A 55,093-nucleotide genomic window follows, 5' to 3' on the forward strand; every position below is an offset into this window, starting at 1 on the left:
CTGGGCCGAAGTACATAGCGAGGGGACGGCTAAGGATACTAATATATATATATAGAAAAATTTTGTTGTAATAATAATTACGCATTAATATATATATCAATCTAATATGATTAAACAAAAAATAGATTTGATTGAAAATAATATTAATTTAAATTTTGAATATAAAAAAATCAATATTAGTACGCAGATTAGTACGTGATTTTACTTGTACGTAACAAAACTATAGAGAGAGGGGTTGGTAATACTGCCACTAGGCGCTGGTGTATTTTATGTGTTTTTTTTCTTTTTGCTTTTTTTCACATTACTTTTTTTTAACACTTTTATATATTTTTAAAAAAAAAATTCACAACATCATTAAATAAAACTTCTTTAATTACAAAGTATGAAAAACAAAAAAGAAAAAAAATTCCAGCAGAAAGAATAATATTCTCTATATACATATATATATGACTACTGTTGAGAATAATTAAGAATACTTTTATTTATTTATTTTTTTTAAGAAATGATATTTATAGTCGTGATTGTGCAAGTGCCACGCAGTCTCTTTGAAAAAAGTGAATTAATACGGGACCCACATGAAAAAAAAAACTAACTTTTTAATCGTGGACCTTATTTTTTTTAAAGAGATTGCACGGCATTTACACACTCTACAATTATATGTAGAATTACTCTTTTTTTTTTAGTCAAAAAGAAGGGGACTCAAGAGTAATTTTCTTTCCTTATTTTGACAACTACCATGAGATCAAGATCACGATAGTGCATATAAAGTGCCATTTACAGTTGGCAAGGTAAATATAAAGTCAAATCCTTTCACCTGCTAATTTGGCTTTCTTCATAAACTTTCATTATATTATACTGATAATAATAATAATGGTGGTAGTAACGAAAAATGTTATCTATATTTAAAATTTTAGACACATAATTATATATGTTAACATATCAGCTATTGAAATGATGAAAATTTTAAAATTTGAATTAAAAAGGAAAAAAATTGAAAAAAGGAAGCTGACGCTCAATGCGTATAATGTTGTGCATAAAATTGTTCATACATATAACACTACTCAATACTAATAATGGTTTTTCTTTTTCATGCATGCATGACATGTTATGCATAGTGCATTAGTGAGGTAGATATGATCTACTTTGAACCTTTCACGGCCAACTCATTGCCCACGTTCGAAGATTATATTATATATAATGATAATAATACTAATAATAATAACAATGATTTGTTTTACAGGATGATACGCACCTTGCATGGTTAGGTACATTGGTTAGGTAGACAATATAAGATCCTTTCACCTTCACCTACTCCTTTCACCTCATCTGAAAATTACATTACATATAACACTACTCAATATTAATAATAGTTTTTTTCGTGCATGCATGACGTGTTATGCATAGTGCATTAATGAGGTAGACATGATATACTAAGAACCTTTCACGGCCTACTCACTTGCTCACGTGCGAAGATTATATTATATATAACGATAATAATACTAATAATAATAACAATGATTTTTTTACAGGATGATACACACCTTGCATGGTTAGGTACATTGGTTAGGTAGACAATATAAGATCCTTTCACCTATTTCTTTCACTTCATCTAAAAATTACATTACATATAACACTACTCAATATTAATAATGGTTTTTTTCATGTATGCATGACGTGTTATGCATAGTGCATTAGTGAGGTAGACGTGATCTACTAAGAACCTTTCAAGGCTTACTCATTTGCTCACGTTCGAAGATTATATTATATATAATGATAATAATACTAATAATAATAACAAAGATTTTTTTACAGGATGATATACACCTTGCATGGTTAGGTACATTGGTTAGGTAGACAATATAAGATCCTTTCACCTGTTCCTTTCACCTCATCTGAAAATTACATTATATATAACACTACTCAATTCTAATAATGGTTTTTTTCATGCATGCATGACGTGTTATGCATAGTATATTAGTGAGGTAGACATGATCTACTAAGAACCTTTCACGGCTTACTCATTTGCTCACGTTCGAAGATTATATTATATATAATGATAATAATACTAATAATAATAACAATGACTTTTTTACCTTGCATGGTTAGGTACATTGGTTAGGTAGACAATATAAGATCCTTTCACCTGTTCCTTTCACCTCATTTGAAAATTACATTACATATAAAACTACTCAATACTAATAATGGTTTTTTTCATGCATGCATGACGTGTTATGCATAGTGCATTAGTGAGATAGACATGATCTACTAAGAACCTTTTAAGGCTTACTCATTTGCTCACGTTCGAAGATTATATTATATATAATGATAATAATACTAATAATAATAACAATGATTTTTTTACAGGATGATATGCACCTTGCATAGTTAGGTACATTGGTTGACAATATAAGATCCTTTCACTTATTCCTTTCACCTTATATGAAAATTACATTACATATAATACTACTCAATAATAATAATGGTTTTTTTTTTTCATGCATGCATGATGTGTTATGCATAATACATTAGTGAGGTAGACATGATCTACTAAGAACCTTTCACGGCCTACTCATTTACTCACGTTCGAAGATTATATTATATATAATGATAATAATACTAATAATAATAACAATGACTTTTTTACCTTGCATGGTTAGTTACATTGGTTAGATAGACAATATAAGATCCTTTCACCTGTTCCTTTCACCTCATTTAAAAATTACATTACATATAACACTACTCAATACTAATAATGGTTTTTTTCATGCATGCATGACGTGTTATGCATAGTGCATTAGTGAGGTAGACATGATCTACTAAGAACCTTTCAAGGCTTACTCATTTGCTCACGTTTGAAGATTATATTATATATAATGATAATAATACTAATAATAATAACAAAGATTTTTTTATAGGATGATATGCACCTTGCATGGTTAGGTATATTGGTTAGGTAGACAATATAAGATCCTTTCACCTGTTCCTTTCACCTCATCTGAAAATTACATTACATATAAAACTACTCAATACTAATAATGGTTTTTTTCATGCATGCATGACGTGTTATGCATAGTACATTAGTGAGGTAGACATGATCTACTAAGAACCTTTCACGGCCTACTCATTTGCTCACGTTCAAATATTATATTATATATAATGATAATGATACTAATAATAATAACAACGACTTTTTTACCTTGCTTGGTTAGTTACATTGGTTAGGTAGACAATATAAGATCCTTTCACTTGTTCCTTTCACCTCATCTGAAAATTACGTTACATATAACACTACTCAATACTAATAATGGTTTTTTTCATGCATGCATGACATGTTATGCATAGTGCATTAGTGAGTTAGACATGATCTACTAAGAACTTTTCACGGCCTACTCATTTGCTCATGTTCGAAGATTATATTATATGTAATGATAATAATACTAATAATAATAACAATGACTTTTTTTTACCTTGCATGGTTAGTTACATTGGTTAGGTAGACAATTTAAGATCCTTTCACCTCATCTGAAAATTACATTATATATAATGATAACGATTCCAATATTAATAATATATACTTTTTGCTTGGTATTATGCACCATGCATTCGAGAGGTAAACATCCAATTATATGATCTTTTACCTGCTCTTTTGGCCTATATTAAAAATTACATTGTATATGATGATAATTAACGTATTGATTTTTTTCTTTTAATTTAAAAAAAATATCATTTAAAATCCTATGGAAACATATGAAGAACGTACATAGAAAATTTTCAACATATTAATATTATTTTGAAGTTTATTTTAGAATTTGAGTTATGGGAAAAGAGAGAAATTATGAAAAGTAAGTCAATATTTAAAGCAGAAAACATTTAATTGGTTGTTGAGGTGCATTGAAATCAACTCAGTTCAGTCTAATTTTAAGCTGAGTCTAATATCCAAGCACATAACTCTCAAATCAATAAACTCATCTCAATTCAAATCTTTCTTACACGTGAGACCCACAATATTTTCAACTCAACACATCTTTACATATGAGACCTATAACGTTTTTCAATTTCTTATAAACAAATCTAAACTCATCTTAATATCTAAACATATCTAAACTTATCTTAGGTGGGCCCCACACAAATTAGTTTACCATCTCAATTCACTATTATTTATAAAGAATTCAATTCATCTCAACATCTAAACGCAACCTAAAGCATGTCAATGTTTAATGAAAAAAGTTTGAATCCATTTTAGCAAAATAAAAATGGTTAAATATTAAAATAGTTCATGATGTGCTTTTGAAACAAATTAGTCATTAATTCCGAATTTTTTAGTCCTTATATTTTTAACTTTCATCAAATTAACCCTTTAATTTGTTATCATTATAACAGCCAGCTGTTAGTAGTCATGATAGGCCAGCACCATTAAAAACTGGACATGTGCATCACCCGTAGGAGTCTGAGCAATGTCTCAATCTTTGCGGCTGATCATCCTCATTCCTCACCAGCTAGTTATCATCCCCTTGCTTTTTATTTAAAAAACAAATTCAATTTTATACACCCCCCAAAAACAAAAAAAAAAAATCTTATTTTTATTTTTACATCAAGAAATGATTTTTATAAATTTATAAATAGAAAATAATTTTAAAAAAACCATTTATAATAGAAAATGAGTTCTAAAAAATTTTAAAAAATACAGAAATAATAATTAGAAAAAGTCATTTAAAAACTAAACAACTTCTTAAAAAATGAAATTCAATTTAAAATGAATATAACTTTTAGGATTTAATTCCAGTTTTAACTTCTAAAACTATTTAAATAGATTTTTAGGATTTAACTTGAAATTAAAATTCAAAAAGTTTCTAAAATAATTTTCAATCATTACTTTCTTTAAAGAAAAATATAACTCATAAGGAAAACATAGTTATTCATTTTAAATTGAATTTCTTTCAGAAGTTTTTTAATTTTTAAGTTTTTATAATATTTGTGTTTTTTAGTTTTTGTAAATTTATGTTTTTTTTTTTTGAGTTTTTTTAAAACTTTTTATGAGTGTTGACCTGGCATTTAACAGTTGACTAGCGAAATAGTAACGAAATGATTAATTTGGTCAAAATTGAAAGTATAAGGAGTACAAAGTTCATAATTAAAACTTAGGGACTAATCTGTCTTAGAAGTAAATCACATGGACTATTTTAATATTTAATGCAAACAAATAATTATAACTTTTTGCTAATATTCTTTAGTCATCTATAAATATGCCCCTGTGCAGAGGCTCATTTATGCAAATAAGTTTTTGAAACAGAAAACCTTGAGGCCGATTCGGTGTAAGTTTTGTCTTCACACCTACCAGTGAAAAATAAACATGTATCTGATTTATAGAGATTATAATAAACACAAATCCAGGTAACCCATTCTCTCTTTTCCCTCTTTCATTTTCACCCCCTATAACCCTTCTTCTCCCCTTGTAACCCTTCTGTTTCATATGCACTGTTTGAGAGTTCTGAACTTCGAGTAATTATTTTGGAGGTTTTTCCATTCTCTCCAACTTCTTCATGATAGGTGCTTGCAATTAGGGCTATGCATATGACCGAAAGTTTGTTGGGCCTGATTACAATGGCTTGACCTGACCTGGGTTTTATCGGGTTATTCCTTATCGGGTCTCCAACCCGACTAATCAATGGGTTCATATTTTTGTTTCAACCCGTCTGAGACTTCGACTATAAAATCACACTCATCGTCATCCTCCAACCCTAGCCACCAGTCCCAAGTCCAAGATGTTCAGATTTTAGATTTTCTAAAGTCATTCTACAACCATCATTCTAAAGCCAGAAAGGGTCGCCGATTGCTTCCAGAAAGGGTCTCCAATTGCCAGGGATTTTTCTAAAGCGGAAAACCATTCTATATTCATCATTCCAGTGCATCCAATCGCCCACCAAAAGCACTAACCATATATTCATTTACATCATAAGTTTTAAAAATCTGCTTTTCCCCAGGTAACTTACACGCTACTGGCATTAACTCATCCATATGGGGCACTAGCAGTGGTGTGGGCCAAGGAAAGTGTTTCTCTAATTCTATTGACAGTTGTCATAGAGGTTGAGAGGTCAAGATTTTTGAAAGCATTGTCTGATGCAACTTCTGGATTTGATATTAATAGTCTACTGCAACCTGGATTGATTAAAAGAATCGTAAATTGTATGTATTTATTTATTTATATATTGGCAGATAAATCCATTTTTCTAATTCCATGAAATAAGGTCGCCCTCAAAGGCAAACTCTGGAAGAATCCATTTCTCCTACTGCTTTGTGATTGAAGAAATGGTACAAATATATTCTAATAATTTGTTTAAGAAAAGCGAGAACTGAGAAAGAACAAGTTTCTTCTTCACTGCTTTCCCCATCGGGTCATACAGGTCCGACTCGATTTTATTTTGATAGGATCGAATCAGGTTGATTTCTTAGCTGTGCACATTTCGGGTCGGGTCGGGTATAAACCTGAATATTCCAGGCCGACTTACAATGTTCTCTGGCTTCAAGGAGAACTTATTACATGAGCCGAGATCTTTGATGGCAATAGTTTTCTTTTCCTTCCAGTCTTCACCAGTGTTTGAGAGGCTGTTATATGTTGTTGTACTTTAATGGAACAACATTCCAAAGTAGTTTTTGTGAGCTCAGGAAATTTCATTGCAAGTAGTTGTTTGTCCGTGAGAAAATTACTGACTTGGTCTGGATAACCTTGGAATATTTCAATTGACTCTTCATTATTACTTTCTTTACTTGCCTCTCTTGTGCTTTGAGTTGAAGAACCATTATAGGTTTGATTGGGATTTTCTCGAGTACAAATTACTACATTAGAGCTCTAGCTAATTTCAATTTCTGATAGTGGAAAAACTGTCTCAAAAGCTTCTACAAGAAGCGTTACTGTTGGTTTTTGAGCTGGGGCTAGTTTAGAAATGACTTGTTGAAGTGCATTATCAAGCATCCACCTTCTCCAATGCCTTCACAAATTTCTTGAGGATGATCAAAATTTTCAAATAGCTCTAGCTCTTGGGCATTTTTTAGTCAGATTCACTTTTCCCATTTGATGTTGTTCTCTCTTCCATGGGAGTGCAAATTCTATCAGCTTTGAGCCATATTTCTTATGGATCTTGTAACATATTGTCTCTAGTAGGCTCACTCTAAGCTGAGATGCTCTATTCCTAGCCCTCACCATGACTCTTTTCAAAGAGGTTGTGATTCGAACTGATGCTACTAGCAATTGATTGATTCTCCGCTGAGTGGTCTTGAAGTTCTTGCAGAAGGATATCATCAAATGCTTTTTGTACCTACTATGTTAATTTTGTGTTTCGCACACCTGTGGGCAGAACTCTCAGGAGCTCAGGTCTTCTGTGCTTTGGGCCTACAAAAACAAGGTAGGAGAATGGTGGGAGGTGGTTGACCTTAGGGCTGAGGAGTCTCCGATCCTTGAGTTAGTGAGAGCTCTTTTAGAAATAGTAAGGGAGCAAAGAGTAGTTTCAAGAGTTAGAGTGACCAAGGTTCTCTTGTACCTAAGGGTTCTTTATTTATACCCAGGATGTGTAGGGAGGGGCAGAGCATGTCTATCCCCACGGGATCTTTGTTCTAGCACTGTTCCCTTGTCAGAACTTCTTAATGCGTAATGGCCTATGTGATGGCAATATTAATGTGGTGTTGAGCCCGAGCTTGGGGCGCTATTAATGCAGCATGGTTTCCATTATTTTCTTATCAATGCGTCGTGTTTTCTTTGTTGAAGTGTTCTCGATAGCTCCTCCATTCATTCACCAATATCTTTGTGCTAGTAGATCAACGACTTTCCCTTCCCCTTGTCTTCCAATTAGATGGGCACTCGTGTGCCTGACAATTCTTCGGAGTACGGTTCAGGGCAGCTAGTCCCACCTCTACACCGCCTCCCTATTCGGTACTATTGCACTGTACGGTATCTTTTGCAGCTCCGTCACTTAGGGATCTCCCGTAAGCCAAGTTTTCCTTGGATCAAGATGAAAAGGGGCGGTTGGTGCAGGTTTGGGCCTCCTAGCTCCCTGTTCCTGTTTGTTTTGATTAGGCCCTATTTCTTGGGCCCATGGGGGGAAAATCCCCTTACAAGCTGGATGGCATCAATTTGGCTGAGCTCATTCTTTTGGTGGTTTGCATCATGATTTTCCTTGACCATTTTCTTGCCAATTTTATGAAAGCCCTCAAAAGAACTGCAGCCATCACGATGGCGAGATTAGCAGGGACGTTCGTCAATTTAAACTCAGGGGTGCAGGGATGTGTTTTTTTTTTTTTTTTTGGGCATTGTTGGTCAATTTAGTGCAGATAGGGGAGGGAGAGGGAGAGAAAGAAGGAGAGGGTGAGAAAGAATGAGAGATCGATTCAGTGCAAACGGGTGCAACTCAAAATTTGTTGGGATTCCTACGTGGATATTCATGATTGGTAGGTGTGAAAACAAAATTGACACCTGACTGGCTGGGAGCGCCTCTCTTTTTGAAATTCTACCTCTCTTTCGAAAGTCTTTCATTTCTTCAAAACTTAAAACTAGTTATTAGTATCTATTTATTATGCAAAAAATAGATTACTAATCTCATGGAATAATTGTACTATAAGAGGTAGGGCTGAGGATCGATTATATCGGAGTCGGAGTGCCCTACTTCCAACTCGACTACAATTCACATAGCCTCCAATCTAAATCTAACTCTCACTTGTCGGAGCAGAGTTGGATTTGAGTTTTTTTATTGGACTTTTTTCTTAGCCCATTTAAAATTTCAATTTGACAATCTTGGGCCCTCACTAATTGGATTTGAGCTTTTAGATTTCAGTTTTTTTTTTAAAAAGTATTTTTTCAATTTCAATTTTATTAAAATATAACCAAAATTGAAAAAAAAAATCATTGTACAAATTAATGTTATTATACATTAGTATTATATGTTATTATATATGAATTTTTATACATTAGTATTACATGTTATTATATATTTATATATTTATGTTTATACATAATACATTAGTATTAAATGTTATTATACATTAGTTATTATATAATTAGTATTAAATGTTATTATACATTAGTGTTTTATAATGCATTATTGTTACATGGTAGCAATAGTTAATAGTGTAGTGTTTACATTTACTAAACTATTATTAGTGAATTTAGTCTATTTATATTATAGTGTAAGCATATTATTTTATAACATTTGCTCATACTAGTATATTATTGAATTTCATTAACTATATAAGTTATAGTTATATAAAATATATATGATTAATTATAAAAAATACATATATTTTTGTAAAAAATAGTACAACATCAGAGTCGGAGTTGGTACATCACCACCTTTGACTCCGACTCCGACTCTTACTGTTTTGTTTAAAAAAACTCCGACTCCGATTCTGACTTATTCGAGTCGATGCGGAGTCAGAAGCAAAGTCAGATTTTCAGATTTTTGCTGGGCCCTAATTAGAGAGCTTTTCAAGTCTAATTTCATTTGTGTATAATGCAATTAAATAGTAGACTTATTTTGGACTTCATTGTATTTTAGAGGCAGATTTGTCAATAACTCATGTGTATATTGTTATTGGTAGAGGTAAATATTATCTTGATGAAAGCAACATTGTGCGCGCCCTAAAGCAAACTCTTTTTACTCCTTTATGTAATATAATTTATATTTAACTATTGTGCATAGTTTGAGAGAGTCTGTTGTGGACTTCGTAAAATTCACACGCTTTGAGGAAGCCAGTTTTCGATGTTGGCAAAAGAAGATGAATTTCCTCATTAGCCAATCTCAAGGTGGTGTATGCTCTAGCCACTCCCAAGCCTTCTGCAAATGAGGATGAGATAATTACTTAGAGTCGAGTGAGGATTAAACACGAACATGACTAAATTTGCAAGGACATTTTTGCAATTTAATGTTTGACATATTGTTTGGCACTTACAAGAACAAGGCAATTACCAAGGATTCTTTGTATAATACACTTGTGGCTCAATATCTTTTAGAATATGTCACAAGTAAGAGTTGTTGGCTACCAAATTTTTTTAGTTATAAAATGATACACTGTAGGCCTGTCATTATGCATACTCTTAATCATTTCACTCAACATAATATAAAAATATATGGTTCTATATCGGTTTAATCTATTATTGATAAACTTCCTCAATTTTGAAAAGACTACAAGAAAAAGTCCGAAATATAGAAAGGAGGACATGTCTTTGCAAGATTTAGGTTAACATCTTTGTACAGAACAAGAAATCAAACTTAGAGATATGTAGTAAGGAAGAGCCGAGCTCTTTGACCTACAATATACACATGGTAGAGGAACGTAAGACCGACAAACCAAGCAACCAGTCAATCCGAAAAAGTATGAGACATCCATGAAAAGACAAGAGTATGTTCAAGAGGTATGAGTTAACAAAAGTGGACGTGTTATTTACATGGGAAACTTGTCCATTGCTGCAGTTCGAGGAAAATGCATAATAGCTGTTCACTACTGAAAAAATACTTACCCTCAAGGATGTGTATCATGTATCAATACTTAGGAAAAAAAACCTTGTGTCTAGTAGTTGTTTAAATTAGTACAATTTTAAATTAACCTTTTAGCTAGGGGTGTTTGGTGGATGCCCACATCCAGCCCCAACATCAAGTGAACAGGCAACATCAAGTGAACGAGCGGGGCCCAGGTGTGGATCCCCACCAACCTGCCTGCATATATATATAATGAACCGTATTACCTAAACTCACCCCCTGATGATTTCCCTTCCCTCTCCCCATGTCCCGAATCTCTTTCATTCTCTCTTAACCCTCTACCTCGTTTGAGTCGTCTCCGTCACTCTCTCATGTCGTCGTTGCCGTCACCATAGGTTGTTGTCTCAAGCTTCGTCTTCCATTTTCCAAATTGGGGTTTTGGATTTTGACCCTAATTTTTTATCAAGGTTTCAAACTAAAACCCTAACCAAGATTGGGGTCTTGGGATACTACATTTTGTGCGGTTTTAAAAACCTAAAATCTTTTATACTTTGTATTATGTCAAGTGTTTGATAGTTTGATAAGTTCAATGGATACTGATGATTGTGCTAGTGTCAGTGATGATGATACTTTTCCAAGTCCAAAGACTGGCACTAGCATTACATCTCCTACACTATCCTTACAGCTACACCCATGGGTCCACCAAAGAAAAAATCGTCTCCATCCTATGGAAGATTTTACAAAATTAAAGGGTGGTAACCCTAATGACCAACAAGCAAAATGTAATTATTGTGGTGTTGTTTATGGTTATCACTATAAACGACATGACACTTCTCAACTGAAAAGTTTTTTAGAAGAACAATGCAAGAAAAGTTCTATAAGACATGAAGTACTTGAAAAAAAATCAATCTAAATTGGATATTGGACTTTAAAAGATGGTAAATGGGAGTGGTGGGGTTAATATATTAAAAACGTTTGTGAAGTTTTACCAGGAGAGGTATAAAAGGTCTTTAGCTTACATGATCATAATTGACCAGCTACCATTTCAATTTGTGTAGGGTTACATTCCTTCCCTCCACACGGTGGTGAAAGATGTTCTTAAAATATATGAACTTGAGAAGGATTTATTAAAAGATTTATTGAACGGCCAAAGAGTTTGCCTCACCATTGATACATGGACATTGGTCTAAAAGTGGAACAACATGTGTTTAATTGCTCATCTTGTAGATAGTCATTAAAGGTTACACAAAATGGTTCTTACTTTTTGTTTAATCACCCATCAGAAAAGTGACACCGTTGAGAAAATTACGGAGCCCAGAATAAAGGAATAGGGTATTGGTGACAATAACAATGAACAATGACTCCTCTAATGATACCACATTTGAATATTTAAAGAATAGGGTTAGAGAGGAAAATATGTCCACATTTGGTGGTGAATTTTGCGTAGTCTATGTTGTGCACATGTCTTCAATCTTATTATGACTTGGGGCCAATCCTCCCTCCAGAATTTGGATGGACGCACTCCACCATGGGAGGTAGAACCTGGGTTATGGGGCACAAATTGTCCCCCTGCCCATCCTGAGGTAAGGCAAGATAACGTCTCCATTCGAGAGGTATGGGTAACACACCCCTAAAATTTATCACATCAATTCTTTTATTTTCTATTGTCAAGATATGTAGTCAAGCAATGTTAGAAAATACCTTCTTTTTTTTTTTTGGGGGGGGGGGGGGGGGGGGGGGGGGGGGGGGGGGGGGGGGGGTGGGGTAAGATTTTGGGGGGTGGGGTAAGATTTCAACGTTGAATAGGAGACTACCGAAGTGAAGAATTGTTGGAAGTTATTTAATTTCCTTCCAATTAAAAAAAAAAAGAAAAAAAGAATTGGAGGTTTAATTTCACTCCAACGAAAATGAGTGCAATCCAGTTGTTCACCCAATCTGTTCTTAAAAATATTTTGGATTTGGTGCCTAATCAATCGGATTTAGTTGCCTGTTTGACTTCCAACTCCCAACAACTTATTAGTTATTAATTTTATTCATAATTTGATTTTAAAGTCTTTTAAATGTGGCATATACATGATTAAATGCAGAAAAAGAAAACGAATTGTAAAAAAGAATATGAATTATGTCATAATTTACTATTAAAATTTTAATTTCTTTTTATATGAATTTTATATTTATTCATTTTTTTAAAAATGATTACACGAATCTTACACACTTATAACTGTAACTATCATTTCTCTAATTAGAGAAATTTTAAATTGAGAAATGAAAACTTCATTAGTTCTCGAATAAGTTCCTCGAACTTTTTTAACCAAAATGCCCAAATTAAGATCCCACGATCCATCTGTCCTGAGCTTCAAGCAGGAGAAAGACATTGAAGAAAAAATAATAACGCAACCTAAGTTGTTCACAATGTACAACTGTAAGACTACTTCATTCTGTTCAAAAGGCCCGAACTCAATCTGTTTTCAAACCCTTACATTACGCAGCAATGGATTGACCTCATTGTTAAGTCTGACAAGCAGGGGGAGAAAAGAGAAATTCAGAATCCAGGTTAGGAATTAGGATACCTTCTTCCAATCCCTCCCCTAGTTTTTGAATTTACCACCATGCAGAGCGTTTTATAACGAGAAAAGAGAGCTGAGAGATCGCACGTTTTAAGATCATCATTAACATTGGTAAGAAAAAATATAGGAATAACTCACATCAAGCAGATAGCAACAAATCTCAAATATGCAATTGTGGGGCAATTTATACAGATACCTTCAGAACAAAAATAACGCTTTACATTGCAATCACAAAATGTGATTGTAATTCCCAAGTATCTAAATCTGGTAATCAAACATGGTCGAGGTGCTCGGGAATAGAATCCCAAGTAATCCCAGGGAGAAAATCCAGAGATTGTTTGCACACAGAAAGATTTGAATCTTGGACCTTGGGAGGAGTATACTAACAAAACCAAAGCCATTACCACTTGAGGCAAGGAGCTGATAACCAAACATAGTTAATAACATTTCATGTTTATTTCTTCTTTTCTTTTCCAAGCTTATCTACACCTACTAAGCAGAGCATTGAACTCGAGTCCTTAGCATGGAGATTCTCCACCAAGTTTCATTAAATATTCAGATATTACTTCAGAAATCGGTCCCAACAACTCAAGAAGCATAAACCGACCATCATTGCTAACATAGCATAGTCACTTTCTGAAACCAAGCATAATGCATTTGGTAAAGGATTTTATGAAGACAAAGATCTACCAAAAAAATATGCCAAGACTAAACAAAAAAATATACACATAATATGGAGGTAACAAAGAAGGATCGTGCTTGCAAGCCAGAATCAGACCATGGAGTAACAAGGCTAAATGAATCTCAATAATTTGTCTGAAGTTCGAGTTGTATTCAGTTATTGACAAAAAAAGAAACTGCAAAAAATGAAAACATTTCTAACCAAAGAAAATAAGGACCAGAAAGATACTGTTCTAAAGTATTGAATAAGGACCTTATAACTAGGGGAAAACAGCGTTGGGAACTTCACAGAGATAAGTTTCAGAGCAGAGAGTAAATATCTACTTTTTATTTTACTAGATATAGGCAGCAGAAATATCATTTTAGAAGAATGAAAAAATTAAATATAAACAGCATAAGCAAGTCAAGCATATTAATGTAGTACAAAAACAGATGAAATCATAAAATATAATAGCATTACGGAAAATTACAACCAGCAGAATCAAATTCTGAATCTCACAATCTAAATTTAGAAAGGAATAACAAAGAGCTACCAAAATGGAGAAGTAACAAAAATTAAAGGGAAAAAAAAGGCATGATGAAATTTGTGGTCTTGCAAAGTCACACTTCCTATCCGCAATCCAATAGTGTAACATGGGAGAGCCCATTGTGATAACAAGCCACAATCTCACTTGCACTCAACACCTGCTTCAGCAGCTCGACGAGGCTTGTTTTTTCGCCTGCTTCCATTATGTCGAAATCCATTAGACTTAGTTGAATCATCAGTGCTTAGTCTGTTGCCATTACCATTCTCCTCCTTCACAGAATCTGGCTTTTCTCTTACCTGTGGATTTCGCTTCCTCTTCTTTCCATTTTCTGTTGCCGAAGGGCTCTTCATCTCTTTGCTTGGAGTACCAGATTTTGCATTCTCACTGTCTTCCTCTTCTATCTTTTCGACTTCTTCGTCAATTTCATCCTTTAGCGGTTTCTGTGGTCTTCCCCTTCTCTTCTGTGCAGGAATTTTCTCCTCCTCACCACTTCCCGGATCATCATGATTGGTAATAGTTAATCTCTTCCCCTTTCCTCTACCTCTACCCATAATCTTAAAGCACCACGACAGAATAACTCATACAAATAAAAAATATTTCTGCCAGACAGAAAACCAATATAAAGGAGTCAATATACCCAAGATATACATTCTAGTAAGTAAATAGGAGTGGGAAAAAACAATGAAACATGATAGCAGATCCTGCTGAGCGATTCCATAACATAACAAATAGCAACTAGCACACAAACACTCCTTACCAATAAACAGAGACAACTATTACATTCTGACACCACCTATCTAACAAAATGTAAAATAGTTGGACATCTGTCAAAATGAATCCATATTGTCTTTTATGGCAGTTGCAACAAAGCAGTTCTCACATGCATAAAGGAGTACTTTTAACAATCTAAAGGATAATGCGTGGTACTTAGTCTCCAACATGCATAAATTATGTTGATGACTCTTTGAACTAGACCACCTCCTCCCCTCATAAGACTAGGGTAGAGGGTGAGGTTATGGACGTGTGCTTAAAGGGGCAGCTAGATACCATAAAGTAGCAAGGCACAACTATAAAATGGCTAGATAATGTGGCCTTATTAGTGAAGGGGCGGTTAGTTGTAGCACACACCATACTGGTTAAGTGGTTGAGAGGACTATCAATGGATGGCTGTAGAGCATAGAAAATGTTTGGTGCCTTGTCCTTGTCTACTTTGCCAGAGGCTGCAAATGATAGGAATCCTACAGACACAGAAGAGGCATAGGCATTGCCCCACATTTTAATCCAGATTTGTGCTGGGCTGCTTTGATTTTCACTGGAAACTGAAACAACTTATAAACTGCATATGAATAATCTAAAGATAAATATCTGACCCAAAAACATCCTTAATCTCCATTTGGTTAGAGGAGATAAAACATTAACAATCAATTTGTAAATCATTGTTTGCTGTTGCTTTTGTGTTCGCCAAAGACATAAACTTGGCTACTTGGCTAAGCTAAACAGCAAGCTTAGTACTTGCAAGAAGAGGACTTTCTCTCTACGGTCCAAAAACTTGAAAATTCAATATACATATATATATATATATATATATTTTTATTCAAACATCAAAAGCCTTTCATATAACAGTCCTCTTGAAGGTGAAAGCAAACCTTAGGACAAAATTGAAAATTCAATATTTGATAATCAATTTTAACTTGTTTTTCATCTGTATTTTCAAACAAACCGACCACAGCTTACATAAGATTTGCTTTAAAAAAGTCAATTAGAAGATGAACAACTAACCAAACTTCTGCTTCAGCCACTAACTAAAAAATTTGTATCGGTTACTCTCAATACATCAAAGTGCAGCGACATAGAAATTTTGAAACTAAAATCTTTAGAAAGTAACACCCACATAAACCTCAATCAACGTAAAGGGTAAAATGAGCTCATGAGATTATCAAATCTTGAAGATCAAAGCACCAGAAAATAAGCTTTTATAAAAAGCACAATCTCCAAAAATAGAAAATTAAGATCTAAAACAAAGCATGAACTTGATAGAACTCAAACAATTCAAACATAATACAACGAGTTTCAACTTTCATAGCCCAGAAATACCAAGAATAAAAGCAATATATTGAACAATAAAAAAAATCAATAGATAAAGAGAGAAAATGATACTAACCAGATGTGAAAAACAGATTATTCGCATCTTCAACATTAAAAAAATTAGTTTGAATCTGTTAAAGCACCCGTATAAGCTTAAAAGAGAGCAAAGCACAGATGGGTTTTCATCTTCCAACGGATTTCCACGGAGAAAAGCTGAGAAAAGTAAGGATTTTGAACTGGAAAACTATGATCTGAGGTTAAAATATGGGATTCCCAGATCAAGAAACTGTGATTCGAATTAGATTAGGGATAAGCATATGAGGAACGGCACGTTGGCCCCCCTAAAAAAATTGGATAAATGAGATGGAGGAAGGAAGAGAGACAGAGATGAAGAGATATTTGTTGATTGGCTCTGTAGCCTGTGTGTGACTCATAGTGTAAACTGAGATATGTTGCTAAGAAAATTGAAAACCGAAGGGCATTTTAGTAAAACCAAGAAGCTCCAAGGTGAGCTATGCTCTCCAAGTTTGGTTATCAGACCTATCTCAACTCATCTTAACTTATTTCATCCAATTATTATAATTTTTTAAATTTTAACATAAAATATAATAAATAATTTAATTTTTTTAAATCTTAAAATAATAATAATATTAAAAAATAATATTTTAATAATATTTTATTTAACTTTTAACTTTCATCTAAACTCAACTCAACTTAACGTCTAAACACAACTCGTTAAACTGTGTTCAAAGTAAAAAGAAAACTAAAAAGTGGATGCGATTTGTCTCCAGAACTGAAACCCAAGGACAGGAATTTTGCAACTGCTTTAGGGAAGCAAAGGACAGCAATAACTTGAATTATTTGAATTTTTGGTTGAAAGTTAGAACATAAATGTTGCTTTTGAATTTACTGTAATTAGACATTTTTTTAGAAGCATCACAAAAATATTTTATAAAAATAAATTCACAATTAGAAGTGACTTCATCTGGTATATTATATTTATTTTACAATAAAAATAATTTTACAATCTGAATATCAAGTCATGTCAATTTATAAGTTTCCTTTTATGAAATTCTTTCGGTACTAAAGCATTTCTATTCTTTTCAAGTCCTTCTATGTTTTTTTATTTTTTATTTCTTAATAATTTCTTTTGTGTTGAACAAGTGATTTTTTGGTAAAAAAAGGAGATAAATATTGAAATAAGTGACTAAGAATTTGATGAGTATACGGTTCTTACGATTAGTTTATAAATTATATGCCTCTTTGAAGTGTTTTTGGGTTTTAGCATATACCAAACTCTCTCTCTCTCTCTAATCTTTCTGGGATCTAGGGTATTACAACGGAGTGATTGTCTTGTTCTAAGTATAATGTATGATACAAATCTAGAACTTTTGATCTATGCCTTTCATCATTCTTAACAGAACCTATTCCTTACGATTTTCAATATTAATGTGTATCCCAGTCTCATGAGTGACACCGTAGAATTGAGATGTTGTTTAATTTTCAGGAAAAAAACTCTCTTGCCCAGGTACCGGAGACCCACCTCAGTTCCTCAGATGCATGCATATATGAGTTGAGATGAAATGAGGTGAAATAGTTTAGGCTTTGTTAAACAAACGGGAAAAGAAGTCTAGCAAGTAATGTGCGAATATTAAATGTGCCAAAAAATATAATAATTGGGTGTATGGATATGAATGGTCCGAGTATTTGCATTGACAATATACTTGCATTTAATTTTTACATGTGCACTGTTTATGAACAAAGGGTTCTCCATTTTATCCTAAAAGAAGAAAGAAAAAATAAAGAAAGATAGACAAAATGGATGGACGAGACAATGTCATGTATATAGAGACAACACAAGATGCTTGGACCATTTGGTGCCCTTTCATGTCTCCCCACAATCTCTAGTGTTACTCTAGATGTGAAATGGTCTGAACAAAACACAATGCAGAAGAAGGAAGCGACTTCAAACCTACTGCTAGAAACTAGTTTAATATAGGGTGAGCCTAAAACAATGGCCCAAAGGACCAGAAAACCTAAGATTCAACATTCCTTGAGAAATTGACAAAAGACAACAAAAGAAGGCGGCATCAATATATGCTAGAAGTAAAAAAGATGGAGAATCTGCATCATTTGTGTTGAAATGTCACACAAATGAGCAACACAGGATCATGTCAATAGATAGTGAAATCATGTCAAATATTCTACCAAGAAGAATTTGCATCCCTTGAGATATGAGCATTGAAGCATCCAGTGTCCTTCCACACTTGGAATGATTTATAAGATCAAGAACTTTGTGAAAAACCCCCTGGGTTTTAGAAAGAGTTATCCTGCCCCAATGAGAAAACCCAGCTGACTTTCTACAGCTAAACTCTTGAACATATGTCCATGTTAAGAGGAATAAACTATTCAGAGAACATATACATCAAAGCAAAAAGGAGAGGGCACTCATGTATTCAATGAATGCTCGTTCCCATGCAGGGAAGAGTTCAGCAGCAGTCACATGATTTGGTTTAATCCCCAAACCAACATATCCCAAAACAGGAACTAAAACAGGAACCAACCCTTCTCTAGTTATTCTAGAAAAAGGGTAAATACTCCTTTGGTATCTCCACTCTGCTTTGATCATTCTGTGTTTTGTGAGGAACATATTACTACGCTAATATTATTATCTGAGAAAAATTTTATATAGCACTTCTTTTCTCCTATTGCATATAACTATCATACAGAGTATACCGTTTATTATTCAACCTGCCACACTGACAGTATTGACATTATTCAACTTGTCACACTGACAGTATTGACATTATTCAACTTGCCACACTGACAGTATTGACAACTAAATATGCATAGAGAATTGAACAACTGGGAAAGTAATTTATGTTTGAATTAAATCTAGATTGAACGATTAAATGAGGATGGATCTGGAGGAACTGGCACTTCAACAGCTCCTTCCATCATCTGTATGACTTTCTTCATTGTTGGCCGTAGCGATGGATCCTCCTGAATGCACCATATTGCAATCATCACATATCTCTCCACTCTCTTCATGTCAGACATTGCTTCCTCATCATTCCCCAATAAGAGATCCAGTTTCCTCTCTTTATAGCAGTCATACACCCAATCTGCAAGTATCATCTGATCCTCATTCTGTACATCTGCTTCAAAACTCTTCCGGCAGCAGATGATCTCTAGCAGCAAGATTCCAAAGCTGTAAACATCCACCTTGACTGTAACGGGCATGTTTCTGAACCATTCAGGGGCTACATACCCTTTGGTTCCTCTGATTCCGGTCATAGTCCGAGTCTGGTCTGTCTTCAAAAGCTTGGCTAATCCAAAGTCAGAAATTCTTGGTGTCAAAGAGTCATCCAAAAGGATGTTCTGTGGCTTGATATCGCAATGTATGATCTGGGTGCTGCACTCTTCATGCAAGTACAAGAGCCCTCTTGCAGTTCCGAATGCAATTTGTATTCTTTGGTACCAGTTAGGCCGTGATCCTCCAAAAAGGAAGTTTGCTAGAGAACCACGGCTCATGAATTCATATACAATAAGCCTGTGCTGCCCCTCATTACTGAAACCAAGCAGTTGTACCAAATTTTTGTGATTTGTTCTGCCAATAGCACTCACTTCTGCTTTGAACTCCAGATCGCCTTGTGTCACGATATTGTTCAACTTTTTAACTGCAACAGGCTTACCATGATCAGATTCTAGGGCCCCTTTAAAAACTGTTGCAAAAGCACCATGCCCCAGCTCTTCCTTGAATCCATCTGTAGCTTTTTTTAGTTCCTCATAGGTGAAACTTCGCAAGTTCATGCCTGGCATCACTGGGTATCTTTGAACGACCTTTGGCTTAAAATAATCGAAGCGAAAGACAGCCAGAAAGGCCGCCAACAGCAAGAGTATGTTGAAAAACACCGAGCTGCTTAAGAGCACCGATCCAATAAGGATCAGAGTGGAACGATCTTTCTTCTTAGAATCTGCATCTGAAGGCTTGAAAGTTGAATCATCTTTCCGTATTTTGATCAGGGCCTTTCCTCCCTGTTTGGGGTCCTTCCTCCCATTCGAGAGTGGAAATTTCTTCTTCCAGCACACTCCGTCGTCTGCATAAATGGCAGCAGCGCAAAAACAATCACCCAAGCAAGCATTCCTGCACCAATCCTCAGTTTGGCCTTCAGAATGTTCATAATCAGATTCGGGCCAATTTGTTTCTAGCATAGTATGAAGGTAAAAAAGATCCTTTTCCGGCAATGATTCATTACAACTTTGTTGGATAAAGTTTGCTTTACATCCTTTCCATACATCATCTGGATCAATGTAAGCGTATCCTTCTGGGCATAAGCAACGAGGTCTTTGATTATCTCCTAATTGGCAGTAGCTGTTGAAACCACAAGCTCCACTGCCTATACGTTCCGATGTGTCTGTGCAGATATTAGAAGGTATGAAGGGCGACAAAGGGGTCCAAGCCAAAGGCGAACTCGTGGAATTCGAAATATTAAGGCGTCTTGGGTATACATAATGCCTAAAAACTCCATCATATTCAAGAATCGCTCTCTGATAAAAGTCTTGCATAGATACGGCATTCGATGATATCATCTTTATGCTTCCGTTTACTGCTGCAACGTATATAGAACCAGACTCGTTGAAGACAACCTGAAAACCACTGCCCGCAGTTTCGCTTGACCAATACTCAGAATTAGCAGTGTCCAGTATTACATCTCTAGTTTGAAGCACAAGATTTCCATCCGATTTCAGTGAGAACTGGAATCTTCCGTTTGAGTAATTCGTTTCCGAGTAACGTGCAACAAGTTTTCCGAGCCGACCAATAGTGTTTGTTGGTAATATTGTATCAGTTGGAAGATTAAAACTCTCCCACAAATACACAGAATTCTGGGTTGCCAGCACCAAGTTACCGCTGTCAAGCATGGCTGCATAGGCAACACCTGAACGCGTAATATTAGCTCTCCATATCTCTTTGCCTTCTGGGTCATTGAGCACAAATTGGCCGTCTGTAGTAAGCTCAACTTTGGATCCTCTTGGCACTAGATTATTTCGATTGGCTGCCCAAACAATGGTTTTTTCTGGTATTTGGCTGAACCAGATGGCTAGTAGATAACCTCCATTTCCAATCCGTTGGAAGCCAAAAGAAAAGTCTCCAGAAGGCGATGCCCAGGAAGAACCGCCGTCCTGCGCTGTCAAGGATGAGCCCAAGGATTGGTTTCTGTAAGTTTGAGCTGAGGTAGAACATGCCATCATCAACAGAAGAAGAAGCAACGAGCTGGGGAGAGGATTTGGCAACGCTAATGCCATGGTATGATCAAGTGTGTATTTTTCAGGAGATGATTAGTTAGACGGATTAATAACAATTGAAAGATATACTGGACAATTCGCTAGTTCCCTTCCAAGTTCCAACCATAGAAAGAACTCAAACTCAAACAGGATACCATGTCGGGAAATTTCGTTTGAATGTTCCAATATTTTTAAGAGTCTGTTCAAAGATTTGACTAGCGGCATGGCAAGACAAGAAAGGTATATATATGCTCGAAAATGAATTGTTATAAATTGATAGTAATTTGTTATAATATTATATAAAATTATAAAATAAATTTAAGGTATTGCATATATTTACATGAGATGATATAATATAGGCCTCGTATGAATATATAATTTAAATGAGATGATATAATATATTTTCAATAGTAATAAATTTTTTTAATTAAGATGAGATGAAATAATTCGTAAAAAAATATGTGTTTAGATAATAAGCTTAGATGAGATGAGATATTTTTTAATTTTTAAAATTTGAAAATAGTGTGGATCCTACTATTTTAATTTTTAGACAAATTGTATACTATTCACGCACTTTTATGCTATTCGCACACTATTCATTCATTGTTTATTTACTATTTATACATTGTTTACTGTCAGTTTTCTCTGTTCATTATTATTTATTTAGGTAAATATTTTTAAAATTTTGAGATAAAATATAATATGTTGGGATAGAAAAAACTGCTACACGTCACAGATGAGATGAAAAGGAAAATAAACAAAAAAGGGTTCTTCATTTTCTTACCGTGCATGTAGCGCTTAAAATCGTTGCAAATACATTCAAAAAACGCTGTAATTGATCAATTGCAGCGTTATTACCCTCCTTGCATGTTCGACAGTATAAAAGTGATATTTTTTATCAATAGCAACGTTATTGAAAAAACACTGCAAAAGACCTCATTTGCAGCGTTTTTCAACCGCTGCAAACTCACTAATTTCACGCTGCAAGAGGCCACCCCATGTGACTTTCATGGCGCTGCATTTGATCAATTGCAGCTAAATTTATCCTTGCTATATCATTAAATTTCGCTGCATTAGCCTCCCAACAACAACAGCGCTACATTTGGTTCGTTGCTTTTGCCATTTTTTGCAACACTTAAAATCGCTGCAATTGATTTATAAGCGCTACAATTTGTGTACGTCAAAAGCAACATACCATTCTAGCGCTGCTTTTGATACTTTTTGCAAGGATTAAAATCGCTACAAATTTCCATAAAAACGCTGCAAATGTGCCATATCAGAAGCAGCGCTTGATTTTTTGTTGCATTTAACATTTTTTGCAAGGACTAAAATCGCTGTAAAAAATAAAAAGCGCTGCAAATGCCCAAAAGCAACGCTTGCTTCCTTTGTTGCATTTTGCATTTTTTTCAAGGACTAAAATTGCTGAAACTGATGATTTGTAACGAATTTTGGCCTAGTTGCAACGACTAAAAATCGCTGCAAATGCTTAATTACAAAATTAAAAAAAAAAAATTACTATTGAAACATACAATTTCAGTAATTTTTTTCACTGTATTAGAAGCAAAGTTAGTATATCAGCTAGGATTTAATTCCCGTTACTTAATAATACAAAGGGTACATAGAAAATAACAACAAAGTACTCTTAATCCTTACCCAAGTCAAATTATAAATTCATTTACATTATAATTTATATAGACGGAGGGGTAGCTTGATACATTTTAAAGTACTGCTAAAATTTCTCTAATCATCCAACCCTTATTGCACCTATTCTTTGCAAAAATGAATAAGATGTTCCAGCAAAGCCACCTCCAACTATAACATGCTTGCTGTCCAATAAAGGCCATTCAGTTTTCTACATGAAAGATATATAAAGATCATGGGTTAAGAATGTAGAAATGATAGGAATTTACTTAGAAATGGAAGAGAACAAGAAAGTACAAAAAAGCTGAAATTTTCACCCACCACAAGCATCTCAAAAACAATAAACTGCAACTAAGTTTATTAATCAGTCAATCTAAGTTTATTCATCAACAATGACATGAATATTTTTTAATGCTACTGCTTTTACTAACTTGGGCCATTAAAAAGGAAAAACAAATAGGTAAGTTCTAATAGATAAACATGTAATGGGCACATGGAAAGCATTTGAAAGACATAAAGGAAAGTTTGGTCAAGGGGAGCTGTTAGTTTTTTTATGTGCCCAAAATGATATGAATGAGGGTTTGACATGTATAAAGTCAGAAAGAGATCTAATCAACTTATAAATTATATTGAATGATTTGCGATCCTCATTTCCATATGATTGTACATGTGTTCGTTCTCACTGGATCATATCAGTAAATATTTAGTAACATTCACAAAATTAAAAGAATAGACATGGGAGTGAGAGAGCAACCAAACTGAGGTTGTTTATTGGTCGATTTCCAAAGGAATGACCATAGTTTAATGCATCTTTATGAACTTTGGTGCTGCAAATTCCAGCAAATCATTTAGTGGTATTGGACCAAAGAAATTGAAGTCTATACTTCTGCTGATTTGAAGCTAACCGAAGGTTACCACATGTACTAATCATGTTAAACAACAAAGGAAATATCACATCCACACACCTGTTGAAGCCACACATTTCCAATGGTTCAGAAAAACAAAAGGCAACGTAAACAACCAGATTTAATGTAGTATATAAGCCATACATTAAATATTCGATTGGCATACAATCCTAGTCCTGATTTAATCACATGAATTATATATATAGTACTAAAATGAATACAAAAATCACCAATTTGTATTCATTTTAGTACTATATATATACACATACCAAAACACTCAAAAGTTATTGGATGAAAACGGCCAGCAAGCTATTATTCATGATCTACATGATCACATTCAGGCAAGAATACTGATGTCAGTATCTTGACAATTGATAATGGTGTTTTTGAGGTTCTTGCCACTAATGGAGACACTCATCTTGGAGGTTAGACCATATATTCTTAGCCACTGTTTTATTGGTTGTTAAGTTTTCTGTAAGAGAAGACATGGACTGAAAGTTGTTTATTTTTCTTCCAACATGGACAAAAGTATATTTCCTAGTTGTGTGTTAGCTTTCTTGAACTGTTATTCATTGAACACAAAGTGATAGTCTACATATTCAATGCTTGGTACAGGGTTGGCAGTCAAGGCAAGTGCACTAACATTATCACACCAAAGGATGGGAGCTGTGATGAGAGAAAGATGAAATTCATTGAACAACATGCAAAGTACATAAAGCTCAGTTGTAGTGAGTTGTTGTACAAACAACTAAATATAGTTGTTTTCCAGAGTGCTCCCATATACCAGTGAGTTATTTTCTGAACTGAAAAAAGAAATTTCTAAACTCATCTACAGAGTGCTCCCAATCTTCAAAGCTCTAGTCATTTCTATTTTGTTTGCTTTGAAAAAATGGTTGACCACCTCCACATTGTTTATGCATTGACTCTTGTTTTCATTTTAGTGTTCTAGATAAATATTAAGAATTGGTAAAAGTATGAATTACATTTCCATTTTTGTATGAAAAATTAGGGCCTGTGGAATGGTTTTTACTAAATAATATGCCTTCACTCCAGTCTTTCAGAATTTTAAATTTTAAATTAGAGTGAAACTGAATTGACATATACACACGTCCCTTCTGTGTTCCTATATTTTTAGAATTTGCCCTGTCACCATGTCTCATTTCTGTCTTCGCTCCATACAAATATTTCCAAGCTTAAGCAGAGCCCCACTCCTCACTATTTACAGTTACCTAGATACAAAATGCAGTACATACAACCTATGTTACCAGTGTAACAGATGATTATAAAAACAGGCCCTTAAAGGAAAATACCAGATGAAAGAAAAACCATATATGGAATCCAAACCATATAATCTAAGTTACTTACATTATGAAAGTTGGAAAAACATGACCATAAACCACCAGTCATGAACGCTTGAACAGAATGAGGATCTATTTTTGACTTCAAAATAGATGATTCTCTTGGATGCATACAAGTGCACTTGGGTGGCACGGTTTTGAGAGAAAAACCAAGAGGTGGGCTATGATCTAAAAATAGATATCTAGCCAATGAAATAATAGAAGAAGTTAACAGCAAGCATAATCCCTTAAAATTTGTCAAATTAGTGATCTATGTGAACCCATGTAGATCAATATAACCATCATACAGCCCCTATATGTCAAATACTCATATAGGTTCAATCACATGCTATGAAGTAAGGGATGAGGAAAATGCAGATTCAAAAAATAAAAGAGAAAATGCATATTATTTAAGACTATTTTTGCAAAACAGATGGTACATTAGTGAGTTTAACCTCAAGGCTTCCTCCTGGAAACAAGCATGGCAGTCTTTATGCAAGAGTACATATAAACAGTACAAATCAATCTATAGAGAAACTTTATCTTGTGACAATCTATAACAAAAGGATCTTGGGTACTAAGTGAAAACATCAATGAGTGCATAATTAATTAAGAATACATCAAGAATCGGGGCCTAGCCATCCTTCGTTTGCAGTTGACGTTTCAGCAATCGATTAAAACCAAACTCCCATACCATGCCCACAGCATACTTCAATATATTTAAGCATGATAGGGATAGTAACTAAGATCCAAAGAAAAGTGTAGAGAAAGGAGTCCATTTAACCATTAAGAAATAACCACACATCAAACTATTCCAGAAATGTACTATACTTTTATGCAATTACATTGTAAAACAGGGCAAGGTCAAAGCAGCAGAAATCTTGAATTTATTGAAAGTCAAAGCCGAATTACAAAAAACCAGCTTATGGTTGAAACTTCAAAGTTCCATTGGCAGGAGTCCCTATGGCATGGAAAGTTTAGAGTAGTAGAACCAAAATAAAAACAAATAAATAATTGGTGAAAACAGGTTCGAGCAAACTAGGAAATAGGAAGAGCCAATATTGACAAGATAAAATACCACATTTCAGAAGAGAAAATTTAAATAGGAAGCATAGTTATAGACATAATAACCAACAAGTCAGGAATCTAACCCAGCTGAAAGCTTATCATCAAATATTACAGTCTCAACACCAAGGGCATGAATTGCACTCTTAATCCCAGCCTATGAATTGGCCCATATAAGTTATTGGGTTTTGGGGAAGCTAGTCTGTAGCATGTAGTAGATTAATTAATTGAAGCAAGGATGCCAACAGGTCAATACTTCCTTAAAAAGAATAACATACCATGTACATAGGTTGTCGATGTATCATGCTTTCAAAAGCATACAAGATTTACAAAAACAGTCAAACTACATGCGGCCTCAAGTGTGATATATATGTTGAGGCTAGAGCAATCATGATCTGTGTTTTTATAATGCACAAATGACACCATAGTGAGTTACCAGCGTTGGAGAAATAGATATGATGTTGTCTAAAGCCTAGAAGTTGCATTCTAGGTGAGAAGAACCAAAAAAATCTTGTATAAATTACAAGTTAATTGCCTTAAGACCAGTGAAACCCACGTCAAGCAAACATACAGCAGCTTTCATAACACCTACTGAAATTCCATGAAATCATGATAACAAATTTACATGTAGAGGAACAAAACAAGGAACAAACGACTCAACGCATATAGTTCCAAATCAATGCCTGGTCATCCAATTTGTAAACCCCTAAAATCAATGTAACAACCAAATCCTATTGAAGTCAATTTAACATTTCAGTCCAATCTATTCAGATATAGTCCCAAATCAACCCGTAAAGTAGAGGAACAACTGATTCAACCCCTAAAATCAACCAGGAAAAAGAAAAAAAAAACCGTCAAATCCGATTGATCTCAACCAATTCGTAAATCCTAAATTTTGTAAAACCAAACCAAGAACACATGTGCTATCACAGACGCTATATACCCCCAATAGACCTCAAAAAGTTCTTCACAAATGGTAAGCCCCAAAATCCTCGTCCCCTAACTTCTCTCTATATCACAAATGATAAACTAATCACCAAAAAGAGGTAGGGTTAGAACACACAAATGAGAGTGAGAGAGAGAGAGAGAGAGAGAGAGAGAGAGAGAGAGAGAGATATATATATACCTATAGATGATTCCGAGAATGATGAGCGAGCGCACTGATCCTCGCTCGAGAACGGCAACCTCTGATACTTGTTGCAATCGGTTAAGGAAATAGTTTAATCAATAGTAACGACCGAGGAACAGAGGTCGTATGGAGGAGAAAACGATGACTATAGCTTCCACAGAAGGAAAATGAAGGGGATGTGTTAGGGTTCCGGACGTAATTGACAATGGAGGTAGATTTCCAGCCGTGTGAATCAAGTTGGTGACCTGGGCATTTGTTGGAAGGAGAAATCAGCAAGAATGAGGAAGCGGAGAAGGGGCTGCTGGTTCATTCAGAGAGGTATGATTTCGGGGGGAAAATTGAAAGTAAATTGTGTAAGTTGGCGCCGAGACCAAAGCAACGATAATGCCCCGTTGCTTATTTCTTTTTCTTGTTGCAACATATATTTTCGCCACTATAAGTAAATAATTGCTGCAAAAAACAAAGTTAGGGACCGCCCCACCTAAATCGCATATTTTTATGGAAAAATTGCAAGGAGATATAAAATCGCTGCAAAAAGATATCTATTGCAGCGATTTTAATTACAACAAAAAAAATTACGCTGCAAATGGCCTTATTTCTTGTAGTGCGTGAAAAAGATGAAATATAAAGTACCATGCATTGAAACCAGGCGTTAATTATACATGTGCACTGTTTTCGAACAAAGGGTTCTCCATTTTATCCTAAAAGAAAGAAAGAAAAATAAAGAAAGATGGAGAAAAGGAAAATGGTACTCTTGCAAATAGAAAATGATAAAAAGAGGCACTTTGTCATGTCCGGAGCATCTTTCGATAGAAATTCTCGATGACTATAATGCCACCATTTTTTCGAAATAACATAACGTGGATAATGTTATAATTAGGATGAGAACAAATAAAAAATGTAAAATATCTCAATTCTAATAGTTTAGACACCACATGGCAAATTTTATATCAATGCTTGCCTTCATAGTCCATTTCCTTTAAAGACAAAATGAGAAAGAGAAAAACATTAATCCATGTAAGCATGCGTGCATTTTGGGGCATTCAAGATTGAAGAATTTTATCAAGAAGTGGACCACAAGCACTGCATGGTACTCCAAAGATCTATTAACTCATTAACGTGTATTATCAAAACAACTCAGCCGTAATATTTCGCGCTCACTCGCCTTTGACTAGGAATAGTCGCAGAAACTTCTCTCATTTGCTTTTCATCTTGAAAACTCAAAAGAATTGTAAAAATTCTTTGAAGATTCCACCTAGAAAAAGTATTCCCTTTCAAAGTAGTTGGGATCTATAGAGATAAGCGTAAGATTTAGGTGTAGTTTGAATAGTGAGTTGAGATAAAAATTGAAAGTTAAATAAAATATTATTTTTTTAATATTTTTATTTTTTTAATATTTTTATTTTTTTAGAATTTAAAAAAATTGAGTTGTTTATTATATTTTGTGCAGAAATTTAAAAAAATTGTAATGATGAGATGAAATAAGATAAGATGAAATATTTTCACTGTCCATAGAGGCCTTAGCTTCCATGCAGCCTTAGCTTCCATGCATATAGTTTCCGTGGACATCCAAATTAAGGAGGTTTTTAACGGCTTGATATTGTCCTTTTTGTGTTTTTTAACAACCATATGCTACGGGGCATGGATATGTGTTGCCCTGTTATTTCTGATATAAGGGCTACTGTTTATGAGTAATAAGAGATAAATCTAACGATAAATGATAACTTACAATTCTTGATCTTTTACAACTCTATATTAAATGAGAGTAGTTTTGTAAAATTGAAATTTAGGATTAAAGAGAGTAGTTTTCACATTTATATTAATTAAATGTGAAATGAGTTGTAAGAGATTTGACAAACCCATCAAAAGTTCCTTCTCCTCCTAATATAGAGTTGTAGATCATGTGTTATTATCCAAATGTGATTGGTGATAACATGACCTCACAAACCCATCAAAAGTACCTCATACTCCTAATATCCAAATTGACTGGGTCTTAATACTAATAAAAATTAAATCTACAGTTACTTTTATATATTTTTTTTTGTATATATCCTAATGTGGTTGACTATATATTAAAAAAAAAAAAATTCATATAGCCAATTATATCAATAAAGTATATGAAGAATATGCAAAAATGACCGTATGTAACAGTACTACTCTAAAATCAATACATCAAGTTCTTTATTACAGTCTCCCCTGAAATTTAAGTTGTAAGCATAATAAGTAATTTGATCTGCATTACATCAATTGATGTCATTAGAGATGAAAATCAAAGATAAAGTCCAGTCATATAAACCACAAAACTAAAAGTGGAACAAGACAAAACCAGAGTAAAGCAAGTAATTTGACAGCAAGTACTTGCACAAGATGAATTCTTCTACATAACTTCCCGCTATTTACGCAACTTCCGCACACCACCAGCCCACGTGGTTTTTTTTTTTTTTTGTGGAATGTTAAACTGTGTTGCGTTTCGTTTCCATTTGAAATCAATTTCCAGAAACACACCTTTCTTAGAGCTGATCAACCTCTGCTCTGACTTCTGCAACTGCTCCAGATGCTTTTTCTATCTCATTGCGTTTTCCTATTTCCTTCCTCTCTTTGCTAGCGGAGTCCTCCAAAAGAAAAAGCTTCGACCTATCCTTCACACTTGCCATGTGTAGATGCTCCTCGTCCGCTTTCTCTTTTCCCCTTAACAACAGTCTTTAGTCTTCAGGATCCAAACCAGTTTTCTGTGCAAGAGCATTCTTTATATCCCGTCATTAATTAAAAAAACTTATAAGCAAACGTGGTAAAACATCAATAAGAAAACATTATAGTTCACACCGCTGACCTGACGGGTTCAAGTAATAGGTAAAAGTAAACATCTCCAACAAAAAATCAATGATACAATCTCAAAAATTTAAAAAAAAAAAAAAAAAAAAAAAAAAAAGCCATAATCGACTATGAGAAAGGAGAGATTAAACGTCAAACTTTAGAATTTTTTTGTGGGTCAGAAAATATATTTGTAAATGGCGTTGGGGTGATGGGTAATGGGTGATGGATTGGGAAGAGTAAGATGGCTGGACGAGATGGGTTGAGGGAGAAGGCTGGTCGCTGGCTGGGCGAGGGAGAAGAGATGGGCGGAGGGAGAGACGCGCTGGCGAGGGAGAAGAGATGGGTTGAGGGAGAGAGGCGCTGGGTGAGAGAGAAGAATAAGGGTTGAGGTAGAAGGATTTGGTTGGGCGAGGGAGAGGATCGAGTCGAAGGGAAGTGAATCAGTGATGGGTTTTGAGGGAAGAACCGGTGGAAGGGAGAAAACCGGGTTTGTCACGTGGGTGTATGGTGTGTGCTAGTGAACCGGAGGTTGAGAAGAGTAGAGTTTCTAGACGATAATTGGCTAGCTCCTTGTCTGCAAGATCATAGTTAGAAAGTCGACCAAATGCATATCGAGTGCATGAGTTTATAGACTTTAATGCAATGGCTATTCTTAGGTGTCCCACAACTTGAATGGTCCATGAATGTAATGAACTTTCGCTTTTGAATTATTATTACGAGTCCATATCTGCATTTATGGATGTGAAAATATGAACAAGCTATATATATATATATATATATATCCTTTTCGAGAGATCTGGTTTTCTTCAGGCATTAATTAGTTTGGTCACCTGTACCGTTGCATGATTAAGGATGACCAAGACGTCATCGTCTCAATACTGTACACACTTTCAGAGATTTTTGGACGAAAACCAAGCAAGACCTCCTAGTTTTGACTAGCTATATCAGCCAAGAGTTCACGAATCTCCAAAAGGAAAATGATAAAGGGTGAGGCTACTCTGCCGCCTCATCCTTACCGCTGGGTTTACCGCTCAGTGTAAATTTTTTTTTTTTTATTTTTTATTTTATATTTTTTTAATCACTTTCTTAATCATTAAGTAAAAAAAAAAATACATCAATACATTTAAAATCACTTTCTTAATCACTAAGTAAAAAAAAAAAAAAAAAAAAAATATTTTTTTGCCCAGCAGTCAATCCGAGCGGTCAACCCCAGGCGGCAAAATAGTGTTTCCCAATGATAAAAAGAGGAAGTTTGCCTTGTCGGAGCATCCTTAGGTAGGAATTCTGGGTAATTATAATGCCATTCTTTTGTTGAATAGGACAATGTTATAATTAAGATGAAAAAAAGAAGAAGTGAAATATCTCAATTCTAATAGTTTAGACACCACACGGCAAATTTTATAACAATGTTGGCCTTTGCATTTCCTTTTAAAACACCCCCCTCTCAAAAAAAAAAAAAAAAAAAAAAAAATCATGCATGCATTTTTTGGCATTCAAGATTCAAGAATTTTAGCAAGAAGTAGACCTGGATTACTCTACAAGCACTGCGTGGTACTCCAAAGATCTCTTAACTCATTAACTTGCATTTTCAAAACAACTCAGTCGTAATATTTCTTGTTCACTCGTCTTTGACATGAAAAGTCATAGAAACTTCACACTTCTCTCCTTTGCTATTCACGTTGAAAACTCAAAAGAATTGCTTGGAAGAAATATAGCAAGTAATGTGTGAACCTAAATGTGCCAATCTTTAAAAAAAAAAAAAAAAAAATTGGGTGAATGGATATGAATGGTCCGGATAGTTGCGATGACAATATACTTGCATTTAGGCCTCATTTGGATATATAGTTAAAATCAAGTAACAATTATGTAAAATAAAACTTAAGAAAAAAATTCTATATTTTTTTTAGAACTGCAACAGTTTATAAATAAATTATACAAAATAAACTTACAAAATGATGTGATTTTATAAAATCTGTTAGATCTACTTTATAATAAAAGTAACTTTATAATCTGAGGTACTATATCAAACCACATCAGTTTATCAATTTACTTTTGTATAATTCCTTTATCGTTAAAGTATTTTCCATTTTTTTATGAAGCACTAGCTCTACTAAGTATGTTGATTGATGTAAGATGAGTTGGGAAATATATAATTATATAATTTTTAGCAAGACCGGAATGCAGAATTTGTTTAGAGAGAAAAAGAAAACTATGGTTAGTACGGTGGTTTGGCATAGAAGGTTCTACTTCAATTCTAATTTATTTGCAAACATTATTTCTCTAATAACTTACAAATTCATAGGCTTTAAACAAAAAAAAAAAAAAATAGTAAGAAAGAAAAACTTTCAAATTCATACAATTCTGTGAGTTTTCAAGATGAAAAATCAAAGAAGAGAAGTTTCAGCAACTTTTCCAGGTCAAAGAGGACTGGCTGATAACATATTACGACTGAGTTATTTTAAAAATGCATGTTAATGAGTTAATACTTAATAGACCAACTTGGAGAACCATACAGGTCCACTTCTAGCGAAATTCTTGCTTTTTAACACTTTTTAAAAGGCCGGATCTGCAACCTTTAAGTATTTTCCTTCTGTCCACATTTCCCATATCTGGAAAAAAAAAATGAGAAATAAGAAAAGTCAAAGTTACATGTTGAATTTGAAGTATTCATCTCTAGTTATCAAAAAAAAGTATTCATCTCAGACAAAAGCTAAGGGACAAAGATCTCATGTAGAGCATAGAAAATGTTTGGTGCCTTGTCCTTGTCTACTTTGCCAGAGGCTGCAAATGACAGGAATCCTATAGACACAGAAGAGGCAAAGGCATCGCCTCACTGGAAACTGAAACAACTTATAAACCGCATATGAATAATCTAAAGATAAATATCTGACCCAAAAAACTCCTTTAATCTCCATTTGGTTATAGGAGAAAAAACATTAACAATCAATTTGTAAATCATTGTTTGCTGTTGCTTTTGTGCTCGCCAAAGACATAAACTTGGCTACTTGGCTAAGCTAAACAGCAAGCTTAGTACTTGCAAGAAGAGGACTTTCTCTCTACGGTCCAAAAACTTGAAAATTCAATATACATTTTTTTTTTTTATTCAAACATCAAAAGCCTTTCATATAACAGCCCTCTTGAAGGTGAAAGCAAACCTTAGGACAAAATTGAAAATTCAATATTTGATAATCAATTTTAACTTGTTTTTCATCTGTATTTTCAAACAAACCAGCCACAGCTTACAGAAGATTTGGTTTAGAAAAGTCAATTAGAAGATGAACAACTAACCAAACTTCTGCTTCAGCAACTAACTAAAAAATTTGTATCGGTTACTCTCAATACATCAAAGCGCAGCGACATAGAAATTGTGAAACTAAAATCTTTAGAAAGTAACATCCACATAAACCTCAATCAACGTAAAGGGTAAAATGAACTCATGAGATTATCAAATCTTGAAGATCAAAGCACCAGAAAATATGCTTTTATAAAAAGCACAATCTCCAAAAATAGAAAATTAAGATCTAAAACAAAGCATGAACTTGATAGAACTCAAACAATTCAAACATAATACAACGAGTTTCAGCTTTCATAGCCCAGAAGTACCAAGAATAAAAGCAATATATTGAACAATAAAAAAATCAATAGATAGAAAGAGAAAATGATACTAACCAGATGTGAAAAACAGATTATTCGCATCTTCAACATTAAAACAATTAGTTTGAATCTGTTAAAGCACCCATATAAGCTTAAAAGAGAGCAAAACACAGATGGGTTTTCATCTTCCAACGGATTTCCACGGAGAAAAGCTGAGAAAAGTAAGGATTTTGAACTGAAAAACTATGATCGGAGGTTGAAATATGGGATTCCCAGATCAAGAAACTGTGATTCGAATTAGATTAGGCATAAGCATATGAGGAACGGCACGTTGGCCCCCCTAAAAAAATTGGATAAATGAGACGGAGGCAGGAAGAGAGACAGAGATGAAGAGATATTTGTTGATTGGCTCTGTAGCCTGTGTGTGACTCATAGTGTCAACTGAGATATGATGCTAAGAAAATTGAAAACCGAAGGGCAATAAGGAAAAATATAGTTGCAAGTACAATTGTGTATTAATTTGTGCATCAATATGATGTGATTGGTCAAAAAATAGATTTTATTGAAAACAGTGTTAATTTAAATTTTAAGTATGAATAAATCAGTGTTGGTGTACAGATTAGTACGCGACTGTGTTTGTATGTAGCAAAACTCTTTTAATAAAACCAAGAGGGTCCAAGGTGACCTATGCCCTCCCAAGTTTGATTCTCAATTCCATCCCAACTCAACTTATCTTATTTAATTATTATAATTTTTTTAAATTTTAACATAAAATATAATAAACAATTAAATTTTTTCAAATATTAAAATAATAATCATATTAAAAAATAATATTTTATTCAATTTTTAACTTTCATCTCAACTCAATTCAACATCTAAACACTACTTGTTAAACTGTCTTCAAAGTAAAAAAAAAAAAAAAACTAAAAAGTGGATGCGATTTGTCTCCAGAACTGAAACCCAAGGACAGGAATTTTGCAACTGCTTCAGGCAAAGGACAGCAATAACTTGAATTATGCGAATTTTTGGTTGAAAGTTGAACATAAATGTTGCTTTTGAATTTACTGTAATTAGACAATTTTTTAGAAACATCACAAAAATATTTTACAAAAATAAATTTACAGTTAGAGATGGCCTCATTGATATGTTATATCTATTTTACAACAAAAATAATTTTACAATCTAAATATTAAGTCATGTCAATTTGTAAGTTTTTTTTTAACGAAATTCTTTCATTACTAAAGCATTTCTATTCTTTTTAAGTCTTTTTATGTCTTTTTATTTTTTATTTCTTAATAATTTCTTTTGTGTTGAACAAGGGATTTTTTGGTCAAAAAAGGAGATAAATATTGAAATTAAGTGACTATGAATTTGATGAGTATATGGTTCCTAACCGAGTAGTCTATAAATTATACGCCTCTTTGAAGTGTTTTAGGGTTTTACTTTTTAGCATATAACCAACTCTCCCCCTCTCTCTAATCCTTCTGGGATGTAGGGTATTACAACGGGGTGATTGTCTTGTTCTAAGTATAAAGTATGATCCAAATCTAGAACTTTTGATCTATGCCTTTCATCATTCTTAACAGAACCTATTCCTTACGATTTTCAATATCAATGTGTAGCTATGCATGATTGGTTTGAGACTGGTCGTCAGTGACACCGTAGAATTGAGATCTTGTTTAATTTTCAGGGAAAAAACTCTCTTGCCCAGGTACCGGAGACCCACCTCAGTTCCTCAGATGCATGCATATACCATAATTAATCTTTGTTTGGTGATCCGAAGGCTCAAAACATCATGACTTTGAGATAGAGATACCACCACATTGAGTAACGCACACAAACCATCCCAACTAAATAACTAAGTCCTGAGATTTCCGTTTGTCTATACAGTTTAGATGAAATGAGATGTTTTAATAGTAATAAATAAAATATTGTTATAATATAATTTTTTAATATTAATTTTGTTTTGAAATTTGAAAAAGTTGAATTATTTATTATATTTTATATAGAAATTTGAAAAAATTGTAATGATGAATTGAGATGAAATGAGATGAAATAATTTAAGTTTTGTTAAACAAACGGGAGCAGAAGTCTAGCAAGTAATGTGTGAACATTAAATGTGCTGAAAAAAATAATAATTGGGTGTATGGATATGAATGGTCCGAGTAGTTGCATTGACAATATACTTGCATTTAATTTTTACATGTGCACTGTTTATGAACAAAGGTGTAAAGGCAAAAATTGGCTAGGATTAGATGACTAAATGATAAGATTTATCTTATCATTATTTGATTAAATTTGAATGAATGATAAGGTTTATCTTATCATTATTTGATTAAATTTGGATGAATGTAAAATAAGTATTGATTTATATCTAAACAATATTGAGTCTATCTAGAAGTCTTAGGTGTTGTTTAGATAAGTTCCTGAAGTCAAAATCGAGTTCTGTTAGCAGTACACTTATCCAGAAGAAATTGGAACAGAATTCAGTCTATATCAGAAGAAGTTATCTCGAAATGTTAGCAGTCCGTCGGGACGCGTTTTCGCGTCTGTTGCTAACCGTCAGCAGAGTCCTACTGCAACTAGAACTCTTTTCAGATCTTCTATTTAAAGGGGATTCGGTTTTGCATCTTTTCAAGGACTTCAAGCCACGAATTTTACAGAGGAGATTCTGAGTATTTAGGAGAGAAAATTCACTTGAGAATTTTCATGGGATTTTTCATATCTTCTTGAGTGTGATCGTGCTTTGAATGTGAAGCAACATTGATTGGATTTCAGCCTCTGGAGTTCCAGAAGGGAAGTCAACATTTGAAGATCGCCAGAGGTTCTGGCTGCTACTGCGGTAGAAGACAAACGGGTCGTTTGTCTAGGCAAGTAAGAGAGTCGAATTGCAAAGGTTTTGTAATTGATTATTGCTTGTAATTGTTCTTCAAATAATAAGATTGACTTTCCTGGGTTTGGCTGCCCCGTAGGGTTTTACCTTTAAAGAGTTCTTTAAAGGGTTTCCCTTCGTAACCAATCGTTGTGTTTTGCAAGTTTGATTATTTATTTTAAAGTATTTGATTCTTTTCATAATCTTGTTAATTGAGATCTAACCTATTTGTTCAAGGAAATTGGTAGACAATTTCGTGGTTTTACAGGGGTACATTGGGAATTTCAATTGGCATCAGAGCGTGGTTCACTCATTCGAGTGTGATCCGTGCCCTTGTAGATCATGTCGACGTCATTATACGTTCCACCATACTTCGATGGGGAAAACTATGCTTATTGGAAAGTTCGTATGAGGGCTTTTCTCAAGTCTTTGGATGAACGTGTATGGCATTTGGTTGAACAAGGATGGACTAAACCCGAGACATCTATAGATGCTTGGACAAAAGATGAAATTAGCAATTGCAATTTGAATAGCAAAGGACTTAACGCTATTTTCATGGCGGTATCCTCCGAAGAATTTAAAAGAATCTCCATGTGTGAGATTGCTAAAGAAACTTGGGATATTTTGGAGGTTACACATGAAGGCACAAGAATAGTAAAAAATTCAAAATTGCAAATGCTAACCTCAAAATTTGAAGAGATTAAAATGTTGGAAGACGAAAATTTTAATGATTTTTATGCTAAACTGAATGATATTGTGAATTCCAGGTTTAATCTCGGCGAGAAAGTGGAGGATTCAAGGATCGTGATGAAGATTCTAAGGTCTTTACCTGAAAGATTTCGACCCAAAGTTACCGCTATTGAAGAAAGCAAAGATCTTGATGCAATAAAGGTAGAAGAATTAGTAGGTTCTTTGCAAATGTATGAATCTTCGCTTCCTCAAGCAAGAAAAGGTAAGTCTATTGCCTTAAAAACTATAGAAGAAAATCAAGATAATTTTTCTGATGAAGAAAATCTTAACAATGAGGATATAGATCTTATAGTAAGAAAATTCAAAAAATTCATGTTTAATAAAAAGTATAGTGGAAAGGAAAAAGGAGGTAGAGAATTTTCTGCAAAGAAAAATTATTTTGAAAAATGGAATAAAGAAAAATCTGATAAAGTAAAATGTCATGAATGTTCTGGTTATGGTCATATAAGAATTGAATGTCCAAATTTCAAGAAAAGTAAAGGAAAAGCATTGAATGTCACACTTAGTGATAGTTCAGAATCTGAAACTTCAAGTTCATCATCTGATTATGACAATACTTTTGTGGTTTTTTCTACTGTTGTTAATGATTTTTCTGATATTGAGCTAACAAAATCTGAAAGTGATGATGACAATAGTGATTCGGAGGTTGCTCTAGTTGTGGATGATCATGAGTTGAGTTTACAAGAAACTTACAATGATGTGTGTGAAGAAGTGATCAAATTAAAGAAACTCAACAAGAAGCTGTACAAGAAATTCACTAATATGGAGAGTGAGAAAAATAATTTGTTTGAGGCATTCAAAATTTCTGATATTGAAATAGCAAGATTAAGGGATCAAAAAATTGCATTAGAAAAAGAGTTGGAAAAGGTTCAAGAAAAAACAGCAACACAAAAATTAGAAGAGATGTTGAGTATTCAAAAATCTAGTTGTGATCGCACGGGTTTGGGGTATATGACTTCTCAAGGTATGGAACTTAAAGACTCATCATCCGCTGCCACCTCATCAAAAAATATCATTTTTATTAAAGGAAGTCAAGATGAGGAAACTCCAAAGAAGGCCGTGTCTACAACTCATGTTTTAAGAGCCTCACATGATAGATCAATGACAAAGAAGCCCAAACAAGGTAAGTCCAAAGGTAGGTTTATTCCTATTTGTCATTATTGTGGTGTTGTTGGTCATATAAGACCAAATTGCTTTAACTTGAATAAAGTGAAGAAAAATGGATGTGAAAGAAATCTAAAAAGGAAAGGAAATAGTTTAGAGAATCAAGTTTGTGATATGAGTCAACAAATCAAATTTTTAAATCTCAAAATTGGTGAAATAGCAAATTTTTGCTTTCAAAATAAAGAAAAGATCATACAAAGTGATGTTGACAAAAAGAATAGGCCAAAATTTAAAGCAAAATGGGTGGTCAAAGAGGATGCCATGTCACATTAATGGATAGGATTACTTGCATGTTCTTGCATCCGTTATATTATTGCATTAGCCTAGGACATGCATTTTATTTTTCTGTTTTGTTTTATGTTTCTGTTTTTCAGTTTTAAATAAGAAAAATATAATATAAAAAAAAAATTCTGGTTTGGTTCATAACTTTTCTTTAAGGAAAGTGCATGCTTGATATGTCAAAGTTTGAGCATTTGTGTTCTTACTTAATAAATTCCTGAACCTATGCATCTCTCTACTTTGTGCAATTCACTTTGTGTATACTAACCCTATGGATTATCTTGGCAAAGTTCATTTTCAATGCACAGTGAGAAACTTATATGTATGTTTTTTATAATTAAAGTTCACATCATTTAATGAGATGCTCATCAAAGAGAGAGTTCATACCTTGAATTGACTAATACTAGTTGAACCTAGTACATCAATAAAGAGCTCTCTTCTTGCCAAACACAAAGAGTGATCCATATAGAAAAAGTCGGTGTTAATTCATTGTGGAAAAAGACAAACACCCTACACGGATCTATCTCTTTAAGTCCTTATAGAAAGAATCGTTGCTCTAATCATTGTGGAAAAAGATGAGCAACAAAAATGGACTTAAAAAAGGGGATTGTGCAAACTAGTGTTTGGAGGAGATGCTCATGTATCTAGGCCCTAGCATAAAGTTTGACTTTTAAGGTGAAGCAACAAACTCTTGTGAGCATCTATAAGAAGCAATCTTTCATGAATAAAGGTATCAAAAGGAAAAAAAAAAGATATTGAAGAAAGGAGTTCATAAAAATGCTTTGTTATAAGTATACTCACTCACACACTCACATGAACTTTGACATTGATGATCTTATGAGGAGTGAATATCCATAGTGATTGTTGCAAATAAAAGGGTGTACTTTATTGAATTTGTTTTGTGAGTCACACTATGTTTGAACTAAGATGCATTTAGGCATGTTACTTGCCCTATTGCTTTATATAAAATAAAAAATTAAAAATAAAAATTTTTTTGTTGTTTTTATTTTTACTAATCTCTATTTATTCTGGTTTCTATAAAATAAATACAGAAATAAAAATATGAAGCCTTTTTGGTTTGTTTGAGATATGAGCCTAAATTTGTGTTTTTTGGTCACTTATGCTAGTGTTGCAGTAGTCCCAGTGGGACTCTTTTTCCTCGGGCACGTGCCTAGGCACACGGCACTTATGTGCCTTATGTTTTTCCTTCTTGTGTCTCATACATGCGCCGATCTCCCACCCTCTTTCTCTCTTATTTTGCACGGCGCCCAGCTCTCTCACACATTTCTTCCTCTTTTGAGACCCAACCAAATCCTTCATTCACTCATATCACTAGTTAGACTTTTGAAATTCTGAAGATCATCCAGTTCTACTCATCTTTGCATCCTAATCAAGGTAAGGCTTATGTGTTTTTCGGTCTTCTGAAATTTCTAGGGTTGATATGTTTTTCAGCCGATTTATGAGGGGCTATTCATTATATGTGATTGGGTTGCGTTGAAATCACTATGGTTGCTCAGTTGAGCATTTTGTTTGCATGTATTGAGGACGGTTTTTGAGTGGGTCCTTAGCCTTTGTCATTCGGTTTTCATGGAATGCCCACCAAGTGTTTGTTTTTTTGTCTCAACCAAGTTGTCTCAATCATTTGCTCATTGTTTAAACATGCATTCATGCTCACACATCATGTGCATTTAATCCATGAAAAATTGAGACACATGTGAGTTATTCTATTTTGTGTCTTGTCAGATTAGTGACAAAAAGGGGGAGATAAATAAATTGGAATATCTTGATATTGTGAAATTTAGGGGGAGTTTGAGTAAGTGGGTGTTTAATGAATTTGCTGAAAATAAAAAGGGGAGCAGCAGAATATTAAGGGGGAGAACTAAGTATTGAACATGGTTATTGATGATGAATTTGCTGAAAATAAAAAAGGGGAGCAGCAGAATATTGAGGGAGAGAATTAAGTATTGAACATGGTTATTGATGATGACTAGAACACCTTCTTTTTGTAGGTTTACATTGCATCTAACCTTTGATTATTATTGGGACTAGTTTCAAGGAATGTTCTATGTCATTTCTTATCATTACTGTATTAAGATATTTTTCACGAGATCTTGGTCTGCTGGTTGTTTTTATCTTAGGTACACACTACATTCATCAAGTTGATTTTGTGACCGATCCGCCAAAGGGAAGATTGTATATCCAAGACATTCATCAAATTGGTTTTGTCACCAATCCGCCAAAGGGGGAGATTGTAAAGGCAAAAATTGGCTAGGATTAGATGACTAAATGATAAGATTTATCTTATCATTATTTGATTAAATTTGAATGAATGATAAGGTTTATCTTATCATTATTTAATTAAATTTGGATGAATGTAAAATAAGTATTGATTTATATCTAAACAATATTGAGTCTATCTAGAAGTCTTAGGTGTTGTTTAGATAAGTTCCTGAAGTCAAAATCGAGTTCTGTTAGCAGTACACTTATCCAGAAGAAATCGGAACAGAATTCAGTCTATATCAGAAGAAGTTATCTCGAAATGTTAGCAGTCCGTCGGGACGCGTTTTCGCGTCTGTTGCTAACCGTCAGCAGAGTCCTACTGCAACTAGAACTCTTTTCAGATCTTCTATTTAAAGGGGATTCGGTTTTGCATCTTTTCAAGGACTTCAAGCCACGAATTTTACAGAGGAGATTCTGAGTATTTAGGAGAGAAAATTCACTTGAGAATTTTCATGGGATTTTTCATATCTTCTTGAGTGTGATCGTGCTTTGAATGTGAAGCAACATTGATTGGATTTCAGCCTCTGGAGTTCCAGAAGGGAAGTCAACATTTGAAGATCGCCAGAGGTTCTGGCTGCTACTGCGGTAGAAGACAAACGGGTCGTTTGTCTAGGCAAGTAAGAGAGTCGAATTGCAAAGGTTTTGTAATTGATTATTGCTTGTAATTGTTCTTCAAATAATAAGATTGACTTTCCTGGGTTTGGCTGCCCCGTAGGGTTTTACCTTTAAAGAGTTCTTTAAAGGGTTTCCCTTCGTAACCAATCGTTGTGTTTTGCAAGTTTGATTATTTATTTTAAAGTATTTGATTCTTTTCATAATCTTGTTAATTGAGATCTAACCTATTTGTTCAAGGAAATTGGTAGACAATTTCGTGGTTTTACAGGGGTACATTGGGAATTTCAAAAGGGTTCTCCATTTTATCCTAAAAGAAGAAAGAAAAAATAAAGAAAGATAGACAAAATGGATGGACGAGACAATGTCATGTATATAGAGACACAACACAAGATGCTTGGACCATTTGGTGCCCTTTCATGTCTCCCCACAATCTCTAGTGTTACTCTAGATGTGAAATGGTCTGAACAAAACACAATGCAGAAGAAGGAAGCGACTTCAAACCTATTGCTAGAAACTCTAGAGTTTAATATAGGGTGAGCTTAAAACAATGGCCCAAAGGACCAGAAAACCTAAGATTCAAGATTCCTTGAAAAATTGGACAAAAGACAACAAAAGAAGAAGGCATCAATATATGCTAGAAGTCAAAAAGAGGGAGAATTTGCATCATTTGTGTTGAAACACAAATGAGCAACACAGGATCATGTCAATAGATATTGAAATCATCCATGTCAGATATTCTACCAACAAGAATTTGCATCACATGAGATATGAGCATTGAAGCATCTAGTGTCCTTCTACACTTTGAATGATTTATAAGATCAAGAACTTTGTGAAAGATCCCCTGAGTTTCAGAAAGAGTTATCCTGCCCCAATGAGAAAATGCAGCTGACTTTCTACGGCTAAACTCTTGAACATGTGTCCATGTTAAGAGGAATCTACTATTCAGAGAACATACACATAAAAGCAAAAAGGAGAGGGCACTCATGTATTCAATTAATGCTCGTTCCCATGCAGGGAAGAGTTCAATGGCAGTCACATGATTTGGTTTAATCCCCAAACCAACATATCCCAAAACAGGAACTAAAACAAGAACCAACCCTTCTCTAGTTATTCTAGAAAAAGGATAAATACTCCTTTGGTATCTCCACTCTGCTTTGATCATTCTGTGTTTTATGATGAACATATTACTACGCTAATATTATTAACTGAGAAAAATTTTATATAGCACTTCTTTTTTCCTATTGCATACAACTATCATACAGAGTACCCGGCCCATTTCTTGATATTATTCAACTTGCCACACTGACAGTACTGACAACTAGATATGCATAGAGAATTGAACAACTGGGAAAGTAATTTATGTTTGAATTAAATCTAGATTGAACGATTAAATGAGGATGGATTTGGAGGAACTGGCACTTCAACAGTTCCTTCCATCATCTGTATGACTTTCTTCATTGTTGGCCTTAGCGATGGATCCTCCTGAATGCACCATATTGCAATCATCACATATCTTTCCACTCTCTTCATGTCAGACATTGCTTCCTCATCATTCCCCAATGAGAGATCCAGTTTTCTCTCTTTATAGCAGTCATACACCCAATCTGCAAGTATCATCTGATCCTCATTCTGTGCATCTGCTTCAAAACTCTTCCGGCAGCAGATGATCTCTAGCAGCAAGATTCCAAAGCTGTAAACATCCACCTTGACTGTGACGGGCATGTTTCTGAACCACTCAGGGGCTACATACCCTTTGGTTCCTCTAATTCCGGTCATAGTCCGAGTCTGGTCTGTCTTCAAAAGCTTGGCTAATCCAAAGTCAGAAATTCTTGGTGTCAAAGAGTCATCCAAAAGGATGTTCTGTGGCTTGATATCGCAATGTATGATCTGGGTGCTGCACTCTTCATGCAAGTACAAGAGCCCTCTTGCAGTTCCTAATGCAATTTGTATTCTTTGGTACCAGTTAGGCCGTGATCCTCCAAAGAGGAAGTTTGCTAGAGAACCACGGCTCATGAATTCATATACAATAAGCCTGTGCTGCCCCTCATTACTGAAACCAAGCAGTTGTACCAAATTTTTGTGATTTGTTCTGCCAATAGCACTCACTTCTGCTTTGAACTCCAGATCGCCTTGTGTCACGATATTGTTCAACTTTTTAACTGCAACAGGCTTGCCACGATCAGATTCTACGGCCCCTTTATAAACTATTGCAAAAGCACCATGCCCCAGCTCTTCCTTGAATCCATTTGTAGCTTTTTTTAGTTCCTCATAGGTGAAACTTCGCAAGTTCATGCCTGGCATCACTGGGTATCTTTGAACGACCTTTGGCTTAAAATAATCGAAGCGAAAGACAGCCAGAAAGGCCGCCAACAGAAAGAGTAGGTTGAAAAATACTGAGCTGCCTAAGAGCACCGATCCAACAAGGATCAGAGTTGAACGATCTTTCTTCTTAGAATCTGCACCTGAAGGCTTGAAAGTTGAATCATCTTTCCGTATTTTGATCAGGGCCTTCGCTCCCTCTCTGGGATCCAGCCTTCCATTCGAGAGTGGAAATTTCTTCTTCCAGCACACTCCGTTGCTTCCATAAATGGCAAGAGCGCAAAAACAATCACCCAAGCAAGCATTCCCGCACCAATCCTCAGTTTGGCCTTGAAAATGTTCATAATCAGATCGGGGCCAATTTATATTTAGCATAGGTTGAATGTAAAAATGATCCTTTCCCGGCAATGATTCATTACAACTTTGTTGGATAAAGTTTGCTTTACATCCTTTCCTTTCATCATCTGGATCAATGGAAGCGTATCCTTCGGGGCATATGCAACGAGGTCTTTGATCATCTCCTAATTTGCAGTAGCTGTTGAAACCACAAGCTCCACCGCCTGTATCTTGCGTTATGGCTCTGCAGATATTAATAGGGATGAAGTTCGACGAAGGGGTCCAATCCGGAGGATTACTCATGGACGAAATATTAAGGCGTTTTGGGTATGCATAATGCCTAAAAACTCCATCATATTCAAGAATCGCTCTCTGATAAAAGTCTTGCGTAGATTTGGTAATCGGTGATATCGTCTTAAGTATGCTTCCGTCTTTTGCTGCAACGTATATAGAACCAGACTGGTTGAATACAACCTGAAAACCACTCTGCCCGGTTTCGCTTGACCAATAAACAGAATTAGCAGAGTCCAATGGAAAATCTATAGTTTGAAGCACAAAACTTCCATCCGATTGCAGTGAGAACTGGAATCTTCCGTTTGAGTAATTCGTTTCCGAGTAACGTGCAACAAGTTTTCCGCCCAGATCAATAGTGTTTGTGGGTAATATTGTATCAGTTGGAAATTTAAAACTCTCCCACAAATACTCAGAATTCTGGGTTGCCAGCACCAAGTTTCCGCTGTCAAGCATGGCTGCATAGGCAACACCTGAAAGCGCTACATCAGCTCCCCATATCTTTTTTCCTTCTGGGTCCTTGAGCTCAAATTGGCCGTCTGTCGTAAGCTCAACTTTGGATCCTCTTGGCGCTAGATCATCTCCATTGGCTGACCAGACAATGGTTAGTTTTGGTATTTGGCTGAACCAGATGGCTAGTAGATAACCTCCATTTTCAATCCGTCGGAAGCCAAAAGAAAAGTGACCGTTAGGCGATGCCCAGGAAGAATCGTCGTCCTGAGCTGTCAAGGATGAGCCTAAGGAGTGGTTTCTGTAAGTTTGAGCTGAGGTAGAACATGCCATCATCAACAGAAGAAGCAGCAACGAGCTGGGGAGAGGATTTGGCAATGCAAAAGCCATGGTATGATCAAGTGTGTATTTTTCAGGAGATGATTAGTTAGACGGATTAATAACAATTGAAAGATATACTGGACAATAAGTTAGTTCCCTTCCAAGTTCCAACCATAGAAAGAAATCAAACTCAAACACGATACCATGTCGGGAAATTGGAAAAATATAGTTGTAATTATAATTGTGTATTAATCTATGTATCAATATGATGTGATTGATAAAAAAATAGATTTTATTAAAAATAGTGTTAATTTAAATTTTAAGTATAAATAAATTATTATTTGTACAAAGATTAATACACGATTGTGTTTGTATCTAATAAAACTCCGACAAATTTCGTTTGAATGTTTCAATGTTTTTAAGAGTGTTCAAAGATTTGACTAGCGACCTGGCAAGACATGTCGTTTCCAACGCCCACGTGTTGACAATTTGTTCTGTATTTCAACAAAAGATCCTGAGAAATGCATGACAAGAAAGGTATATATGCCCGAAAATGAATTATTGTAAATTGATAGTAATTTGTCATAATATTATATCAACTTATAAAATAAATTTAAGGTATCGCATATATTTACATTAATTTTAGAAATTTATTTTTTTAAAATCCTTTTATTTTATTTTTTCAAAATTGTGGTGTGAAGAGATAGATATCATTAAATTGCAATATTAGTAAGAACATAACCATAAGAATGGGATATGAAAACCATTTCTTAAAAGTAGTATATTGATGCGATTATTAGAAACGTTGGGTCGAATAGGTACATTTTAGTGGTCTCTCGGTAATTAAAATATTACACATTCCCACTATCATTTTTGTTTTTAAGAAAAATATTGAGACTCTGGTAGGAATTCTCAATGACTGTAGTGCTACTTTAAAAAATAAATAAATAAATAAATAACATACATAACGTGAACAATGTTATAATTAAGATGAAAAAAAAAATTGAATATGTTAAATATCTCAATTCTAATAGTTTAGACACCACGTAAGCATGCGTGCATTTTGGGGCATTCAAGATTCAAGAATTTTCGCAAGAAGTGGACCACAGGCACTGCATGGTACTCCAAAGGTCTATTAACTCAATTACGTGCATTTTCAAAACTCAGAATTGTTTGGAAGAAGTCTAGCAAGTAATGTGTGAACATAAATGTGCCGATTGAATAAAATAATTATTGGGTGTATGGATATGAATGGTCCAGGTAGTTGCGATGACAATATACTTAGCATTTAGGCCTCGTTTGAATATAAAATTCAAATGAGTTGAGATAATATATTTTTAATAGTAATAAATTTTTTTAATTAAGATAAGATGAAATAATTTAAAAAAAAATATATATGTTTAGATAATAAGATGAGATGAGATGAGATGAGATAGTTTTTAATTTTTGAGATTTGAAAATAGTGTGGATGCTACTATTTTAATTTTTAGCCAAATTGTATACTATGCACGCACTTTTATGCTATTCACACACTGTTTACTCATTGTTTATTTACTGTTCATATACTATTTATTGTTAGTTTTCTCTGTTCATTACTATTTATTTAAGTAAATATTTTTAAAATTTTAAGATAAAATATAATATGTTTGGATAGAAAAAACTGCTACACGGCACAAATGAGATGAAAAGAAAAATAAACAAAAAAGGGTTCTTCATTTTCTTACCGTGCATGTAGCGTGAAAAATATGTGTTGCCTAATTAAGGAGGTCTTTAACGGCTTGACACTACAACAGAAAGTACTTTAATCGCCGGGAAAAATATAAAAATCACTGCTAAATCCCTATCCCAGCGATTATAGACTCGCTGGATAATCGCCAGTACTATTCAGCCATTTCTTCTATACTGCCGTGAATTGCCAAAATCGTCGTGTAATGTGTGATTTTTCGCAGCGATTTCATAATCGCCGGAATATAATTTCAAAAAGTTAAAACTAGATGCCGGCGATTTAAAAATCACTGGAACCTAATTATACGGCGATTTCTTCATCGCCGGGAACTAAATTATAAAACGGTAATTTAAAGGCCGGCGTTTGAGAAATCGCCGTAGAATTATTTTCCAGCGATTTATTTATCGTCGGCATATAGTTTTAAAAACGGATAAAGTTTTGCTAGTGTTTTAGAAATCGCTGGCTAATAAATTGCCAGCGATTTCTCAAACTCCGGGATATAAATTTCAAAACGGTAATATATATGCCGGTGTTTGAGAAATCGCTGGCAATTTATTAGCCGGTGATTTATTCATCACCGGATAACGAATTTAAAAACGGATAACGAGTTACCGGCAATGAAGAAATCGCTGTCAAATATATTTGCAGCGATTTCTCAAACACCGGCATATATATTACTGTTTTGAAATTTATATCCCAGCATTTGAGAAATCGCTGGCAATTTATTTGACAACGATTTCTTCATCGCCGGCTAACTCGTTATCCGTTTTTAAAATACTCACTTTTAAATGGGGACGAACCAAGACTTGAGATTGATAGGGAATGACTTACAGATGTTTATGAAGCTAGTGGAAGTGAGGGTTGGCCGTGGGTGGCGGCAAAAATGGTGGTGGAAGGCCAAAAATTCTAAAATAGAAAGTGAGGTCATGGGGGCTGCTCCAGCGATGGATCGGAGCTGAAAATGGGTAGTTTAGGACGGCAAGAGGTCGGTGATGAAGTGGTGAAGAGGTGGTAGCTAGAGGTGGAACAACGGCAGCAAAACGGCTCAAAAATCATGCGGATTGGTGGGGCTAACAGCGGTACGGATGGAGGTGAAATTTGATAGGGATGATCATCGATTGGAGGAGAAAAAATCTGGGTGGGTGGTGAAGGTTACGGCGCCGGCAAACGACGGGTGAAGAATACGGCGAAAATGGAGGAGAGAGAGACGCGTGTAGGGGGAGAGAAAAACTGAAGGAAAAAGAGAAGAAAAAAAAAAGAAAAAGAGAAAAGAAAAAAAAAAGGAGAAAAATAAAGAAAAAGGAGAAAAAGAAAAAGAGAAAAAGAAAAGATGGGGAAAAGAAATGAGGTCCAGTCCTCACCTCTGGAGTCCAGAAACTGATCTGACGAAAACAACTTTAAATAAGGCTATTGAACCGGGTTTCGGATCGGATATTCAGGTATATCCGGCCTAGAACTCAGATTGCAAATCCGGGCTAGATTCTGGCCCGGATATACACAGGTTATAACACGGGCTGGAATCCGGATGTATCCGGATTTTTTACAACACGGAATTTGGGTTTTGACCTGTACCCGGGTTTTTTTTTTTTTTTTTTTTTTTTTTTTTTTTTTTTTTTTTTTTTTTTTTTAACGAAGTCTTTATTATTAAAAGAATTTTAATTGTAATTTAGAAGCTTATATTCTATAAGTCTTCAAAGCTTTTTTTAAAAAAAAAAAAAAAAAATCTAGAAGCCTATATTCTATTGTAATTTAAAAACATATATATATATTTTTTTATATATAATACAACTATTTATCTTTCAACTAAATGCAACTAAAAAAATAAAAGAATCTTACATTACAAAACACAAAATTACAAGCCACACAAACCACCAAACATATTTCAATTTGCCATCTCCCAAATGGAGTTAGCAAGAAAAGCCTACAAAAATAGACTTCATATTGTTAGCAAGGTATAGTCACCAGCTACAGTCCCTGTGGGGTCAGTTGATGTCACGTCAGCTATTTTTTTAAAAATAAAGCAAAAATTCAAAAAAGCTAAAGAAAACAGAGTTCATGGTCTTCCTGCTTCTTATTAGTGTGAAAACTTTTCAGCGGTCTTCATGCTCACACATTAAGCATCGTGACGTTGTCTACTTCTCAAACTCGTGGTCTTCATGCTCACAAAAGATTTGTGGTTTGGTCTTCTTGTCGATTTATAGTTCAAAACAGAGATCTTCAAGTCTTTAAGTGGATCTGTGCGGGTATTTTCATGGGTCACCAACTCTGTTTGGTCATCTCTAAGAGGCCGTAAGTAGCCATCTTCTTTGTGTGGGTATTTTCTCAAGAGTCGGAGAGTTACTTTCTATCACTTAAACCCACATTTCAACAATATATGTAATTTTAGACTCTAAATTCCCAATATCATAAAGAAATTTTAATTCAAACTAATTTCCTCAATATAATAAATTTTCTAAAATTCTAAGTCATCAGAACACAATAAAATTTCTTAATAAACTTCGCCAATACATATATAGAAACTCTCTAAACTTAAACCATCATTCTTAAATCATCTCACCCAACGCTTCATAATCTGATCTTTAGCTGAAATATCCAAAATTATCTGAAAAATATTATGGAGATAAAAGATGAGTTATCAACAACTTAGTAAATATAACACATATACTAGTGTGTAACCATGAGCATTCTCAGAAAATTCAGTATGCAGAAACAAAACATTTCATCTTCATATGCACATCTAAAAATGTATTATTAGAAAAATCAGAGCTATTTTTCAATCTTTTCATAATAAAAACCAACTATTCATATTCAAAACCCTTTGTTCATATTCAAAGACCAACTATAGAGAGTACTTATCAAAGCACTATAGGCGAGAATTACAGGCGGAACTCTACCACCGTCCCTGCTTATCACCGTCCCTGCTTATCACCATCCTTACAGCTCCTGGGCATCAAGAATCATCAGGTGGGAATCACATGAGGGAATCACAAACGGGACTCTACCACTGCCTCTGCTTACCACCATCATTGACTTTGCTCTAATACCAACTGTTATATCATATCAAAGACTTTTTATTCATATTCAAAACTACACATCTTTTTTTTATCTTATCATATCATTTCATATCATATCGTTTTATATCGTATCATATCATATTACGACTATTCTTTCCCGTGGCAGGGCCATATCATTTCATATTAGAACCTGAATTTGAATCAAAATTAGAATAAAAATAGATAAGTCATGCTAAAAATTTTTCAAATGCATATTATATCAAACCACATGTTGAACATATTCATATATTTTCCAAATGATCAAAACAAATCCAAAAAATTTTCATATAACATGTACAAATTTCTCATATATCATATTTGCTCTTTTACACATTTCAGAATTGTGTCAAATATTGCTTATGTCTATATCAGTCATGCCAGAAAATATTTTTCTATTTCATATAGATTTCATGAGTAATGCAGAAATACATAACTGCGGTTGTTTTTCACATTTTGTTTTCAAAACATATCGTGCACAATTTCGAAATCAACCTCAGTTCATTTTTCCTTTTATGCAAAGTCTAGCATAAGAACCCCACTTACCTGGACTTTTTAGACTCTCTAAATCTTCCTTATAATAGTACCGACAAAAATCCGATCACCACCTATAAAATAGTCAAGCTTAACTTTCTTAAATCTCAATCGAATTTATATATTGATTCTTAAACCTGAAATGCCAACCTTAACCTATTTTAATTCCTCAAAAACATAAAATTTCATAATCCTAAAGCATCATCATTTTCCTAATTCCTCAATATTCTAAAAAATATTCTTTCAAAATGAAATTTTGTACTACTGATCTTTTCAAAAATTCATATTTTAGAAAAATAATATTACAAATAATATATTCCAAATCTATCTTTATTTTCTTCTTCGTAAATAAATAGTCTTAGAAAAATAATATTACCGCTTATAAATTTGATGATTGAAGCATGTAAGCGAACTGTCCAATCTTTATAAATGAAATTCAAATACTGTCATCGTAATGCTATATCAAAAATAATATTTACAGGTTTAAAATATGTAAATTCATATATTTCTTGAAAGTTGTTATCAAACTAGAATCTATATAAGTAAATTAAAAAATTATTTTTTAATAGTAAATCTCACTTTTTTTAAGAGATTGCGGGAACTTACATGCCTTAAAACTATATCTAACATTATTTTTTTTTTTTAATGGAATATCTAGCGTTACTTAATCCTAGATTTAAAAAAAGGTTACAATTTATAAATATTAAAAGATAGTAACATATTTATAGTTTTAGCAATTCATCAACCATAGGAAGATGACTTTTAATATATAGAAGAATTATATTAGGATAATGTTACGTAAAGTTGTGGAGTGCACAAGTATCGAACAATCGTTTTGAAAAAAAAAAAGTTGGGCTTATTATTAAAAAATTAATTTTTTTTCATGTAAATCTCATATTTATTAATTTTTTTAAAAATAATTATATAACACTTACTCAATTCATGACTGTAAATATCATTTATCTTATATTATCAAATGAGAGAGAAAAGACCTGCGGTACATTTCCTTTACTTTGTCCTACTTGACAATCCAACATTAACCCAATGCTAGAAAGTAGGGTCAAAGTCTTCAGTCTCAACAACCAAGTTTAGCCTATCTAATTCAAATAAGAAATAATTTTTTTTTTATTTTTTAATTTTATATAATTTTTTTATAGTTAAAATATTTTTTTAAGCTAGCTGCATTCCATAGACATGACCTACTGAGGGGGGACTAGGATGCCTAATTTGTTTTAATTAATCTTGTCCTTCCATTTCAAATAGAACATAAATGAATAGTTACGATGTTGCCAAGTGTTTCTTACAAAAGACAATTTGCTAATCAAGTAAGCAGAAGGATACTGATCATGCCCAATAAAGAGAAAAAACTTAATTATTGATAAAACAAAAGAATTGTCTCATAAACCCAAGTTCGGGGCGCGGGTGGGCCAGTACTGCCCTCTTTATCTCCTCCTTTCTTTTCAAATCTCTTCAATAAATTGGCAATCGTTCGCCTTTTACCCCACGCAATGGTTGGAGTGACCGATTGGCTATTTTTTATACATTATTTTAGAAAACTTTCACATATTGGATCAATCAATTGGCCATAACTAAAAGCAATCTAAAAAAAAATTAAAAAAATACACAAAGAAGAACGTTTATCTATAGATTTTTTTTATATAAATTTATAAACGGACATAAATTAATGTAATTTATTAAATTATAAATTTATTATTATTATAAAATAAATATAATATATTATATTTGATCACGTCAATATATAAACTTATTTTTATAATATTTATTCAAGTAGACTTTAACACTTATCAAACCACAAAATCAATATGACTGATGGAAAGACTATAAAGACATAGTTGTCATTAGATCACTGTGTGGATGCGGATTGTTGAAATAACATCCAGCCCGTACGTCATTATGTTTGTAAATGGAGGGTCTAAAGTTCTTTTGAATTGAAATAATAGTTCGAGAACAAAAATAAATTGTGGTGGAATCATTAATCCACACCTCAACAAATTAATAGAAAAGTTTATGGTTGGAAGGGTCTAATAATTCGTCAAACCTTGTGAATTTTTGAATATTCGACTCAAGAGACTTCTTTTCGCACTGCTCATGTACAAGACCAGACTTCACCTCTTACCCATTTTAAGGGCAAGATTACTTATACTTACTGGCGACTGAGTCTCCCCTAACGACATGCAAGATGTGACAAGCATGCGCCGCTCAAAATCAAACATGTGTAGTCTTCACGCGTTGTACATCCAAAAACTGTATCTCAATTTCTCGTTAACGTTTATTTAAAATATTGGGAGGCCAAGATTACTACTAGAAACTCTAGAGTTTAATATCAGGTGAGCCTAAAACAATGGCCCAAAGGACCAGAAAACCTAAGATTCCTTAAAAAAATGAACAAAAGAAAGCAAAAGAAGAAGGCATCAATAAATGATAGAAGTAAAAAAGATGGAGAATCTGCATCATTTGTGTTGAAACATCACACATATGAGCAACACAGGATCATGTCAATAGATATTGAAATCATCCATGTCAGATATTCTACTAAGAAGAATTTGCGTCCCATGAGATATGAGCATTGAAGCATCTAGTGTCCTTCTACACTTTGAATGAATTATAAGATCAAGAACTTTGTTAAAGATCCCCTGGGTTTCAGAAAGAGTTATCCTACCCCAATGAGAAAACCCAACTGATTTCTATAGCAAAACTCTTTAATATATGTCCATGTTAAGAGGAATATACTACTCAGAGAACATATACATCAAAACAAAAAGGTGAGGGCACTCATGTAATCAATTAATGCTCGTTCCCATGCAGGTAAGAGTTAAGTGGTAGTCACATGATTTGGTTTAATCCCCAAACCAACATATCCCAAAACAGGAACTAAAACAGGAACCAACCCTTCTCTAGTTATTCTAGAAAAAGGGTAAACACTCCTTTTGTAATACCTAGGCCCATAACTTGGCCCAGGCTGCGAAAATTTCAGCCCTTTGGGTGAACTACGCTGTTTAGGTAAGAATCTCTATTTTCTTATCATGTTTTTCCCTCCCACCTGCGACAATTTCCACTCCCTCATGGCAGTGTTTCCCCTTTCCCTCTCTAGGGTTTTCTTAACATACTCATTTATTATTTCATGCAAAGAGAAACTGCCCAAGCACTTAGCCTTCCCTCGTTGCCGTCATCTCTGCATAGCATCCTGCTGTTGGCCATCGCCAAAAAAGTGAACCTCTGTTTTGCACCCCAAAACAGAGTAAGGAAATCTCCTCGTGCCCCTCAATTTTTCAGCCCTGTTCATGACGGAGAACCACCCTGTCCAACTCCATGCTGCAGCCCAGTTTTCATCCACTCGAAAGGAAACACAAACCTCCTTCCACCACCATCTCCCATGCTCCTTCACAACACCCCCACCGTAACTCCTCTTTACTAAACCACTGTGTGTCAGCTCACTGCCTAGCCAATGCGAAACGCAGCACCACCACTGCTGGGCCTTTCCAAAACACCAACAACCTCTATTTCTTAACAAGAAAACAGAGCACCTGCTTTCTGTTGGGTTTTTTGCTCCTCTGTATTTGTCCCACATGGGTGGAAAATGAAAAGGAGTAAGGCCCCAAGGCTTATAAAAGGAGGCTTAGGCTCCTTGGTAAAGTGTACCAATCAAAAGTTTGACTCTAGTGAAATTCCTCTGTTGGACTTTTTTGTAAAAGGGAAAGAGGTGTAAGTTAAAGTTTTGCTAGTGCAGAAAGTTTTGAGGGTTTATTTGGGGTGAGGAGAAAAATTGTGTGATTGTAACAATTTTTCACATAGTGAATTTTCTTCTCAGGTCTGGTGATTTTTCTTCAGTTTAGAAGTTTTTCATGTAAAATCTTGTATTGTTATTATTTCTCTATTTTCTTCTTATTCCTACAAATGGTAGATCCTGAGGGAGATGAATTTGGGAAGTTCATATTCCCAACATTGGTATCAGAGCTAAGTTCTTTTGGTAGGAGTGGAGTTTTGGTGTGGT

The 55,093-nt window shown here is 34.2% G+C and overlaps 3 protein-coding genes across 4 annotated transcripts; all 3 read right to left on the reverse strand.

Moving 5' to 3' along the window:
* Positions 1-14,129: 14,129 nt before the first annotated feature.
* Positions 14,130-34,498, reverse strand: LOC122294023. 2 transcript variants are annotated; one of them, XM_043102492.1, is made up of 2 exons: positions 34,170-34,498; positions 14,130-14,837 (listed from the first exon to the last, which is right to left on the reverse strand). In XM_043102492.1, the coding sequence occupies exon 2, from the start codon at positions 14,787-14,789 to the stop codon at positions 14,379-14,381; it is 411 nt and encodes a 136-aa protein (XP_042958426.1). In that variant the 5' UTR covers positions 14,790-14,837; positions 34,170-34,498; the 3' UTR covers positions 14,130-14,378. The 2 variants fall into 2 exon arrangements, with proteins under 2 accessions (XP_042958426.1, XP_042958425.1); XM_043102491.1 differs by lacking the exon at positions 34,170-34,498 and adding an exon at positions 16,400-16,766.
* On the reverse strand, positions 18,959-21,818 carry LOC122294021 (G-type lectin S-receptor-like serine/threonine-protein kinase LECRK3). Its single transcript, XM_043102489.1, has one exon. The coding sequence runs from the start codon at positions 21,628-21,630 to the stop codon at positions 19,219-19,221; it is 2,412 nt and encodes an 803-aa protein (XP_042958423.1). The 5' UTR covers positions 21,631-21,818; the 3' UTR covers positions 18,959-19,218.
* An 8,514-nt stretch (positions 34,499-43,012) lies between the features above and the next one.
* Positions 43,013-45,936, reverse strand: LOC122294022 (G-type lectin S-receptor-like serine/threonine-protein kinase LECRK3). Its single transcript, XM_043102490.1, has one exon. It carries the CDS (start codon positions 45,838-45,840, stop codon positions 43,429-43,431), a length of 2,412 nt encoding a protein of 803 aa, XP_042958424.1. The 5' UTR covers positions 45,841-45,936; the 3' UTR covers positions 43,013-43,428.
* Positions 45,937-55,093: the final 9,157 nt, after the last annotated feature.

Source organism: Carya illinoinensis, chromosome 14, assembly GCF_018687715.1.
Source record: "Carya illinoinensis cultivar Pawnee chromosome 14, C.illinoinensisPawnee_v1, whole genome shotgun sequence".
Lineage (NCBI taxonomy): Eukaryota > Viridiplantae > Streptophyta > Magnoliopsida > Fagales > Juglandaceae > Carya > Carya illinoinensis.

Excerpts from the sequence above, each read along its gene's own strand:
- LOC122294023 (XM_043102492.1), bottom strand. The coding sequence starts at position 14,789 with ATGGGTAGAGGTAGAGGAAAGGGGAAGAGATTAACTATTACCAATCAT.
- LOC122294021 (XM_043102489.1), bottom strand. The coding sequence starts at position 21,630 with ATGGCATTAGCGTTGCCAAATCCTCTCCCCAGCTCGTTGCTTCTTCTT.
- LOC122294022 (XM_043102490.1), bottom strand. The coding sequence starts at position 45,840 with ATGGCTTTTGCATTGCCAAATCCTCTCCCCAGCTCGTTGCTGCTTCTT.